The sequence below is a fragment of the Artemia sp. Qi Xiang Cuo genome, chromosome 11, assembly GCF_049724085.1.
Source record: "Artemia sp. Qi Xiang Cuo chromosome 11, ASM4972408v1, whole genome shotgun sequence".
In the NCBI taxonomy this organism is placed as follows: Eukaryota; Metazoa; Arthropoda; class Branchiopoda; order Anostraca; family Artemiidae; genus Artemia; species Artemia sp. Qi Xiang Cuo.
In genome coordinates, this window is record NC_142804.1 from 45,617,184 (window position 1) to 45,689,272 (window position 72,089).

Here is a 72,089-nt window from a genome sequence, read left to right on the forward strand (position 1 = left end):
GAGGGCATGTAATGTAATATGTAACTGAACATTTCAATCATTTCAAAAATAGAAAGAAAAATGTCAAATTATGTGAAGAGAGCAAAAAGGAACAACAACAGTGAAAGGTGGACACCTGCTGGGATATATAGATAAGGTGAGTTACTATTGGAGTGACAGCCCACAAGCAATTCAGCTAGAACTTTTGTGGATAGATATTCGTTACAGTTTTTTACAGATTGCATCCGCAGAAATTAGGGTTTGCCAGATAAATTAAATAAGGGATCCCAGAACGCCATATTTATTTTGGCTTGCACTTGAAACTGTTCAATAACGCTTTCTTTATATTTAAATAACGAAAAGTAATAGTTTTATTCAGATACGGAACTTCAAAATATTTTTTACACTGCTCTGCTATAGATCCTTGTAATGTTTCAGCCTTTTTTACCATTTCAAGCCCCCGCCAAATAAAAAGGTAGTCTGTGAAAACTTTTAAAAATACTTGTAGTTGAAATGCAGCGTTCAATAACGCTATCGTTGTATCCTATATAACGAAAAAGCAATAGTTTTAGTCATATAGAGAACTTCAAAAATATTTTTCTCTGTTCGACTTAAAGTGATATTCTGATATTTGAGAGGTAGGTCAATAAGTCTTTTCATCGTTTCGGCTCTGCTTCTATTTTGTCTGTTGGTTGGATTGCAACTTAACCAATAAGGGGTAAAATTCTACTTTAGTTACTTTTGGCTATCCTGGAAAGGGGTCGGGTTAGGAAAATGAAACTTTTAGGGATGGATCTACATGCTGAGGTATGTCCCGGGAAGGTACTTTGAAGTACCTACCTCCACTCTGTCCCCTCTATATAATGGTAAATTAATGCACATTACGAGTTGTTTTAGCTCATATATCATCCTATACCCAATTACTAGGGTAAGACACCCAGTAGTCGGCCACCTGCCTATTCTTGGACATAATCTTTTATACTATTTTAACCATTATTTGCAATGAGCTGTTTGTATGTCCGAGTTTAGGCAGAATTGTCACTTGTTAGTAAATTCAAAAATAGGGGGTGCTGTACAAGTGAAACTATTTGAATTAGTAACCTACTTGTTCAGAAATTCTTCAGAAATTTTTTGATACAAAAATTAAGTTTCTAGGTGGTATAATACAGTAATTAGAGTAGTTTAAATGTCAAAAAGTTTTCAAAGTGATTAAAGTGTCCGACTACTGGGTGTCTTACCCTATCATAATTATAAATCACTGCTTACTTTTGGCTATCTTGGAAAGGGGTTGGGTTAGGAAAATGAAACTTTCAGGGATGGATCTACATGCTAAGGTATGTCCCTGGAAGGTACTTTGAAGTACCTACCTCCACTCATCCCCCCTCTATATAATGGTAAATTACTGCACATTACTAGTTGTTTTAGCTCATATTTCATCCTATATTACTATCATAATTATAAATAACTGCTTACCTTACACAACTTCAGCTTTTAACCTTGTTCAATAAAATATATTCAAAAATCCTTTTTCATTACAAGCCATTTAATTTTCTACCCATGCTGCCCATTTTCTACAGTAGCATGCAGGTGCCATGGGGTAGAGGGCAACTCTGTGTTGATAAGCCATTTAAACTTTATTAATTAGGGAAAGGATTTGAGAAGAGATAGACCAGTAAAAAAATCCAAATTGTTTTTAGAGGACAAGTTATGTTATGAGATGATGTTTTTATTTTTATAGGTCCATGTGCTCATGAAGAGAAGAGATTTTTAAAATCCCCCTTCCCCCCAAACTCAAAATTTGCTAAAATTCTACTTTAGAAGCTTTTTAAATATTTCTAAAGCACTAATTGATATAGGGCTACAAACATCAGAATTGACTTTAGAAGACAAGTTATGTCATAAGAAGATGTTTTTGAAATCCCCCTCCTGTTAAAGGGGTTATGATCAGGGTTGCCAACTGCCAACATAAAAAAAGAGTGCAAATGAAGGCCAAACAGCGTGTGCAAGTAAAAAAAATTGCGTGCACACAGCCCCTTCACTGTTCTGACCATTCTTTCGCCATTTACACATAATTATCAGTTATCCATCGATCGATGAACTTATTATCTTTAAATGTTTCAATTGTATTTAAAATCAAGTTGGGAAATCAACCTCTAAATAATAAGTTAGATAATGATTATCATTCCTTTTTTTAGCTTAAAAGGTAACGCTCTGCTTGAAATTTGCAGGTGTTTATTTTGATTGCTAAGATCTTTAACTGAACTATAGTTGACTGCATACAATGTTTAGTTAAAGTTTTGTCTCCATTTTATTCAAATGATTTGAAAGAAATATAAGAGGTCCAAGTAACTAGTCATGAACTATAGCTGACTTCACTGCAGTCAAGTCAAGTACTGAACCCTAGCACAGGGAAAAAAGTTGCAGCAGAAACAAAACCAATTTATCATCCTCCTAAACAGCTCAGAAAATTGAGTATTTATTGCATTTTTATTTGCATTTGATTATGTTGTGCCTCAGCATCACCCAGCAAATTCGGAAACCATTGAAGAAGAGGCACAAGAGTGTCCACATCTCCAAATAAGGCAACATCTGTAGATGTGGACACTCTTGTGCCTTTTCTTTAACAGTTTCCAGATTTGCTGGGTGATGCTGAGGCACAACGTGATAAAATGCAATAAACACACAATTTTGTGTGCTGTTTTGAAGTATGATAAATTCATTTTGTTTCCACATCCATATTAAGCATTTGAGATTTTCCAATGTTAGGTCATTGTATTTGATCCATTTGTGAGCACAATTCCCAAAAAATTCAGACAGCTCATCTGGATGCAGTGAACCTGCTGAGCATTCAATGGGCCAGTGTTTTGCAGGCTTCTCATTAGGCACACTGCATTTGGTCCCAACTTTATACAATCGATTGCAAGAAATTAGCTGGGCTCAACCGAACTTTAAATGGATCTTGTTCATGCCCTATTTCTTCCTTTTTGACAAAGTACTTGAGGAGCAACAGATGCGGCTGTTGCAAACTTTCCTAAACCCTGTGAATCTGTGTTCCCTCAGCTTGAAACTCTTTGTTAAATGCATTGATCTTTTGTAAGACAAATGAAAGAAAATACTAAGTAACTTTCACATATGAATCACGCATAAAAGCAAGAATCTTATTATCCTTTTCTTTGGCTCCTCCTATCTCCAGTGGAGTCACCTTCTCCATGTTTGGTCAAGAATAAAAGGAGTGGGTCCCACTGCTCAAGGATCTGTTCAACAGAAGCTTCAAGGGTGAGCCATCTTGTACTTGAAGTCTACAAAAGCTTATGGTTTTCCACATGACAGAAATTTTGGTAGATCTTTAGTTCATCCTGTCTTTTTTGGCTATTTGCCACATCTGCAACTATGCCGTAAATAAAAATTTCAATTCCATATGGCAACTTCTTTGCTGCATATGCAGAACAGAGAGCAAGGGAATGGCTAGTGCAGCCTAGCACAAGGAAATCTGGCACATATTCTTTTAACAGCTCACCAAGGCCTTTTTGATGTCTAGTGTTAACACTGGCATTGTCAAAGGCAATCGCCATCTAATTTGTAAAGGTATTCCTAGGCTTTCCAAATGTCCAAATATTAGACTTTTTTTGCCCTTTTGAACTGTCATCACTTACTGGCAAAAGCCCCAGAAAGTCTTCTCGCACTACATCTTTCGAGTCTTTGTACTTTGCTATAAGGACCAAGACCTTCTGCCATGATTTATCGGTAAATTCGTCAACTATAAAAGAGATATGAGCTTTCTTCAGTTCACAAGAAAGCACATTTCTTTCTACAGGGGCAATGATGTGTCTTACTATCCCACTAGTTTTAGTTCTGCCCTGATTGAACCTTTTACAAAGTTCTAAGTCTCCAAAAGCATTTTTCAGGACTGGGATTAAAGTGTCCGTTTTTGTAATGGGAATGTCTTCCAAGAAGACCCACGATGTAAGCTTTAAGCTGGCTTAAATTATAGACTCAGCATGTAATTTCTTGGGAAGGTCTTCATACTGCAGCTTTGATGTCTGACTGTTCTGAGAAAGTTTGATGTCTGACTTCCTGCTCTTGTGGAAGTTTGTTCTAAGATGGCGCCTCCCGTATGCCACACATCCAATTATGTCTTTAATACACACTTTACTGTAAGCTAAGTCTTGGTATCATTTAAAAAACGATCAGAAATTAAATAAAAAAAACAACAACAAAATTTCTTAACTGAAAGTAAGGAGCAAAATTGAAACTTCAACCAAACAATATTACAACGTATATGAAGGGGGTTTCCTGCTCCTCAATACCTCATTCTTTACGCTAAAGTTTGAATTTTGTCCCAATTCTTTAAAAAAGACTCCTGAAACACAGGGGTTGTTTAAGTAGAACAATAAGAAGATGTTTTAAAAGCATGGAAAAACTTTAGCCTGAAGAGCGAGGTGTTTGGGAGGTGGCGGTCCTCTTCAAATACGTGGTAATTTCTGTTCGTTTAAAGTTTTGATGTTGCTCCTTACTCTCAGTTGAAAAAACTTCCTGTTTTTTTTAATAGTGTAAAAAACCAAGACTGAAATAAATATGCAAAGAAGGAAAAAGCCTTGGACAGAAATACTAGGCACCTTTTTTCTCCTTGGATCTAGTACAAGATTACTTGCTTACCGCAGAGGCTGTTGGGATTATTTAAAGGGGTGAATGGCACATACTACAATTAACATTGCTTAAATTTAAGGATATTAGCACTTACTGCTTCTTTGAAACTTTATTCATAAGCAATATTTGGCAAAAACAAAGATGTTTTGAACTGAGTTCTACTTCAAATTCAGCAAGTGAAATGGATGTGTATGATCTTAATACCTGGCCATAGTTTGTCCCCACCCCCCACTGAAATTTTGAGTCTTCAAAAATATTATCAAATCTAAGATAACCCCGGATAATTCAAGCATCCACAGAAAAGTATTATTTTTTTTAGTATACCTGTCTTTTTGGTACTATATTGCTCATTTTTTCGTAAATATTGAGCAGTTCATATTATTAACCTATGAATAAAGTTAGAGGTAAGTTTGGACTTTACCCCCACCCCAACTCGGAAATATATACCCTGAATTGGTATATTAGGGTGGGGAGAAGTTAATTTGCGCCAAAAACGATTATTTTGTTTGAAAAGACCATAAGGCATCAAGTGGTATGTTCACTTTATTGATAGGTCAAAAATATGAACTGCTCAATATTTGCCCATTTTTCATTGTCATTTTCAACTGGCTCGAATATTTTTGGCCCTGGATTCATTTCTGAGAGTGTCATTAACCTAACTCAACTGCTTTTTCAGGTAGCAAGAAGTGTCTAAAGTCTAAGCTACAATTTTAGGCTATCCCATATTTTCCTAATTTACCCTTTTATATCATTTTGATAGTGTAGGTGCCATAAAAAATGGCTATCACAAATAGATATGGGTCACTCACGCTTTAAAATGGTGCACAGGCCTAAAGTTTTTGCAGAATTTTATCAGTTTGAGATTAGACTCTAGTATGTTTATTTTGGTTTTTGCTTCTAAATTGCACTTCATGTTTTATACTCCTTTTCCATTTCCAGGAAGAACAGTTGTGCCCAATAGATTTCAACTTCCTTCTATAAAACTTGATTTGAATTTACCATGTTTTCACTGGTTATCTATGCTTTGATCTACTTCTTGTTAAATTGCCAAAAAAACGAGAAAGACGCCTGGGGGACAGTCCAGGTATAGATAACAGAGATCATAGTGGCTAGCTATTCTATCTTTTGCACTTAATTAGTTTGATTTTAATTTTTGTATTTCACTTAATACTTTTCTATTATCATTTCATAAAAGTGTGCAAAAAAGAGTGCAAAGAGCAAATAATGGGCAAAAAGAGTGCAAATCCGGTCTGTGGTGCGGTAGAGTGCAATGAAAAAAAGAGTGCATTTCACACAAAAAGTATGCAAGTTGGCAACCCTGGTTATGGTAAGCAAAGTTGTGACATCACAAACAGGTTCAATAAGCGATGTTGGTAAATATCTACCAAATCATATTATTGACTTGTGCATAAAGTGAATATACCACTCGATGCCTTTTTTTATGCTGATTACAAATATAGTAATCATTTCTATCGGAAATGAATTTCAGCCCCCCCTATATATGCCAATTCAGGGTGTATATTTCTACATTAGGGGGGTGGGGGTAAAGTTTAAACTTACCTCCTATTTACATCATAAAAAAAATTTGCCCCCCCCCCCTAATGTAGAAATGATTCCAAGATCCCTTTATTCATCCACACTTTGCAGCTCTTGAATTTTAAAGCTGAATTGACCATAGTATGCTTGAAATCTGGATTAGACTTGCCAAAATTAATAACACTACATATATCAGTAATGAAGTCAATGTGCCATGTTGTTGCCCAGTTTTGAATATGGGCAATATCTGCTTGTAGTGACTCATGATTGACTGCACTGAAAAACTTTGAGTTGTCAGCATAGGAAGTTATATGATTTGTAGATAGTTTAAAGATATCATTTATATAGATATTGAATGGGGTAGGTCCTACAACACTACCTGCAGGACACCACTGGTGACTCCACATCTCTCAGAGAGTATTGATTCTCCTTCATTAGTTAGAAGCCTCACTCTCTGTGTTCTATCTAAAAGAAAAGCTGAGATCCTGCCCACAAGGTCTGCAAATAGTTCCACATGTGATAAGTTTTGTTCAAGTGTGGATGTGGAACTTTGTCAAATGCTTTTGCAAGGTCAAGCAACAAGACATCCACAGGTAAGCCCTGATCAACCAGGTCTCTTATTACATAATAAATCTTCAGGAAATTTGTTTCTACTGACTTTCCTGGTTGAAAGCCATGTTGGCTGGCCAATAGTATTCCATTAAGATTTGAGATGCTTCATGACAGAGTCATTTACCACTCTTTCCAGGATTTTAGCAACAGCAGAGGTTATGCTTATGGGACAATAGTTTTCTACCATCCATATTTGGGACCATCAAGGAGGATGGAGTGCATTGTCAGGAAAAAGACCATGATAATTGGAAAGAGCACAATATAAGGAATACAACGCTAATACTTTAATTCTATTAGAATTTTTCCAGTAAAATCCTAGTCTAGTAGTTTCTTGCTATCTTGCAAAGTAATTGACCTGGGTGAAGGAAGATTTCAGGAATGAATCCAGGGCGAAAAATATACCATGGGAGGGTATTGTCACACTATAATGTCTACTCTTTTCTCATTTTAAGGGCTTAGAGGATTATATATGTGACAGTTCTTTATCTACCTGAATTCTAACAAAAATGTGTACCTTAATTTTGAGTTTTCAATCTCTTTTTCATTGGCTTTAGTTTTTGAAAAATGCAGTTCAAATTATTTCAATATAATCTTAAGCCATGTCAAGGGTCTTTTTATAGGAAAGCCCCCCCCCCCCCCTATATATGCCAATTCAGGGTATATATTTCTACATTAGGGGGGTAGGGGTAAAGTTTAAACTTACCTACTATTTACATCAGAAACGAAATTTGCCCCACCCCCCTAATGTAGAAATATATACCCTGAATTGGCATATATAGGGGGGGGAACTGAAATTCATTTCCAATAGAAATGATTATTATATTTGTAATCAGCATGAAAAAAGGCATTGAGTGATATATTCACTTTATGCATAAGTCAATAATATGATTTGGTAGATATTTACTGCAATGTCAGCTATATAGTAATTAAGTTAAATGGATCGTTAAATGAAAATAGGATTTTGGTATATATTTTAATGAACAAGGTTAAAAGCTGAAGTTGTGTAAGGTAAGCAGTGATTTATAATTATGATAGTAATATAGGATGAAATGTGAGCTAAAACAACTAGTAATGTGCAGTAATTTACCATTATATAGAGGGGGAACAGTGGAGGTAGGTACTTCAAAGTACCTTCCCAGGACATACCTTAGCATGTAGATCCATCCCTGAAAGTTTCATTTTCCTAACCCAACCCCTTTCCAAGATAGCCAAAAGTAACTAAAGTAGAATTTTACCATAACCTAGGCCTATAGCCTATTCTCAGGGTGTAATTTGCTATGGGGAAGTACCCCCCCCCCAAGATGAAATTTAGCATCTTAAAAATCTTGTCAAAACTAAGATAGGCCCGCATAGCCTAATTAAAACATCCAAAGAAACTGACGAGTTTTCTTTAATATACCTTTGCCTTTATAGTACTGTATGGCTCATTTTTCACTTTCATTTTTACTTGACTTAAGAAAATCAGCCCCAACTTTACCTTCCCCTCCCCAGGGCTTTTTTACCAAATCATATTATTGACTTTAAAATAAAGTGAATATACCACTGGATGCCTTTTTTTATCCTCTTTCCAAATATAATAATCCTTTTTGTCAGAAATGAATTTTACCCCCACCCTTATATATACCAATTCAGGGTATATAGTTGCGCATTAGGGCAGTGGGGGCAAATTTTATTTCTGATGTAAATAGGAGGTAAGTTTAAACTTTACCCCCCCCCCCCCCTAATGTGCAAATATATACCCTGAATTGGTATATATAAGGGTGGGGCAAAATTCATTTCCAACAAAAATTCATTTCCAACAAAGATTATTATATTTGGAAAGAGCATAAAAAAGGCATCAAGTGGTATATTCACTTTAGTTGTAAGTCAATAATATGATTTGGTAAAAATCTACCCATTTTTCACTTTCATTTTTACTTGACTTAAGAAAATCAGCCCCAACTTTACCTTCCCCTCCCCAGGACTTTGGTGAAATTACACCCCTGATTATTCCTGAAAGTGCTTTGCTTTACATCCCATGGCCAAATGGGTAAATTTTTACCAAATCATATTATTGCTTTACAAATAAAGTGAATATACAACCCAATGCTTGTTTTTAGGTTCTTTCCAAACATAATGATCATTTTTGTCGGAAATGAACTTTACCACCATCCCTATATATACCAGTTTCGGGTATATAGTTGCATATTAGGGGGGGGGCAAATTTCTTTTCTGTTGTTAATGGGAGGTAAGTTTAATTTTTACCCCCAACCCCCTAATGTGCAAATATATACCCTGAATTGGTCTATAGGGGTGGGGGTAAAATTCGTTTCTGACAAAAATGATTATTATATTCGGAAAGAGCATAGAAAAAGGCATCAAGTGGTATATTCACTTTATTTGTAATTCAATAATATGATTTGGTAAAAATTTACTGCCAAATGTATAGGCTAGGCTAGTCCAAATTATATATTTTCCATAAATTTTCCTGTTGTCTGAAAACATTTGTGTTGCTTGTTTGCCATTAAGTTAACTTGAAGAAAAGAGTCACATGATAGACATTCACCATAAAGGCTAGCTAATATGGAGGTGAAGGTCATTTGTGATGCAAGTGAATGCTATATCTAGATTCAGGATGCAATTCTGGGCATATATTTACATATTAGGGGGTGGGGCTATATTCTCTGTAAAGGGATACCACCATATGGCTAATTTGACAGTATATATATATATATATATATATATATATATATATATATATATATATATATATATATATATATATATATATATATATATATATATATATATATATATATATATATTTATATATATATATATATATATATATATATATATATATATATATATATATATATATATATATATATATATATATATATATATATATATATATATATATATATATATATATATATATATATATATATATATATATATATATATATATATATATATATATATATATATATATATATATATATATATATATATATATATATATATATATATATGTATATATATATATATATATATGTATATATATATATATATATATATACAAATCTTTAAATTAGCCAAACGGCCAACCAGTATTTTAAGCCTAGGAGTCTAGCTGGACATAAGGAAACATTAAGAAAACAGTTCTTGCTTCATAATATGCAGAATAATCCTAGTTAACACATTTTCAGGGGGAGAGCCTTTATCTTCACTTCTATCCTTGTTTTGCCAGTTTTTCTAAGAAATTCATGAATTTCTTAGGACCTATATATTTGAAGAAACCTCCACCCCCCTAATGTGCAAAAATATACCTAGAATTGCATCCTAAATGTAAATATAACATTCATTTGCATCACAAATGAACTTTACTCCCACATTAGCAATGTGGTGGATGTCCCTCTGTAAATATATGGGCTAGGTTCTAAAAAATTCATGAATTTCGTAGAAAAATAAGGAAATAAGTGATGGTTAAGGTTCCCCCCTTGCAAAGTGTGTTAACTATGATTATTTTGCATATTATTGAGTATGAATTGTTTTTTTAACATGTTTCCTTATGTCCAGCAGGACTAATAGGCTTGTAATACTGGTTGGCTAATTTAAAGAGTTGTCTATATATACACTGTCAAATTAGCCATCTGGTGGTATCCCATCATATGAACTATAAGAACTTCACAGAAAATATATAATTTGGGCAGTAAATACATAGTTTTCAACTTAATTTAGCTAGGATAAAAGTGAATACATATCTTGATGCCTCTTTTTCACCTTAATCCATTTGAGAGCTTCAAGGTCCTCTGGACCTGTAGTGCTCTTGAGTTGATGACTCCAAATTGAACCTCCACTGCTTTTTCTCCCACTCCTTGTCAAGTTGTTGTTTAAAATATAGGCTTTTCATGCACTATATTGCTCACCTCTGGACATTTTTGATGAGCCTAACATCTTGCTGGTAAGAATGACCAGCCAGGCACATGCCAAAATCAAGATGGGGTCTAACAAGAGCCTTAAAAGGTTTTATGAATATTGTTGCCTCTTGGCTACTGATGGTCCTTTTTATTAGGCTAAGGGCAGAGTTTTCTCAGGAGACAACATGCTGGACGTGACTGTGGAACCTCAACCCCTCATCAACAATCACACCAACTTTTTCTTCTTCTCTTTTCACTAGATGCTCATTTGTATTAGTGATTGGATTTAAAATTGAATATATAGCCATTACAAGGTACAAAATGCGGCATTCGCTTGTATTGAATTGGAGAAGCATATCTTGTGTCCAATCCTGTAGCCTGTCTAGATCTTGTTGGATTTTATGTGGGTCAGCAATTCCAAAAAAGTTTGGCATTGTCAGCTAACAAATGCATATTATTTTCCACATGATTGGAAATATTGTTTATATACATCAGGAAAAGTGTTAGACCCAATAGTTCCCTGTAGTACCACACTTATTGCTATTGTCTTGTCGCAGTAGATTGACTGGCACCTGTATCAGATTAACGAACTTTATGCTCGCGGTTAGTGGTAAAATTCTGCAGCCAGCCCATCATGGATGTATTGGTATAAACATCAGATAATTTCAATAGCAGTCGCCTATGGGGCACATTGTCAAAGGCCTTAGCAAAGTCTAGCAGCAGTAGGGCAACTGGATACCCTTTGTCAATCAGGTTTGTAATTATCTCATATGATTCCAACAAGCTTGTTTTGATTAATTTTCCTGACTGGAATCCATGCTGCTTGGGTTACAAGATTTTGTTTGTGGTTAAATGTTCAAGAAATGAATCATTAACTGTGCATTCAAGCATCTTAACTATAACTGAGGTTAGGCTGATAGGTCAATAATTCTCATGCTTGGTGCAGTCACTTTTTTTTTAATACTGGAGTTATATTGGCTACTTTCCAGTCTGCTGGGAGCTCTCTAGTGGTAAGTGATGTCAAGAAGATTCTTGTCAGGGGATCTGCTATCATTTCTGCAAGTTCTTTTAGTACCCTCGGATGTATATTATCAGGTCCTGGTGACTTATTGGGATTCAACTTTTTTAAACGTTTAAGGACTTCTGTAGATGAAACCATGGTGCTCAGTTGGGGCTTTTATTTTATAGTTTAGTGGGGAAGGTAAAGATCAGGCTCAGTAGTGAAAACTGAGATAAATTGTTGGTTCAGTAAATTAGCAAGTTTATTAGTCTATGTAACTTCTCCATCTTGCTCGGCTATCAGTTTTTTAATGCATGTTCTATTGTGGTCTTGGCTAGAGTTGTACTGCCAAAACTTTTTTGGGTTAGTCTTGGCTTCATCAGCAAGTTTAGATTCGATATTCATATGCAAGACCTGCTTCAAGTTTTTAAGTTTTTTTCCAGCTATTGCAATACTTCTCTCTATAATTATAAGTATCTATAAGTATTCTGTTTTGTTTGCAACAATACTAGGCATGACTTTTACAAGCGATTGCTTGTTTAAACTGCACGTAGACAGTATCATGTGCAAAGGACACTACTCAATCCAAAGTCTAATGATTATGCAAAGGCTGGGTTTCTCAGATTGTCAGCTCTTACTGGCTTACACAGCATACATCAGGCCAATCCTTGAATATTGTTGTCCTGTCTGGGGTCCCCAAGCACAAAACACTGCCTACATGTCAGAGGAACTAGAAGATGTTCAAATACGTGCTACTAAAATAATTCTTGGACCCAGGTATGAGAGTTATGAGCATGCCCTTGTGATTATGAGCTTGTCCACTTTGTTGGCCCAAAGATACAATTTGATAATGAGATTTGGGAAATCACTCATGTCAAATGAGGAACACTGCTCAATTCTTCCTCCAACCGCACTGACCCCCAAACTCACCAGACATCAGAACAGACTACAACCTGTCAAGTGCCGAACAAACAGATTTGCAAATTTCTTGGTACCATATTTAGTTAGCGTATTAAATAAGTGATATTTTTTTTCTTAAATGACTGTAAAAATAGCATAATTTAGTATTCAGTTTTGTTTGCTACAAAAGCTATTTGATTAAACAAATACAAAAAAATCTTCAGGTGATTGTTACTGTTTATATTTCATCCAATATCTGCTTTTACATTTCATTTTCCTCGATCTCTTTCTTCATTACTGGGAGTGTTTTTTGTTTAAACAAAGTGTTTTGTGCTTGGGGACCCCAGACAGGACAACGCTGTAGCAAAAAACGGCAAAACTATATAGGGATCATTTTCACTAAAATTGGTATTTATTAAGAATCCGGCAGTCACGCGATAAGCGAAGTTTCGTTAATGCTAATGAAATAAAACAAAATAGGATGAAAATATAATAGTTCAGAAACAAGTTTGGGCTATATATTTACGCAAAAGGGGAGGGGATAAAGCATAGCATATATTAAATACGTAACCTAGCCTAACCTAGGTACCTTCTTTTGCCCCTTCAACCCCAAAAACTGAAGTTTAAATCTTTGTCACAGAGTGAGCAACACCTCACAGACAGAGAAAACCTGTTTTGAATGTAACATCTTGGTCTTTTTCGATGCAGTCTTTCTCGCTTGATTCCTAGATTCTTAATGAGTACCCTAGAATTAAATTCCCAATTTTCCTTAATTCCTTAACATATAGCCTATAGCCTTGTTCTATGTTCTATAGCCCTGTTTATTGCCAGACACTAGGCAGGACGGCCAGTGGTCAGACTATGATTGAGTTTGCCTATTACTGAAGGCCCCTCATGGCTTAGTAAGTAGCCCCTTCAATGTACCTAGTACTCAACGACACTACTACCACTAGCTCCAGGACACAACAACAAGGTTGCTACCACTACTAATAGCTCTAGGTCTGCCTGTACTTGTCCAATTTACACTCCCGTTGGATCTTAGTCACTCTTTCTTTTCTCTTCTCTAATCATCATCATCTAGCCTTTGTAATTTTTGATTCCATAGCCACTGATTTTTCGTCTCTTTTGTATCTAATTATTCTAATCTTTTTAGGTCAGAATTATTATGTATTTAACGGTAACACATTAGTTGAGGGACCAAGTCCATTGTCAAGGCTTGGACTGCCGGAAGATCTCATAAAAATAGGGATAAGTTTTCTTGAAGTGTATTGGTTTGCTTTATTTACTATTAATTTTTGAAGTGCTGCAATTGCTGTTCTAGAGGCCAGATAAGACATCATCCCATGCAATGCTGCCAAGATCCATTTGAATCTTCTCATAATAAATGAAGGTCTTCTTGATGTTGTGATTTGTTGTTCTGAGTAAAGCTGTTCTAATATGTATGGCCACATGGCCACTATTTCCAATTGGGAGCATGTATGAGGTGGAGAGCAGAGCTTCTGGCCTTTGGAGAAATATCCAATCAAGAAGGCTTGGCTGCTGACCATAGCTAAAACGTGTTGGCTGGATGACGATTTAGTGGAGAAGAACATCATGAATAATGTCAATGATTGAGCTTGTAGGACCAGAAGAGAAAGAGGGAAACTGGTCTTTCCAGGCTATGTTTTGCAGGTTGAATTCAACTGTGATTATTAGGTTCCCATGGTGGGTGTCTGTAATCTCGCTGATGAGCTCTGCCAGTTTCATTTCTGTTTCCTCTGGTGATGGCGCAGATGGACTTCTGTATACATAGCCAATTCTGACAGGAAGATGGCTTTATTTTCAGTAACTAAAATATTAAAGAAAATGGTTTCAGCATAAGGGCATCCAGTAGAGGAGCTAATTGGGGTGATGGTGTAAGTGGTTTTGACCAGTGCCAGTGTTCCCCAGCATCAATAATTGTGTGACAAGTTGAATACTATATGGTAGCCTTGCAAACTGATGTGCAAATCTAGAAGCTGATTTCTTGAATTCTTGGGACACACTTCAGTAAGAAGTATTACATCATAATCATTTGCATATACCAAAGATTTCAGCTCATTAATTTTGTTTGGTAGTTGTTCAATGTTTGCTAAAAGAGCAGAGAAATCTTGATTTACTTGCTGCTTTCTTTGGTTGAGTACTTCCTTATGGCAGTGATTCATGCTGAGGATGGACTTGTCTACAATGGACAGAGAAGTGCTTGAAGATCTACTATCATCAGATGTATTGAAACTTTCATTTGTAAGGGACTTGTAGGGTGATGAGTCTGTGAATTCATGGGCACTAATTGGTGACATAAACACTTCTAGATTATTATTTACACTATGAACAGGGCTGGTATCTGGGGTCTAACAGTCTATGGGTGGGGGGGGAGGTAGCTCCAACCCAGACAAATCAAGTTTTTTGGAAAAATTTTTCCATGGTGGATAACCAGGTTTGTCTCTCCGAGCTCAGTTTGGTGTCTAAGTTCAGTAGATAAGGCTTCTCTTTTCTCCCAATCTTCCCGGATGCATCTGCCCTGAACTGAATTTCCAGTCATAGCTCATAGGATTTCTGCAGAATATGGCTCTTTAAATTTTGGTTTGAGACAGAGAAGAGAATGGGGGGAGGTTGGCTGTGGGCTGGTTTCAGGTCTATCAACTGGGAGCAGTTGCACTACTAGGCATCTAACATTGGTTATGTTTGCACCCATACTGCCATACAGCTCTGCAAGGTCTCTTTTGATGAACATCTTGTCATTTAGTACTCCTGGTTGCTGGGATGTACCTCATTCAACCCCATAAGGTTTTCTCCCCTCTCTATCTTTCTCTTGTCTTAACAGCTCTATACTTCTTATGCTCTTTGATAATTGCTTATGTAGGAACTTACATTTTGTGCAGTAAAATTCTAGTTTAGCTACATTTTGCTATCTTGGAAAAGGGTTAGGTTAAGAAAAATAAAACTTTCAGCAATGAATTCTTGGCCAAAAAAATACTCTGGGAAGGTAATTCCAAGCTTCTATTTCAACCATCTTCTGATTTCTAAGTCCCAGAAATTTGCCCACTTGACAGGTCTATTACCTACTGAAATTTTGACAAAACAAAATTTTACAGTAATTTTCAGTTTTCAGTTTCTTTTTCTATGGTTTTAGTTCTTAAAATGCAATTTCTGTTATTTGAGTGAAATTTTAAGCCATATCAATAGATTTTATCAAAATTTTGGAAAGGTTTCTTCTTCTATTCAACAGCAGGCGGGCTTTTCAGTAATACTATTTAGCCCTTTTCCTTTTGCCTCACTCTGTGGGCTACAGAGCTACTGGCTTGATTGCCTCATAATTATTAGATATTTTCAGATATCTTTCAGTAGATCTTTCGACTCTAGGAGTTCAATTATGAGATGATAAATGTCGATTTCTATGCTCTGTGTGCAGGAATAGTTGGCTAGGCTCTTGGCTGATAGTGAGATTTTGTGGTGTTTGAAGCAATTTAACAGTTTACAAAGCAAGGTATGTTGTGCAGACGTCAGCATATTACATTCGAATAGGCAATGGTCAATTGTTTCATTATTCATATTACAATGCCTGCAAAGAGGGGACAGGGGAATTGAAACACTTGAATTAGAAAACTTATATGAGAATGCAAGAAAATTTAGTCCATTTAGTCTTCTTCTTCTTCTATTTAACAGCAGGTAGGCTTTTCAGTAGTACTATTTAGCCCTTTTTCTCTTGCTTTGTTCTGTGGGCTAAAGGGCTATTGACTTGTTGCCATATATTGCCTCATTTTTAATAGAAATTTTCATATATCATTCAGTAGATATTTTGATTAAAGGAGTTCAATTATGGTATGGAATATGTCGATTTTTATGATCTGAGTGCAGTTATAATAGGCTAGGCTCTTGGCTGATCGTGAGATTTAGTGGTGTTTGAAACATTTTAACACTTTACAAAGCAAGGTATGTTTCGCAGACGTCAGCATATTACATTCAAATAGGCAATGGTTAATTGTTTCATTATTCATATTACAATGCCTGCAAAGAGGGGACAGGAGAATTGAACCACTTGAATTAGAAAACTTATACGAGAATGCAAGAAAATTTAGTCCATTTGTTCCAGAACAAATTCTATGGTAAATTTTAGAAAAATACTTATTGGGAAAGGGGGAAAGGATAGGATTATTCTTATTAAAATTAATATCTGATAGCCTCCATCGGTAAATATCTCTAATCAGGATCGGTCTCCCACTTGGCTGGTCAATATTTATAGCATTTTTTGCTATTTCATCAACCTGATGATTACCACTTATGCCAGAGTGGCCAGGAATATACTGAAAATAAGTTCTTATGCCAGTTGAAGCAAGTTTATCTATAATACTGAGACAATGATAAGTGTCAATGTCCAACTTATAATGAGGAGCTGAGGCCAGCAACTCAAGGCTTGATAAAGAGTCGGAATGTACTATAATATTATTTGAATTTGCAATCAAACGTTGGTTTTCCTTAAGGTTGTCTAATGCCATGATTATGACATTTAACTGAGCAAACATTATAGATACATTGTTACATAATTTCTTACCCATTGTAATGTTCAGGTGAGGAAAGAAGACATTACTTACTACCTTCTGATTAATTTTTGATCGGTCACCAAACATGTGGAAGGGTCGTTCATTAGTAATTGTGTTCAGCTAGAAAATTCTTTTCTAGAAAAAAGAACTGGGGGTTAGATCTTTGATCCACTTTGAGAAATCAGTATTTATTATGGGAATTGACCAATTCCATGGAGGGGATTGGGGGAAAGTAGGTGCAATAGACTTTGCTGGTACAGGGAACTTCTTTTGAATATTGGCATACTCATCTGCAATGCCTCTATACATGGCTGGATTTCTTAACCAATTATGTAGGGTGTGTGAGCTATTTGATTCAATTTTTGTAAGATGTCTTGTAAAGAGAAAGCTACGTCTCTCCCTTATTGTTGTTAATCCACTCTCCATAAGCAGAAACTTGGTGCTTGTGGGTTTCCTAAGACCAAATATCAGACGTATTATATCATTTTGTGTTGTTTCAATTTTTTACATCTGGGTCTTTGCACATGCACCATAGACGATGAGCCCATAGTCAATATGGGGTCTTATATGTGATTTGTAAAACTGGAGTAAGGTTTTCTCCTTACATCCCCAGCGTGTGGAAAGAAGTATTTTTAGTAAATTTGTTTTTCTATTGCTTTTTTTTATTGTGTTTGTGATGTGGAGGTGGAAATTAAGTTTTTGGTCAAGCATGAGACTTTGGTAATTAATATGATTATCTTCTGGAATAGTTGTTCCATTTAGAGTTAGTTTTGCATTGACATGGTTCCGCTTTTGGTGAAATCAGATTATTTTTGACTTGGTAGGTGCAGTGGGTAAAACTGATTATTGAGAGAATTTTTCAAATTGGAAAAGTGACTTTTGCAGATTTGACTGTGCCATCTCAAAGGTTTTTGCCACATGACCATAGCACCAGATCGTCAGCATATTGAAGATTCGGGTGGGGGAGGTTCATGTCCCAGAGACATACGGCAAAAAGGAGGCAACTGAGGACTGCTCCCTGAGGTAGGCCTTTGGTTATTGTCTTTTGGAGTGAAGAGGCTGAACCAACACAAACAATGAAACTTCGCACTTCTATGAAAGATTTTATAAAAAATACTAGCTTGGGGGGTAGTCCAAGGTTTGCAAGTTTGTTTAAAAGGGTTTGATGGTTCACATTATCATATGCCCCTTCAAAATCTAGGAAAGCTGCAACTAGAACATTATTTTTTTAGAATGATTCATTTATTGCATTTGTTAGCAAACTGAAAGCATCTGTTGAGGAGTGGTTTTTCCTGAATCCAGTTTGAGTGTGAGGGATCATATTATTTTTTTCAGCAAACCAGAGGAGTCTGTAATAGATCATTTTCTCCATTATTTACCCCGTCACAGGAGTAATCATTATGGGCCTATAGGACTCAGGGTTATCTTTGGGTTTATTTTTCTTTAGGATTGGTAGGAGGGATGAACATTTCCATATTGGGGAACATAGAAGATGCCCAAGCGTGATTATAACAGTTTAGCAGTTCCTATTTGTATGAAGGTGTGAGATTCTTTATCCATGTAGGGTGTATATTGTCATAGCTACCGCTAGTTTTCGTCCTAATATGATGTATTGCATTATTCATTTCCTGGATTGAAAATGGACTAGTTATATACTCGGATCCTGGGCGTGGTTGGTAACTTGGGTTCATAGGAAGTGGGGATATTTTGATTCGATTATTTGATGTAAGCTTATTAACAAATAGAGTTGCAAATAGATTAGCCTTTTCATTATCATTGTCATATTGGGTCTTATTATGTATAGGCTCATACAGGAGTTGGTTGGGGGAAGTCGTTTCCCCATAGATGTGGCTTATGACTCTATTTATAATTGGCTCATGTGTCTCTCTGGAGAGATTATTTGCAAAATTATTCCAGTATTTATATTAAGCATCTATTATAGTCCTTTTTAGATTAGATTCTGCTTGTAATTTTTTTAAATATGTAGTAGGTGATGGTTTTTTTATGAATGCTCTCCTAGCTGCCTTTTTTATTCTCCATTTATTTTGGCACTCATTTGTCCAGCATGCTTTGGGAATGTGTTTAGGGAAGGTTTTTTTTGTGTGTTGTCCTGGGGATAGCATGATTAGCTGTATTTATTAGTAAAGATGCCAAGACTTGAGCATGTGTGTCAACTGTTGTGTTTGAAATGCATGAATTTTGGGTGAAACTTGTAATTTCATCATTTAGTTTATTTTGGTACATAGACCAATTTGTTTTAGTATTGATATATTTTTAGGTGTGTGATCGGGTTTCAGCAGGTTCATTTAGGGAGCAAACTATAGCAAAGTGGTCAGTACATAGACTATCAATTTTATTTATACAAATTTTTTTCAAAATATGCAAAGACACAATTTGTAGGTCAATTGTAGAGAATCTGCCACTTTTGGGGTTGAAATATGTATTCAGGTTTGGAGGGGTAGCAACAGCTAATTCAATATTATTTGATGTCATATTCTCAATCAAGCTTATTTTGGAACATAGACCAATTTGCTTTAGTGTTGATATATTTTGAGGTGTGTGATCGGGTTTCAGCAGGTTCATTTAGGGAGCAAACTATAGCAAAGTGGTCAGTACATAGACTATCAATTTTATTTATACAAATTTTATTCAAAATATTTAAAGACACAATTTGTAGGTCAATTGTAGAGAATCTGCCACTTTTGGGGTTGAAATATGTATTCAGGTTTGGAGGGGTAGCAACAGCTAATTCAATATTATTTGAAGTCATATTCTCAATCAATTTACCAGCTTTATTTGCTGTTTTTTTCCCCCACAAAAAGCTGTGGGCATTGAAATCTCCGCAAATAATGATATTTTTTAACATATTAGAATTTTTTATATAATTAAAGAAATCCATGGCATCTGTAGTTTGGCCATTAGGGTTATAAAAGCTTATTATGTAGGTTTTTGTATTATTCAGCCAAACACTGATACCAATTGCATCAACATTATTTGCAAAATCTGGAAAGTTGATGCCACAGAATTTTATATTATTTTTAACTATTTAAGCTACTCCAACTCCTTTTCTCTCTGATGATTTATCCTTTCTCAGGATAGTATATCCCAGAGACTTAATTTGTTGATTTTGGGTTAAATGAGTTTCCTGGAGGCATTAATGGAATTATTATTCATAAAAGATATTAGTTCATTTAGCTTATTTTCTGTGAGTGATCTTAAATTCCACTGGAGTATTGATATGTGTTGTGTTGTTGATTTATTTTTCATATGACTGTGTATCAATGCTCAGCTTTGTTAAAAGTAAAGCAAGATCTTTTTTTGCTTAAACGTGCATATCATCAGGTATGTAGATTTTTGCCGAATCTGCAATGATTTTTGTTTTCTGTAGTTGACGCATGTTCATGGCCTGAACTGCAATACACTTTAGAATGAATAAGCATATATTTGGGGATTGCATGTTTGGTTGTGCATCCTGTTTGTCAGTTAAGGAATTAATTCCTGGTAGTGTTTCTGGTTTGTTTCTTCTTGAGAGGGGGGGCCAGGCTGACCTCATCTAACCGGGCAAGGAGGCTTGTTGACTTGGTAATTCCTTCTGATAGGGATGTTAGCTAGGAGGCTTAGAGGATGGTGTTTTATATGGGGTACTTGATGCATTGGGGGCGTTTGACTTGGGGGTTTTGGTTGGTTTCATTACGGGCTTTATGTGGTATTGTTGGGCAGCTTTTGCTTCCATTGCTGCAAAGGGGTATGTAATGGCCTTCTCTGTTGCTATTTGGAGTCTTAGTGCTCTTTTCTTATATGCAGGGCATAGTGATTTATTGGTAGATTCATGTGGGCCTTTGCAATTGATACATGTAGGCTGAGTGTTGTTGCAAGTTGTCAACTCTTTAGGATGGAATGCTTTACAATTACTACACTCTAGGAGAATTTCATTGCATTTGTGTGTTGTGTGTCCCAGTTTGTGACACTTCTAACGCTGGATAGGCTTTGGTTTGTATTCCTTGTGCGGTTTGATTTGCCCAAATAGGAATAACTTCTGGGATATTAATTTTTTCCTTCAGTGTAAATAAGAAGGATCTACTTGTTTTTAGGCCATTTGAGTTAGGTTTACCAGGTTGGGTAACATCTTCAACTGGGATTGTGTAACCAGCCCTATCTGAGAAGCCCTTCTTTTAAATCCTGAATGGGTATTTCTGGGGGAATATTATAAACTACTATTTTTGTTGGGGATTCTTTTGGGGGGTCCATTTAAATGCATTAATTATAGTATTCAGAAGTGGTTTTAGATTAGTTATTATGTCCACTGATTTTTGATCTTAGACAGCTATTAGCAGGGATCCATCACGTGAATATTAATTGAGAAAATTGATTTTATCAGTTTAAAAATTGCAACTCTTATTGCAGTAATCTTTTTTATTTTAAAGGGGGTAATAGGAGAAATTTTAAGGTAAATTCCTAAGTTTTGGGAGGGAGGATCTTGGGTAGGGAGAGGGGAAATGCTTTTGATTGTGGATATTTTTTTTCTTTTTTTTAGAGCTTCCTGAAAGGACCTCTTGAAACCCATTATCATCATTTATAGTGACATTAGCCCCTACACTGATCATTGTCCTATTCTCAGTATTGGAGCTATCATGTGAACTTTGTGATAGTGAGCTTCACCAGCAAATATGGGTATCAGTTTCACTGGTATTTGGGGTGGGATCTGGGGGGACTTTTTTTTTAGATGACATCTGAGCATTGTCTATTAGCAAAAGCTTTAAACTAAAACAAAACTAAAACAAGAAAGGGTAATACAGTGATAACAAACCGTCTGCACTCTACTATGGGGAAAGTTTCAGGATCAAAAGAAACACCACAGTGTGGCCCTGAGGAGGATTTGAGCACGATTCTTTCGGTACAACTACTGATTATTTGAGATAATAATTCACGAGAAATTTAGTTTAAATTTCTTTAAATGTTGCTTCTGTATGGTTTTGAAACATCATCTTCTTCTTCTATTTAACAGCAGGCGCTATTTAACATCTTCTATTTAACATCATAAATTAGGACTGAGCAAAGTTCTTATTCTTCCTCTTCTTCAATTATAGGCTTTGGATGAATCCATTTAACCTTTTTCGTATTGTCTGATTATGTCAGGGGTATCCTGGGAAATCAAATATAGAAATTAGACTATTATTATTTAATAATATAATTTATACATCGTTGATGAAACCACCTATATTTAGGCAGATAAAGACAGCTTTGAACAATTCGGCATCGTCAGTTGAAGAGTGTCTCCTTTGTGGTAGTTGGTCAATATTAGGGGTTAGCTTAAGGCGCTTGAATATAGCAGATAAAGTTAGCCATTTTTTTTATGGTTGAGAGTTGCCACAGGGAAACCAAAAAGAACATGGTTGATGGTCTCATCATAGGTTTGCCATAGGCGGCAAAGAGGGCTCATTACTATTGGAATGGTTGTGTTTTGATGGTGATAAGTTTGGCTGTTAAGGCCAGTAGCATTTGATCGTATTCTTTGGTACATCTTTGAGTCTTTCCGGGATGTAAATGGAGAAAGGTTTGGTGAGCGTTGGTTTGCTAGATAAATTTCTAGGCCCCAATGGTTTACATCTCTTACTGGGATAGGTCTTCCAGAAATTATTTCAAACTGAAGGGCAGATTTAGCTATTTCATCTGCCTTGTGGTTCTCTTTAATACCCTTATGACTTGGGATGTACTGGAATTTCGTGGATATACCTTGTTTAAGTAGTTTGTTCAATAGTACAAGAGTGGTGGAGGTATCATTGTCTGTGTAGTCTGAATGTTCTGATGATATTGAGGCAAGGGCTGATTTTGAGTCTGATTAAATTATAAGAGTGGTGTTTCTTGGAGGGTTTGGCATCTTTATAATGGTTTCCAATGCAATGTTGATGGCAGCTATTTCAGCTGTCATGATACTCACATCATTTGGAGCCTTTCTGCAGCTGCTATACCTAAAGATGGGACGTGGACTCCATAAGCAGTCCTGGATTCTGTTTTTGAGCCATCCACAAAAATTGGGAGGTGGTGGATATATCTCTGAGACTCAAATTCATGGAATAATGATTTTACATAGGCAAGGGAAAGATCTGTTTTAATAGCTGGCGCAAACGAAAGGTTCATTTCTGGGTAGTGGTTAGCCCAGGAAGGTATCTGGGGGTATATTTGAAATAAAGAAGATGAAGGTGTGGGGAAGGTCATTTGGGTGGTTGCGAATTCCCGTGCAAGGCCCCTAAAAGCACCAGGGTTTCTTAGCCAGTCATGTAATGTATGGGAACTGTTACGTTCAATTTTTGTAAAGTAGCGGGCAAGTAGGATATCTCTGCGCATGACAATAGAGGTGAGACCACTTTCACTGAGGAGGAAGTTGGTTTTGGTGTAATTCCTGAGGCCAAGTATACCACGGATCCTAGTATTTTGGACAGTCTCCAGACTGCATAATAGGGTTTTTGAGCATGAGCCATAGACAATTAGTCCATAATCAATCTGAGATCTGATATAAGTCTTATAGAAATTTATTAGAGTTTTTTCATGGCGTATTGAGTAGCCTTTGTAAGATGCGCATTTTTCTGAGGCATTTTATTCTCACATTTTCAATATGGAGCCTGAAAGTTAGTTTTTGGTCTAGAGTGAGGCCAAGGTATTTGATGTGTTGTAGCTCTTGGATGACAACACCATTTAGGGTTAGTAGGACAGATAGGGGGTTTTTCTTATCATGAAACTGTACTAGAGCTGATTTTGATGGGGCGGTGGGTAGGCATGAATTGTTGGAGAAACTTTCAAAGGCATAAAGCAACTTTTGTAACTTGGATTGGGCCAGTTCAAATTTTTTGAGGTAGACCATAGGACTATATCACCTGCAAACTGAATATTTGTTTGGGGTAGGTTCAGATCCCATAAATATAACGAAAACATGAGACAGCTGAGGATAGCACCTTGGGGAAGGTCTTTGGAGACAGACTTTTTAGATGAGATGTAGGAATTTACTTGGAGAACAAAAGAGCGTTCGGATAGGTAACTTTTAAAGAAATCCCCTACAGGTATTGGAAAACCCATTTTTGATAATTTTTGCAGTAGGAGTGGACGTTGGATAGGAGTGGAGTAGGAGTGGACGTTGGATGCCTCTTCTTTTGCAAGGTTGATTGTTCTCTTAAGTTTTGCCTCTGCTTGTAGCTTTGCTATATATTTTCCAGTGGATGGATTTCTCTTGAATGATCTGATGGCATTCCTTTAATTGTGCCAAGCCTCTTGGCAAGAGGATGTCCACCATGGCTTTGGGGGTTTGTTATTCTTCAGTGTTTTTGGGCGTTGGGACTGGGGTATGGTAAGTTTTGCAGCTTCAAGAAGTAGTGATGTGAGATTTTTGGAGAGTTGGTTTGGGTCAGTGGACCGTGAAGAGTAGTCATGGTTTGACAGAATGTGGGAGAAGTTTGGCCGGTCTGCCTTTTGCCACACATAGTGGGAAATGAAATTATCAATGATGGCTGGGTCACCAATTTTTGTGCATATGGCAAAATGGTTGCTTAGGAGGTTGTCTATTCTGTTGACAGTAGTTTTATTTATTAAATTTGATGAGACTAATTGAAGATCAATAGTTGAATAACTCCCACTTCTTTTACTGAAGTAGGTAATTAGGTGTCTAGGAGTCACTAGTGCTATATTGGTAAAATTAGTGAGGAATTCCTCTATGTATTTTCCAGCATTTTTTTTAGGTGAATAACCCCAGATAGGACTATGGGCATTGAAGTCCCCTACAACTGTAGGTTTGAATTTGAGAACTTATTAGAAATAAAATTGAAAAAATCATGTCCATTGTTATTACCATTTGGATAATTTAAATTAATAATAGTGACCTCCATGTTTGCCAGCCACAACTTTACACCAATTGCATCAATGTCATGACTAAAATCAAGGAGGCTTATACCACAGAATTTGAGGTGTGATTGTACAAGGATGGCAACTCCACCGCCATTTCTATTGGAAGATCTATCTTTTCTTAGGACATCATAACCAGGAATTTTTGGATTAACTGATGAGTTTAAATGGGTTTCTAGGAGGCGTTGTATTTCAATTTTGCGTGAAGAAGTATACTTCAGAAGTACGGTAATTTTATAATCATTTAAGGATGTCAGTTTCCATTGCAAAATTGTGGTAGATAGAGATAACTGAGGGGTAGCCATTCATAGATAAATTTAGTTTATTAAGTATAGTGCTGAAATTTGAGTTGGCTGTGTCCTTGAGATGTTTTGGGAAGTAGGTATTAGCCATCTCTTCTAGAATTGAGGATTTTTGATCTTCTGTGAGGGATGTTCTGGAGAGTGAGCTGAAGTTGAATATGTAGAGGCATAAGTTTGTAAGAAGATTTGGATTTTCTTCTGATGTTTCCTTTGGTGATTTTTATGAGGTTGGTTTTGCAGGTTTACTTATAGAAGATTCAGGGTCTTCGTCTCTGGCTGGAAGGGGGGGGGGAAGTCTAAGGTCTTGATTCCAACGAATGTTTTTTGTGGTTGGGTCCTTGTAGCTTTTTGCTGTGGAGTATTTTGATTAGGTTGTATGTTTGATTCAGAGAATTCAGGTGTATCTGCATTATGCACCATGAAGTTAATTTTTGCAAACTGAAAAGGAATATTTTCTTTTTCAGACAACCTGAGAGCCATTGATCTTGACTTGTATTTTGGGCATACAGATCTGTTGTCAGAAGAATGGGGACCTTTGCAATTAATGCATGTTAATTTCTTGTTTGCAGAGTTTTCTGTGTTTGGAGGATGGATATTTTGGCATAGGTTACACCTTTTCAGGTTTGTTTTGCAGTGTTGTTTTGTGTGGTCCATTATCAGACATATTTCACATTGTATTGGCTTAGCCTTATGCTCTTTGTAGGGCTTTATCTGGCCAAATAGGGATACAGGTTCACTGAAGTTCTCTAGGGTGGAGTCCAGGATGAAAAGGTAGGATTTAGATGTGTATATGCCATCATTGTTGGGTTTTCCAAGTCTGGTGACTTTTGATACTGATATTTTTAGGCTTTTGCAGTTCATAAGGCCATCCTTTAAGTCAGTTTCAGGAATACCGTTAGAGATATTGTATATGACAATTTTTGTTTGGGCAGGGGGAGGGCGAATCCATTGCTTTGAATGTACCTTAATGCCTCCAAGGGAGTTAAGTGATAAAAGAGTTTTTTTTTGCATTTTCAAAGCCTGCTTGAATAGATATTAAGATTGAACCATCTCTGTTGATGTTGAGGTTGAAATTAATTTTCAGAATTTTGAAGAGCTCAAGTCGAATTGTTTGGATGTTTTTTATTTGGAACATGGTTTCAGGAGAGGTAGGCAGAATGTGGATGAAGTGCTCCTCTTCCAAAAAAGATGGGGGTGTTGTCAAAACCGTCTTTAATGGGGAGAAACTGGTGTACCGTTTTCTTTTGGATCTTTTAGGAGTGACAGTTTTGAAGCCGTCATCATGGTGATTTGAGTCCTCAGAATGAACAGAGATCATGATTTCATTGGAGTCTGGGTCCTCAGAACGGTCACTTGGTAATTGGGAGACGGGGCCTAGTATTTGGTTATTGGTATCTCTCTTCTCTGGGGGTAATTTCACTGGGATCATGGTTGAGATAAATTCACCACTTTATATAAATAAAAATAATCAAGAAAACTTCACTTGATAGTCCTGTTTTCACAAAATTTTCAAATTCTCTAACACGATTATTTTAATGTTATTCTTCTTTTCTTTTTTTGATCGAGTTGTCAAGCTGGTAAAACAGTTTTCTTGTACTTCATCATAGGCAGCGCGCTAGCGCTGCCTAAGTAAAGAACGATGTGGGCACAATGTGTTTTTTTTTTCAGCCGGGCACTTCGTATCGAAGGAGTTGTTGTAGAAACTTCGAAAAGGCATAATTCGATCTGAAATTGGAGTGGCTGGTGCAATTCTTATTAGCCATATGTGATTGGAGGGCAACTAGTGCCCCCCACCCATCATTCCCCATAACCTATCCCAACAAAGTTTTTAGATATCCATTTTCTTCCGCGTAATAGATTTCCAGATAAAATATATATTTTTGAGGTGGATACTCTCCCCCAACCCTTGGGGCAAGGGTTTTAAGTTATTCCCTCAGGGCATATAAGAATAATGTTGGCACAATGTACTATGTATTATTTTTTTCCTTTAGAGCAGTTCAGTTCATATGGAAGGGGTCGTCTTAGAAACTTCAAAAGGGGCTATTTCGGTTGCAAATTGTGATTTTGAGTGTCTTTTTTAATAGTCAAAAGGTATTTGAGGGCCACTAGCCACCCCCTCCCACGTCCATCATTCCCCCAAACACATCCAATCGAAATTTTGAGATAGGCATTTTTTCAGCGTAGTTGATGTCCAGGTAGAAAAAATATTTTTGAGGAGGACACTCCCCACAGCCCTCAGGGCAAGGCTTTTAAGTTATGTCCTGGGGGCATATAAGGTTTTTATAGAAGGCATTGTCGTAGAAACTTCAAAACAGTCTCATTCGATTGGAAATTCGAAGGGCTAGTTTAATAGTTGTATCCCTTTTAATAGTTGAAAGTGATTGTTGGGCAAGTAGCCCCCCCGCCCCACGCCCATCATTACCCTAAACACATCTAATCAAAATTTTGAGATAGCCATTTTGTTCAGCATAGTTGATTTCCAGATAGAAAATATGTTTTTGAGGAAGACACTCCCTCACAACCCTCAGAGCAAGGGTTGTAAGTTATTCCCTGGGGGCATATAAGATTTTTCTTGAAGGCTTTGTTGTAGAAACTTCAAAAAAGGCTCATTCGATTGGAAATTCAAAGGGCTAGTGCCCTTTTTAATAGTCGAAAGTGATCTGAAGGCAACTAGCCCCCCCTCCCACACACCCGTCATTCCCCCAAACACATCCAATAAAAAGTTTGAAATAGCCATTTTGTTCAGCGTAGTTGATTTCCAGACTGAAACTTTCTTTTTGAGAAGGACACTCCCACAACCCTCGAGGCAAGGGTTTTAAGTTATGCCCTGGGCCATATAAGGTTTTATAGAAGGCTTTGTCGTAGAAACTGAACAGAAATTACAATAATTAACTAAATTTTGTTCTGGCCTTGGGAAGGCACAGGGGTTTTGTGCCCAACTTATGTCTGCTCGTTTTGAGTTTGACTCGGTTAATTATTGTAATTTCTGTTCGTTTTGGGTTTCATTTATTTATCGATGCTGATATGTGGTAGTTTCACGCCACAGTTTATTGAATTATCTATAAACTGTATCTAATTCTATAAACTGTGTTTCACGCTTAGTAGATTATTTGATTTTATTTTTGCTCATTTTTGTTTAATGGAGTTCTTTACTTGTCTTTGAAAAGTAATTTGCTTGAATTAATTTAAAAAACTTTTTCCACAAACTAAGTTTTTTAAATTAATTTAAACAAAATATCTGTTTTGCAAGGTTCTACTTTCATAACCCAAAATCTTTAAAGGTCACTGCCCTCTAGAGGGAAAAAGGAGTGGAGGTAGATGCTTCAAAATACCTTCCCAACGCATACTTTAGTCCTTAGACCCATCCCTGAAAGTTTAATTTTTCTAACAAAACTACTTTCCGAGATAGCAAAAAGCAGCTCTAATTAGAATTTTACCTTTTGTGCTCCTAAAGAGATGACAACAGCCCATAGTAACCACAAGTTTAAAAATGTGCTTGTAAAAAAAAACAACGGTTTAGTGAAAAAATTGCCATGTTTAGCCAATTCAGAAGTGGTAATTATTATTTGCATTAGTCTTAATAGTAAAATCTTAATATAATAACAAATTTGCAGAAATTTTTTAAAAGAGCCATAAACCCATTAAAATGATGTCTTTTTTGAGAGGTTTCAGGTTCTTTTTAAAAATTAGGTTAGGTTTTAGCCCCTTAAGTGATCAAAATGTAATTTCCTCCATAATTAATTATCATAAAATGGGATTACTTTGTACCACTTTTCATAAACTTTAGTCTGTAAATCATTATGTGGGGTTGATAGTAAGGCAAAGTCTTTGGAGTTCTGCGGCATTATTTCTCTAGAAAAGGTTTCCACTGTAAAATATTTTTTTTTATTCGTTTTTCTATATTTAAAAAAAAAACTAAGGTTTGGACCTATCTTACCCCAGAGTATGGGGTAACTTTTGGCCTCCTGTCTTTTAAGCATAATTTGATAATTCTATTACTGGTAAACTAACTTTGGTCAAAAATTTGTATTTTGAAAATTATTTTGACTGTAAAGAATAAAAAAAAAAACACATGAGACTTCAATTGGTTATGACATGGATTGTTTAATAAGCACTGGTTTAGTACTTATTGGGGGTTAAATGGGCAATTTCAGCTTTTCAAAATCCCAATATCACATTTGCTGCTCCATTACCTTCATCAAGATCATCCAAAAGTTCTTTCAACAACCTCTGAAAGTCACCTTTGGGAAGGCCTGTGCTTCTGGAGCCTTTACCTGATTTGAACCTAAGCAGTATCTTAACAAGTTATCAGAAATAATTACCTTCTTTCCATTCTTTTTCTTTAGCATGGGGAGCAACAGGTTTTCAATTAGTTCTTCAAAGCAAATTGTATCAAACTATCCTGGCTTTGACAAGTTGTATTGTGCACCTTTGGGGCTATTCTCTGTCATCATAGACCTAGGCCTTCACTTTTGAATACAACATTAATAGGATCATCTCCCCAGCTGATCATCTTACCGCACATCATGAGTGAAATTGACATTTTTAAAGTATTGATTACTCTCTCTTGATATTTGCTTCCATGTTTTGTAAGATTTTTTTTTATCCTGGATCACCTGTAAGGTTTGTCTTGTAAAAGGTTATAGACATTTTCAGGGTCAAAACCCTCCAGATTTTGCTTGAGATAGTTGAATTACTCAGTAATAGTGTGAAGCCCTACCTCTGCTTTTTTCTTTTGATGTTACTAACAAATCTTCCCCTTAAACTGTATGCCTTTTCACGTAGCTTCTTGTCCATTCTATTCCTGGTAGATTTCCAGGAAACTTCTTGACTATTGCCACGTTTTGTCTAAATAACTTTTCACTAAAAACCAAAGGCCATACCAGTCCAATGGAAACTCTGATAGATAACACACAGTATGGACCAAGTATTTTTCCTCTTCCCTGTTTAGAACAGTGGGCCTACCAGCGTCTTTTGGATGGTGCTTTCCCAGTTTTCTTGTGAGGGTACTTCTGGGGATTCCATGCTTCTGAGTAGTAGCTCTTTTGGTTAATTTTCCATTCTTACTCTCTCAGAGCATTCTTGAGGATCTGTGGTGTTTAGTTGACAAAGTCCTACTCCTAGCTGTCTCCTTGGATTTCTTGGCATCTGAAATCTTATTCAACTTAAAGGAAAGGCATGCAAGTTGATTGGTACAAAATCATCTGTGGACCAATATTACCTCACCTTACTTGTAATAAGTGATAATTTTAAGGCTCTTGACCATCAGAGGCCTAAATCTTGGTTGTTTTCCGAAATTGTCTCAGTGCTTGTGGCTAAGGCTCATGGCAAACAGCTTATTTGAAAAAAAATTTGAACTAGCTTATCTACAAGTGTAATTATGGAGAACACTTGGTTGGTGGTATAAAAAATGTACAAATTGCAATTTCATTTTTTTTTTTTTACAAACAAGCTAACCTTGTCAGTTGGGTCAGATATTCTTCACAACAATCACATATGCGGAAAAAAAAACAACAACAAATAAACAACATTGTAAGCCTAGGCGAAAAATATGGACTCTTAAATCTTTTTCATTATTTTGGATCAATGTTACTCCACTGGGCCAAAGTAACCCCATTCTATGGTATTGAATTATGAAGCAGCATAAAAATGCATTAAGTAATGTATTCACTTTCAACCTAACTAAATAATGTCAAGAACTGTAAATGTATCATTTGGACTATATTTTTGACCATTAGAGGGGGTGGGGTAGAGTAGAATAGATTAAAATACTTTTAGGAATAATACAACTTATTGTTTTATAAGTTAATATAGTAGTAGTAAAATTCTAGTTTAATGGCTTCAAGCTATCTTTGGAAGTAGTTGAGTTAAGTGAATCAAACTCCGAGAAATGCGGCAAAGCTAGGAAGATATTTTTTAAAGCCCCTACCTCCACTTCTTCTCACTCCAGAGGGCATTGATCTTTGATGACCTTTAACAATGTTTGTGTTGTAAAAATGAAAACTTGCAGAATAGACCTTGTGTTCAAACAAGGCACAAAAAAATTTTCAAGCTTCATACAATTGGTCAATCACAGTTTATAAGGTTTTAAAGATCTGTGAATTTATTTCCTAGAAAAAGACCCTTGATATGGCTTAAGATTCTATTGAAATAATTGGAACTGCATTTTTCAAAAACTAAAGCCATTGAAAAAGAGATTGAAAACTCAAAATTAAGGTACACATTTTTTGTTAGAATTCAGGTAGATAAAGAACTGTAATATATATAATACTCTAAGTCCTTAAAATGAGAAAAGAGTTGACATTATAGTGTGACAATACCCTCCCATGGTATATTTTTGGCCCTGGATTCATTCCTGAAATCTTCCTTCACTCAGGTCAATTACTTTGCAAGATAGCAAGAAACTACTAGACTAGGATTTTACTGGAAACATTCTAATAAAATTAAAGCATTAGCGTTGTATTCCTTATATTTTGCTCTTTCCAATTATCATGGTCTTTTTCCTGACAATGCACTCCATCCTCCCTGATGGTCCCAAATATGGATGGTAGAAAACTATTGTCCCATAAGCATAACCTCTGCTGTTGCTAAAATCCTGGAAAGAGTGGTAAATGACTCTGTCATGAAGCATCTCAAATCTTAATGGAATACTATTGGCCAGCCAACATGGCTTTCAACCAGGAAAGTCAGTAGAAACAAATTTGCTGGAGACTTATGATGTTATAAGAAACCTGTTTGATCAGAGCTTACCTGTGGATGTCTTGTTGCTTGACCTTGCAAAAGCATTTGACAAAGTTCCACATCCACACTTGAACAAAACTTATCGAATGTGGAACTATTTGCAGACCTTGTGGGCAGGATCTCTGCTTTTCTTTTAGATAGAACACAGAGAGTGAGGCTTTTTACTAATGAAGGAGAATCAATCCTCTCTGAGAGATGTGGAGTCACCAGTGGTGTCCTGTAGGGTAGTGTCTTAGGACCTACCCTATTCAATATCTATATAAATGATATCTTTAAACTATCTACAAATCATATAACTTCCTATGCTGAAAACTCAAAGTTTTTTGGTGCAGTAAATCATGAGTCACTACAAGCAGATATTGCCCATATTCAAAACTGGGCAACAACATGGCACATGAGCTTCAATATTGACAAATGTAGTGTTATTCATTTTGGCAAGTCCAACCCAGATTTCAAGTATACTATGGTCAATCCAGCTGTAAATAACATTCAAGAGCTGCAAAGTGTGGATGAATAAAGGGATCTTGGAATCATTGCTGACAACCAGTGTATATTCCATTCAAACTGCTAGAGGACATGCAAAATCTGTCCGAGCATTCTTAAAGAAAACTATATCCAGTGAAAACTCTCCCTATGTTTTTGTTAGGTTCTAAAAGGCCCTTGTTAGACCAGTGCTTGATTTTAGAATGTGCATAGCATCACCAGGATACAGGGGTGACTTACAGCTTATGCAAGGGCTGCAAAGGAGAGCCACAAGGGTAGTATCCAAGAAGAGAAACAAGTCTTATGATGGGCGTCTGAAGGAGCTGAAATTATCTACACTGCATTACCAACAACAAAGAACTGATATACTTACAACATTTAAGCTTACTTCACAAGAACCTCCCCCAAATTCATCTGTCAATGTCCCAAAATATTGGCACTGACAGGAGGGGACATTCAAAGAAGCTGTTCAAGCCATCTGTCAAAATTCAACTCAAAAAATAGTTTGTCTACTGCTGTGTAGTAAACCTTTGAAATAGTCTCTCAAATATAACAGTCTCAGCACCCAATAATGAAGTTTTGAGGAAGATATTGGATGTCAAATGGAATGGTGTTTCCTGGAAGTGCAAGAGGGATACATTTGATGTTCAATCATTCACATCATCAAGTATAGAGCAATTAACAGATCAAGAGGGATCTTAATTTGCTCCAAAGTGCAAATTAACGTAATAGGATAGATACAGAATTAAAAGAAAAGGTAAATATTTAGTGGTTGGGCTCTTCTAAAGAGTACATATAGTAACAGCAGAGTTACCACTCTTCTAAAGGATACTTATTAAAACGAAAAAGAGTAGTACCATTTGGCTAGATTTCTTATTTCGTGCTCTTTCCAAATATCATGGTCTTTTTCAGACAATGGATAGACCCTTTAGGAAACTTGGCTAATCAAAACTAATCTAGGACATATTAAGCCTATAAATTGTTATAGATAAGACTAGGTTAGTTGGGATCAGCTGACTACAATCTTAGAAGACCCCTTTTTTAACATTAAATCTTTAACAAAAGCTATCCTTATAGCCTATTTAAATACAATTATTCTGTTACACAACATTTTTCTGTGATTGAGTCTGTCTATTAATACAATGCTTATCCCAACCTTAAGATCCTGCATCCTAGACTGGTTAGTACTTTCTAAAGTATCGTTGTTTTATTCCCACTCACCAGAAGGAAACACTATGAAATTCTGAAAACTGCTTCAAAACCTTCTTAGATGCTCATCTACGTCATTCCCTAAGGCATTCCAGTAAGTTTACCCCCCCCCCCCCCAATAGTCAAAAACATATCCTGAACTAGATATATGCAATGAATTTTCCTTATGTGACTCTGCTCTTCAAACTGATAGAGCAAAACATTCAGCATATGGAAATTCTATTGCATATAATTAATTTGAAGTAAATATTTTATCATTTGGGGGGGGGGGAATTTTTATTAGTATACCTTAAGAAATGATCTAAGTGTTCTATGACATACAGAATCCCCCCCCCCCACCCCTCAGACAGATGATGTCAAATATCTGTTCAACTGTTTGTCACAAGCTTATGGGGTTTGACATTGATGTTCCGTACTACTACTAATACTAACAACTCACTGCAGCACCAAGCTGCCTGAGGTTATGACAGTTATGCATGCCTCTCCTCCATCCCAATCTATTCAAAGTCTCCCACTTTACAGCCTCCCAGGAAGTTCCCATTTCCTTTAAATCTTTTTTTATGATTTCCTCCCACCCCAGACGAGGATGACCTGCTTTCCGTTTAGCCCTAGACGGTTGGCCGAAAAGGACGAATTTTGGCAATCTGTCACCCTTCATCCGCACGACATGCCCTAGCCACCACAACCTTTCTTTCATTATAGCCCTAGAAAGCGGTATTGAACCACGTTTTTTGTACAGCTTACTGTTGGAAATACGGTCAGTCAGCCGGGTACCCAGAACAATCTGTAAGCAATTTCTCTGGAAAACATCTAGCTAATCTTCATCTGCTTTTTGGAGCGCCCATGCTTCAGAGCCATATTTGACCATTGTCGTCACTGTAGCTTCTAATATTTTAATCTTGGTTTGCAGACTTCTCTTCCTATTCTTCCAAATTTTTTTAACTGTGAAAAAACAAACTGAGCCTTGGCTATTCTACTTTTAGCATCTTCACTGCTCCTGCCGTCTTTACTAATAATACTACCAAGGTAAGTGCAGCTGCCCACCTGATCAATCTTTTCATTACCCATGTCACCTTTTCATCTTCACTTATTCCTACCCTGAGTGACTTAGTCTTCTTAACATTAATTTTTTAACTTATTTTAGCACCCTGAACTTGCAAAACCTCTAAAAGTTTATTCATTTTGCTCACACTTTCATCTAGGATGCTTAAATCATCAGCATAATTTAAGTCCAGGAGACTTTTTCCTCCCCATTTGATTCTGTGGTCTTCCAGTGCCTTTCCTGTGCTCCTTAAGACAAAGTCCATAAAATAATCCATATAAAGGGGGATAGAACACAACCCTGCTTAACTCCTGATTTAATGCAAAATCAGCTAACCTCATTTCCCACCTTAACTGCAGCAGTTTTATTCTTGTACATAGCACTAATCACTTAAATGTATTTGTCTGGTATACCATACAAGGATAAAACCTTTGCTAAAGCTCTTCTATCTACAGAATCGAACGCTTGCTCATAATCTATAAAACTGAGGACCAAAGGTGTTTGACAACTCAGGTATTTCTCAATTATTAATCTAAGAGTGAAAATTTGGTCGACACATCCTCTACCTGTTCTAAAACCGCACTGTTCTTCTCTTAAAACTTTGTCAACAGCATCTCTCAGTCTAAAAAGTATCATATTACTAAGTAATTTGCTACCTACAGAGACCAGACTAATGCCTGAATAATTACCACACTCACTCTTACCACCTTTCTTATAAAGTAGCTTACTAATTAAGGTTTTCCTAAAATCGTTAGGTACTTCCCCTTTTTCAAAAACCATATTCATAATCTTCAGAAACTCATATCCCAGGGGTAGGAAGTATGAAATTAGGTGATATAGAATCTTTTACTCACGCAGAAAGGAAAATCACGTTTTGAACGAGAAACACCGTGTCCATCCTTTTGGAATAAGTTACGCCGGGAGGACTTTGTCTGATGTTGACCTTGCTGACAATTTAGCCGTCCTCTGCAAAAATATCGACCAACTTATGTCTTTACTCGAGATGCTCTCCTCAACTTCCTTCACAGTTGGGATGCAAGTCAACTGGAAGAAAACGAAGATCATGCCCATAGAAAAGACCGCATCGGTGTCACCCATAACTGTTGCGATCAATGGCCAAGCTGTTTATGTGGAAAGGCAGTTCACTTATCTCTGATCAATTATATCATCAAATGGCATACGTGACGCCGAAATCTCGGCCAAATTAGCCAAGGCAAACTCTGCATTCGGACGGCTTCCGAGAGCAGTCTTGGAAAAACCGCAAATTAGTCACCTTACAAAAGCCCGTATCTAAAACGCCACGGTCTTAAGCCTCATGCTGTACTCTTCTGAGACATGGCTGATAACCCGGACACAGCTAAAAAAGGTCGATGCCATCCAAACTATACACCTGTGTTGAGTTGAAGGCTTCAAATGATATAACAAGATTCGCAATACTGAGATCCTGAGGACATATAAGTCAGTGAACCTCTCCACCCAAGTAGAAGCTAGTTCTATAAGATTGTATGGCCGCTTACTTTACCTTCTGCTAATTACCACTGGAAAGGTCATATCGGACTTCAATCCCTCGATTGTCTGGAAACGTCCTCGAGGAAGGCCGCACACCAGATGGGCTGATGTATAAATCAACGCCTTCTCAACCGCAACATCAACCCAAATGAGGCTCCATCCTTAGCCCTGGACAGGGCTACCTGGAGAAAACTGACAGTGCTGTCAACCAGTTCCCTCTACGCTGGCGACCCTGCTGAGCAAGAGCGATAAGTCAAAGCAGAAAGGATGGGGTACATAGACAGGGATTAGGGCTCATGATGAATAAGGTAGCTGCTAGGTCTTGTTTAGACTGCCAAGGTATTAATAATCGAATAGTTATTGCTCATTTTATGACTAAAATGTTCAGGGTATCAGTTATAGTAGTATTTGTCCCTGTAGAACCATGTGACGGAGATACTAGTGACTCAGATGAATTTTACTTACAGTTACAGGAGCAAATAGGCAGGGTCCTAGGTAGAAATATGATGTTTATACTTGGAGATTTTAACGCCCAGGTCGGTAGAAGTAGGGAAAGATCCCTATAAGGATAGGAATTGGTAGAAATAGGGATTGTATCCTAGCTTAGGTAAATTTAGTGTAGGAAAAGAAAACAGTAATGGATACAGACTTTTGCAATTTTGTAGGGATAACAATCTAGTTATGACCAATGCAGTGTTTGGTCATAAAATGGCTCACAAGTTAACATGGTATTCACGTGATAGTAGGACAGCAAACTTTATTGATTATGTTATAGTAAACCGAAGACTGGCAGGATCAATACAAGATACTAGGGTATATTGGAGTGCTGTTATTGATGTTAAAAGTAAAGATCACCATCTAGAAGTGTCTCGGGTGAATTTAAAGCTGAAATTTCGGAAGGGTAATTACAACCTAGGAAGTTATAATGTTGGTAGACTCCAGGATGAGAATTTGAGAGAAACTTTCCAGGAACAGTTGAATACTAAACTAAAGAGTTTAAAATTTGACAATGTAGAAGATTATTGAATAATTTTAGAAAAATAATTTGTGAAGTTGCTGAAGGTGTCTTAGGTAAGAAAGCTAGAAATTATTTTTCTAAAATTATTCAATCATCTTCCACATTGTCAAATTTTAAACTCTTTAGTTTAGTATTCAACTGTTCCTGGAAAGTTTCTCTCAAATTCTCATCCTGGAGTCTACCAACATTATAACTTCCTAGGTTGTAATTACCCTTCCGAAATTTCAGCTTTAAATTAACCCTAGACACTACTAGATGGTGATCTTCACTTTTAACATCAATAACAGCACTCCAATATACCCTAGTATCTTGTATTGATCCTGCCAGTCTTAGGTTTACTATAACATAATCAATAAAGTTTGCTGTCTTACCATCACGTGAATACCATGTTAACTTATGAGCCATTTTATGACCAAACAGCGTATTGGTTATAACTAGATTGTTATACCTGCAAAATTTCAAAAGGCTGTGCCCATTACTGTTTTCTTTTCCTACATCAAATTTACCTAGGCTAGAATACCATCCCTATTTCTACCTATTCCTATCCATATAGGGATCTATCCCTATTTCTACCAACTTGGGCATTAAAATCTCCTAGTAAAAACATCATATTTCTACCTGGGACCCTGCCTGTTTGCTCCTGTAACTATAAGTAAAATTCATCTGAGTCACTAGTATCTCCGTCAGGCAGTTCTACAGGGACATATACTACTATAACTTATATCTTGGAACTTTTTAGTCATAAAATGAGCAATTAGTATTCTATTATTAATACCTTTACAGCCCAAACAAGACTTAGCAGCTTCCTTATTCATAATGAGCCCTACTTCTTGTCTATGTACCCCATCCTTCCTGCTTGAGTAAAAAAATTCTATATCACCTAAATTCATCTTTCCTACCCCTGGGATATGAGTTTCTGAAGATTATGAATATGATTTTTGAAAAAGAGGAAGTACCTAACGATTTTAGGAAAACCTTAATTAAGCCACTTCAGCACTTGATGATGCTCTTCTAGCAACAAGAGTCGAAATCCTGTACAGACAATCTGAAGCCTATACCTCCGACTCATTATATATTCATGCCTACGAATATTATGCTACTACGGGGAGGCAGCCCATAGTAGATAAATTAGCTAGGAAGAGATTTTTCAGCACGAAAATGCACGTCAAGACAGACCAAGCCCAAAAAAATTGTTTATTAATCAGAATCCCGTGCGAATGCTGTGTTGTTTACTAGGCTATGATTTCCTCGAGGGGCGCCACTTCTGAAGTGCGCCACTCTTTTTATTTATCCCCAGTATAAATAAAAAGACCCTGAACAGTCATCTAGAACCGATCCCCTCCCCTCTTCTCTATGTACCATCAACTGAAATGAGAAAGCATATCCTTCATAAATTCTTTGAAAGAAAAGGAACTGTCTTTTTCTAAGGTGATAGCCCAAAGGAGGATCATGAAAAGCGATAAGTTCTCAAAGCAGAGTTAAAAAGCTGATAAGAGAATAGAGAGGTAGATTTAGTGATTTGAAAAAGGTGCCATTGTCCAAAAAAATGTGACGGGAATGAGTGTTCTGTTTGACTACTCCAATGTCCATTTAATAAAAGTACTAGATTCTCCCCCAATTAATAGTTTATTTGTGTCTTCTTTAAGGGTGTTCTAGAGGTTGATAGCTCTACTGAAAAATAAGTGCTTTTGCATTTAGGATTCGCAAAACCTTATGGTCCTTGGTTGAGTTTGTGGTTGATAATGGGAGGAAATCATGAAATGTTTGCTTAGAAACGATCTTGCGAGCAGTGATTAATTCCCCTTGTTTTCTTCATGTCCCTCATATTTAATTGGCTGAAGAAGAGACAAGAATTGTGATGGGAATTAAATTCAAACTCATCATCAACAACAGGATATCATTCAAAGAATATTTTTCAATTTAGTAGATGTTTCATCACATTAGTAATATATTTCAGACTCTTTGGTTTTCTCTTGTAATATTCAACTGTGTTGCCATGCTTTGTATTAATTCATATTAATTTAATTTTTTCTACTGCTCTGCTATAGATCCTTGCAATATCTCACCCTTATTTACTATTTCAAGCCCCTAGCAAATATAGTGGTAGTCTTTGAAAACTTTTAAAATACTTATTGGTTAAATCTTTTGGCAAAATTATATTTTGAGGGGCACAATGCCACATGTCTATAGAGGGCTTGCTCTCAAAATTCTGTAAAAGCACTGTACTGCTGATGGAAGTTTGGATATTAATGGTAGCTTGTTGACTTGAGAGAATATTCATGCGTTTTTGATGTAACACGAACTTAGGCAGTAAAAACCTTGACATTCCTTTATATGAATGGTAGGCCTTGTGTATTATGTATTGTTGCCAAACTTCTGTTTCTTTAGAGTTTTGGTTTTTATTGAGAAAGATTGTTGTTCCATTTTAAATGTTCATTACTCTCAATTGTATGATTATACTCCTAATGACACGAAGCTGTTTGACATTATAATGTATAGCATAATTCCTTCAAAGAGTTGTACTGAAAAAGTAAATTTATAGAGCTGATTAAATAAGCCAGAATATGTGTTTTAAAAATAAACCAGAGTGAATTTCCACTAATTTGTTTGTTTTTTAATAATAGCTTTTTCTAAGCTGTTTATTTTTTATTTTTTGTTAAGTCTGTATAATACCTTTACATTGGCTAATATAAGTGCGAGTGAAAATTGTTGTGCTTGTTTCAGTAAAAATGGACAATGATATAGAAGAGCCTATTGGACTGGCTTGTGCAAAAACAGAGTTCAGTGAAAAAGATACGCTCTTGGCTGCGATTAGTAAAATAGATGAAGACAACTTTGAAAAACGTCTTCAGGACCTCACAACAACTCTGAATCTTTATCAAGAGCAGCCACATTTACTGGATCCTTCCCTCCCAGAATTCATTGGTCAACTTCTGCTGCTACTGACAAAAGATGTGGAACTAAGGAGGAAGGCTTCCAAATTTATTTATGTACTGATGAAAGTTCGTGGCTTCAAGCGAGCTTTAAAGTGTTTTCCTCATGAGGTAAGTTTACCTTAATAATAATAAAAAAACTTTTGGTTTCATAGGCGCATTCATTTTAAATCTTTTTTTAGTAGAGAGGTTATTAATGTGATTATGGGAAAATTCACAAAGTTAAGGTTCAGGCCACAAAGTTACATTACCTTTGGCACCATGGTTGGCGCTTCAAATGTCAAGGGGGGATAGACTCCCAAACTCTCTGCATAGTATTGGAAGCTGTTTCTGGGTGCAGTTTTAATCTCAGCAGTCCATTCCACAGTCTCATGGTCAGACACTGGGCAGGACAATCAGTGGCTGAATGGAGCTGATTGAATTATTAGTAGATGAAATCTATTTGTACCTAATACTCTCGGGGGTAGTATTAAAATGTTTTCTCCACTGCCTTTAGGGAGAGTAATAAGAATTTTTAATACTTTTGGGGGAGGGGGGGGGTAGACACAAGAACAGTACCTTTCATTCCAACTTCACAATGCTTCTTACTAATTATATAACTGTGTGCTTTTTTCTCAGGTCTTTCACTTTGTTCTGTTGCTAAGGTACTATTAAACTATTATCTTTTGATATCAGGATAGTATGAGGCAAATTTAAAAATTTTGCCAACAGCAAGATTTAGTCCATTCAAAAACCAGACTTGTGTGTTTTTTTTTTTTTTTCAAATATTAAAACTGTTGAGCCTCAAAATTAACAGAACTGGTTTTTTTGAGTAGCCTACTTATACATATATAAGTTTTGATTATATTGTCTAGTCTTCTCGCTATTGTGCTCTTTAATAATAAAAATGCATATCTGTGTAGCTACAATTATTGGATTTTTAATTGAATTTGTTTTCTTTATTGCTCATCCTTCACCATTTCTTTTTTAACCTTTTTTGGGGTGTTATTGGTTCTCTTCCTGTGTTTCTGCCTCTTCCAGTGATTGCATTTCTAAATAATTACTCCTTAAGAGTCCCTGATAATTGATCAAAGGACCTAGCCTCTAGGAAATATAAAAAATTTGCGTCTTTAAGCTAATAATAGGACAATTAATATGAATTGTAAACCATTTGGATTTTTTTGTCAGTAATGGCATCAAGGCAACTCTTTTGATTTCCAGAGAATAAATTCGGCTATCAGTTATTTGAAATATTTGAAATGAAAGAAATATTTGAATTATTTGAAATTAAAGAAAATTGCATCTTAGCATTCCATCTACTATGAAAATATAGCTTTTGCTTGGAGTTTTGGCAAGGGTCTGTTTGAAGATGTTAATCTCCTGCTTCATGCTAATCTTATTACAATGTGAACTGTTATTTGATTTTCCTTCTTATTAACCAAAAAAAAAACTTTTTGTACAAAATAAGTTTTTCAAAAAAAAGTAAAGAACTCCATTAGCCTAAACCAAAAACGAACAAAAATAGAGTCAAATAATCTGCCAAGCAACCAACTACCACAAATCGGTATCAATAAATAAATGAAACCCAAAACAAACAGATATTAAAATAAGTCAAACTCAAAAGGAGCAGAAATTAATCTGAGTAGGGTTCCAAACCCCTATGATTTCTAAAAGCCAGAATATAATTTGTACTTTACTGACAACAATTCAAATGAATTTACTGAAAAAATGTGCATTGTCAGTTTAATATACATATACTAATATTTATTCCTTAAAATATTAATAAATTTTTGATTTCTTAAAGTTATAAAAGTGAAAACATTTAAAAGAATTTTTTTTAGCCCTCTAAATTCCAAATTGAATGCGTCCTTTTTGAAGTTTCTACGCCAACGCTGGCAAAGACCTGTTTTCCAGAACATTCAACTATGTTGAACAAAATGTCTATCTCAAAGCTTTGATTGGATGTGTTAGGGGAAGTGGTGGGCGTGAAAGGGGCGTTAGTTGCCCTCCTATAACTTTTAACTATTAAATAGGGCACTAGTGCGTTCAATTTTCAATCAAATGAGCCGTTTTTGAAGTTTCTACGACAATGCTTTCTATAAAACCTTATATGCCCCCAGGGCATAACTTAAAACCCTTGTAATGAGGGCTGTGGGGGAAGTGTCATCCTCAAAGACATAATTTCCGGAGTTCTCAACTACGTTGAACAAAACGCTTATCTTAGAATTTTTATTGGATGTTATTGGAGAAATGGTGGGTGTGGGAGGGACGTTAGTTTTCCCACAATCGCTTTTGACTATTAAAAAGGGCACTAGCCCTTCGAAGTTTTCGAATTTTCTATGACAACGCTCTCTATTGGAAAGGGCACTAGCCCTTTAAATTTTTAATCGAAGGAGCCCTTTTTGAAGTCTACGAAAACGGTTTCTATAAATAAACCTTATATGCCCCCAGGGCATAACTTACAGCCCTTGCCCCGAGGGCCGTGGGGGTTATCATCTTAAAAGACCGAATTTCCAGAACTTTTATCTACGTTGAACAAAATGAGTATCTCAAAATTTTGATTGCATGTGTTCGGGAAAATGGTAGGCGTGAGAGGGGGGTTACTTGCCCTCCAATTACTTTCAACCATTAAAAAGGCCACTAGTCCTTTAGATTTTCTATCGAATGAGCCCATTTTGAGGTTTTACGACAACGTTTTCTGTAAAAAAAAACCTTATATGCCCCCAGGGCATAACTTACAACCCTGGCCCTGAGGGCTGTAGGGGGAGTACCATCCTCAAAGACATAATCTCCAGAATTTCAACTACGGTAAGTTGAACAAAATACCTAACTCAAAATTTGGATTGGATGTGTTTGGGGAAATGGTGGGTGTGAGAGGGGGTTAGTTGCTCTCCAATCACTTTTGACTATTAAAAAGGGCACTAGCCCTTTCAATTTCTAATCAAATGAGCCCTTTTGAAGTTTTCACGAAAACTCTTTCTATAAAAACCTTATATGCTCCCAGTGCATAACTTACAACCCTTACCCTGAGGGGTTTGGGGTGGTTGTCATCCTCAAAGACTTAATTTCCAAAGCTTTCAACTACGTTGAACAAAATGAATATCTCAAAATTTTGATTGCATGTGTTTGGGGAAATGGTGGGCGTGAGAGGGAGGTTACTTGCCCTCCAATTACTTTCAACCATTAAAAAGGCCACTAGTCCTTTAAATTTTCTATCGAATGAGCCCTTTTTGAGGGTTTACGACAACGTTTTTTTATAAAAAAGAACCTTATATGCCCCCAGGGCATAACTTACAACCCTTGCCCTGAGGGCTGTAGGGGGAGTTCCATCCTCAAAGACATAATCTCCAGAATTTCAACTATGGTAAGTTGAACAAAATACCTAACTCAAAATTTCGATTGGATGTGTTTGGGGAAATGGTGGGTGTGAGAGGGGGGTTAGTTGCTCTCCAATCACTTTCGACGATTAAAAAACCGCTCCAAAAAAAACTTACATCCACTTATATCAATGCATTTGGGTTTCCATTTCACAACAAAACAAAATATATAAAACATATTAAAAATATAGAACTACTTGAAAAAAAAATAAATATAATTCATAAACCTGCAGGCAATGGTATCTCAACTGCTCACGTTAGCCAGACCTTTCAGCAATATCCCTACTGTAAAAGGAAGTAGAGTTTTAGGCTGCTGTTTTTATTTGGTACCCTTTATATCCATGGTTCCAGGTATGTATTGTAAAATTACATTAAGTAGTCTTTTGAGGTAGTGGTACTGAAATACTTTAAGTCAAACAGTTCGTGATAATGAACTGTAAGTAAGGAGGGACCTGGCCCAACAGTAACCGAAAGTTTAAAAAAAAGGAATTTTGATAACAATTGATACGTCAAAAGAATTGACTTTTTATGCTGATTGTAAGAATGTTCAATTTGTTCAGTTTAATGTTACCCATCAAAAGCTACGAGCCTGAGAACATTTCTTTTTTTGTTTTTTTAGAAAAAGGGTAACACCCCTGTAACGTCAAGTGATCTTAATGAAAGTCACACAATCAGATTCAGCATATCAGAGAACCCTACTGTAAAGGTTTCAAGCTCCTATCTACAAAAATGCAGAATTTGGTAATTTTTGCCAGAAGAAACATCACGGTTGCGTGTTTATTTGTTGTTTTCTTCAAGGGGTGATCGTATCAAACCATTGGTCTTAGAAGATCGGAACAGGGCCAGTTTGAACGAAAATTAAAAAATTTAGTGCCATATTTAAGTGACCAAAAAGATTGGAAGGCAACTACCTCCTCTATCGCCCTTTTTTTCTCTCAAAGACATCCGATCAGAATTTTAAGATAGCGAAATTGTTGTGAACTTTGTTTATGCGAATTGACTCTGTGGTTTTACCTTTGAGATGATGTGGTGTGGAATCCGTGCCGCATCGTGCTTTGTGGACCCCATTTTTTCTGTGAATTTAGTCAAGTTTTAAGTAAATGTAATTTTATTGATAAGCTCCGGTAGTTCAGGATGCAACATGTTAGGCGAAACATATTTTACAGGAAGACAGAACAACTGATAAATGCATCTAAAGTTTTGTGGCTATTGTTCATTATTAGTTGCTTGTACCAGCAATTGTTTCTAGGCCTACGAGTAGGGGAGAAAACGATTTTTATGCTACAAATTCCAATTTCAAGCAATTTCTACTACTGAGTCAAAGAAACACAACGCATTTTGGGAAAATGAGAAACTTCGAAATGCCTGGAAAACGAGATTAAGATGGCAATTGGATTAGATTTATCGATCAAAGTTGTCGATTTTACAGAGATGGACTTGGCAAAATTTCATTTAACTGTTGCACGATATTTAGCTATAATTAGTAACTATTGAGGATTTAGTAGCTTTTATATCGAACATACCGTGTATATTGTTGCTTTGTTTCTTCCTTCATTTTTTTCTTTTTTTTTCTCTTACTTTTTACTATTTTCTCTTGGTCTCTTCACTTTTGACACATGTCTTAATGTGTACATTCTTTTTCCTCTGTTCACTTTTTCATGAAAGTTTGTTTTTTCTCTAGGAGTTTCTTTTATTCTGTGTATCGAAAACAGTTCATATTGAAGAGGATCTCGTCTTCAAGATTTTCCAGTGCATTGTTCAACCAGCAATGGAGAAAATTGATAGAACCCGAAATGTTGCCGGATCTGTGTTCTGCAAGCTATTGAACAAGTATGTAATCTATATTCTTAAACTTCCTTAACTTTTTAATAGAGACTTTACCGTACTAGGCATTAGACACTATACACTTTTTAATTAGACACTATTCAATACAAATATTGGGGAGCTATATGATGTTTAAATATTAAATATGTTTATAGTAATTGGTTCTAAGTATGTACAATAGAATTATATATATATATATATATATATATATATATATATATATATATATATATATATATATATATATATATATATATATATATATATATATATATATATATATATATATATATATCTTTCAATAATATTCGAATATTTAGAGTCAGCTGTAAGGTTACGAAAAAGAGCACAGAAGGGAATTTACTGCACGAACCAGGCACCACCATCAATGGCAAAGGGGCCAAGTAAATTCCCTTGTGTGCTCTTTTTCGTAACCTTATAGCTGACTCCAAATTTTGTTGTAGAACCTTTTTACACTGCAGAGTCCTTATTCTCAGGGACTCCTGAAACTCATTATTCTACTTGCTACAGCAGAATCATCAGCATGTTTTGAGATAATTTGATGTTCCTGTATAAAGCTGGGGGGTGGGGGGTCAGATTCGGGCCCTATTGCCCTGCAATTGTGTAAACCATAACATGTTCATGATCCCGATTTAAAAAAAAATAAAATGAGTAGTCTAGAAAATCCCAAAATACGAAATGTAATCCAAATCCATGAACATTTATAAAATATGGACATAATGTATTTTAATTTTGGATTATTATCCTGCAACATTAACATCAAATTTGTAACAGCAAGGTTGAGAATTTTTAAATACCAACTTAGGTGGAAATCAAGCACCATTTTTGAAACGTGTATTTATATTATACGATTTGATTTTAAACTTTTACGATCCAATATCCGCCTGAAGGTCGTGTCTAGCATTTGCCCGCTTCTGAGGTTATTGCCGAAAATCTCTTCCTAAGCTGATCCCAAAAGGAGAATTTGCTGAGAAATGTCGTCCCGGAGGATCGAAATGTGATTGAATTCTCCTTTGAATGCACCTTCGTAAAGGTTTTTTCCAGATTAAAATAAATAGATAAAAATGCTGCGTAAGATTCACGCTGAAAAACTGTTCAATTGACCCCCCCCCCCCCCCAAAAAAAAGATATCACAATGCCGGCCTAATTTAATTTAATGGATCTTGAAAGAGACGGCACACGGCAATCTTAACCAATTCGGGTTCTGAATTGTTCCAGAAATGGAAAAGGATGTGATTTGTAGATAAAAACCTAACTACAAAAGATTTCAAATTTCAAGACATTTTGTATATTTTTTTGAGGATAAATTGAGTAGGGAGTTTAGACCTTGTTCATATTTAGCCAATCAGCCTACATATTTTATGATTCTTTATGGCTCGAGCGCTTTCCTTGAAATTTCAACTTATCTTTCCTTCCCTCTTCCAAAAACCCCGCAAAATACCTCTGTAATTAGTTTTTTTTTGCTAGTGCTTAAATGCCATAATTTTCAACTAAGTCGAATGTATGAAACGAATTCTGGTCGATCGACTTGAAACGTAAATTCCAGCAATTTTTGTTCTTTGAAACCCCAAGTGTTTAATTTTTTGGCTAAGAAAAACGCAACTTTCTTATAAGAAGAAATACCAAGCCTTTTTGGCCAAACTTTTGATCATAAATTTTCGAATATGAATACAATGTAACCTAATTGAATATACAGAGATCTCTGACTCTATTAGATTTAAATTCTTGTGAAGAAATTTTGTGACTTCAACAAATTTTCACTCTTTTGCGACTTCACAAAATTTCGCGGTTTTGAAAGGGCGGGATTACTTTTATCCCCAGACATAAGGAAGGATGTAATTGGCTCGTGAAAATATGCCACAAAACTAAACCAATGGAATTAAAGCACATGTTTTAACACGGAAGTATAGAACAGTAAACTATAGAACACTGAACAATAAATAGAACAATATATTAATAGCGCTCAGCGATGTAACAAACCGAAATATGTTAAAAAAAATCTTCCTCTCACCTGAGTATCATTTTTTTTTAGCCAATAAACTAATAACAATAAATTATGAGCAATACTTTGAAAAACATATTTTAAATTTAGTATCTTTTGTAATATGTAAGAATTGTAGAAAAACAGACGGTTGTTTTTTGTTTTTTTTTAGACTGGTTTAGTTACTAGAAGCCTAAAAAAAGCTTAGATTTTAATGCTGTCTTACCTCTTTTTTACGCCGATGATCTCCATTCAACAGCTAATTTTATATTGAAAGAAATATCAATGCAAATATATCCTCTGCAATGGGTCATGTCTGTCTTGTAAGACTTGGAACCAAAAAAGATGCCATAATTGAAAAGTGAAGCATATCAGGTTGTTTCAATTTATTAACTAACAAATAGTAATACTGTTCATTTTTGTTATAATTTGAACGTATGGCACTAGTAATATTTTTGTAAAAAAGTAAAATTTCACTTTTTTTTGGCTTACTAATGTGATTTTGCAGGCTCATGTGGCAAGCACGAGTTTATTATCATTCTTGAAGAAAGAGAAGAGATCGAAAGTTGTTCCGATATTTTGTGATTCTATTATAGAGATCTTCAAAGAAAACTCAAAAAATGATCGAATAATTTTACAAATATTTCCGTTCCTTGATCGAGTTCTTGGCTCAAGTTATGTAGATACAATTTTGGAAGATGAAACAAACCGTTTTTCCTCAGAAATATTGGAATCGACAAAAGCTGAGATATTTAACAGCTCTAAACCACAGAAAATAATTGCAAGCATTGACGTCTTCTGTCAGCTAGCTCATGCTCATAAAAATATTGCCAAGAAATCGCTTGTCCAACTGTCGATATTGATGTGTCACAAGTTTCCAAGAGTTAGAAAAATAACGACGAGTAGACTATACGAGACACTGGTTCTCTATTCAGATCGCGACGTTGTTCCCGTTGAAAATGTTGAAGAAGTGATGAGTATTTTGTGTGAGACCAATTGGGATGTGGATCTCGATACGCTTAGAGAAGTTAGAAATAATTTGTGTATGCTAATGGATGTTAAACCTCCAGTGAAGAAAGTAATATCTTCTCGGTAAGAAGCAGCTATGAACGCTGGCAAAAAAGTAGACCACACTCAAGGTGACTAATTTGAAGGAAGGGGGAGGGAGGCTAGGGAAACAAGCTTAGTGAGAAAGGAAGGGATAAAAAAATGTTTTGCTTGTTATATGCTGTTATATGTTTATAAATATCTTGAAAGTGTTTGGATCTGTTGCTAAATAGTGTACTAAATAATTTTGAACTACTGCAATCTGAAAAGTGAAAAAAATAAGATCTTTGTTGTAACCAGTGGTTCTCAAACTTACTCCACCGACAAAAACTTTACTGCAACTCTAAATGCCTGCAATTGACCGGAAAACACGAGAAACAAACTGAAAAAATACGGGAGTTAGTGGGGGGAGGGGCTAACAAACAATAAATATTCATTTGATTTTTCTTGTTTTTTGTATGAATATTGTATGAGCGAAAGTAAAATAAACAATGTTTCTAAATGTTGATTTAATGTGAGAAGTGAGACGTGAGTGACTAGGAATAAATGAGGCGAAAAGGTGAAAGTAGGCAAGAAGAAAACCGATCAAGGTGATAGCTTTACTTACCTGGGTAGTATTATTAGTAGAAATGGTGGATGCAATGAAGATGTAAAAATTAGAATAGCCAAGGTAATTCTTTTTTTGTTGTTGTTCAAAAAAGATCAGAAGAATAGGAAGATAGGCTTACGTGTTGAGATTAGAATATTGGAAGCCACGGTAATAACAATGGTCAAGTATAGCTCTGAACGTAGAGGCTGAGGACAGAAGGATTGTCTAGACAGTTTTAGGTACTGTTTGATGCACCGTATATCTAACAATTAGCTATAAAAAAATCAGGTTCAATCCAACTTCTAAGGGCTCTGATGAAAGAAATTTTAATAGGGCTAAAGCCGCGTTTAGCCCTTGAAAGTGTTAAGTTTGAAAGGGCTGTTGTTTTAAAATCACGTTTTACGGATGATAGATTCCTAAAGATTGTGTTTTTTAGACACCTATATAGGGCAAAGCGAAAAACAGATCCTTTTGGAGTGGACAGATATCAAAGGATATGAGGTAAATTGTAACTGCATTGGAGGGGCCAAAGGGTAAAGCTTTAAATTAGTTGGTTAGAGAAGGAGCGTGCGTAGCTGTCTAGGCTTCAGACGACTTGGTGCTGCGGTGGGTTGTTAGTAATAGAACAATTTTTTTTTTTTTCATTGTCAAGCATGGCATTTATGGAGGCTTTTGATAACATAAAAATTTTGTGGCGCCATTTCTTGCTATAAAACAGTTAGATATTTTAAGAGTAGTTTTAGTCGTTGTTTTTTTGCTACATGGTTGCATATTTTGCTTCTCCTTGTGGACTTTATTCTGTCGACGGCCCCCATTCATTTTTAACTAAGAAGCGAAATGACGCAAGAAAGACTAGTTTTATCAAACATTTAATTTCTTTTTATGAGCTATTTGGGAAAACTTTCTCTCATAGACCATTGTGGCAAGGAAGCTTTCAAAATAAAAAGCTGCTGATGTATTTTCCTTTTGTGTTGAGCAGAGCTAGAATACAATTTTTCCCAGAAAATCAATCTGTTAGGATTTCCATGAATTTATTCATGAACGTCATTTTTTAATAATTTTGTGTCATCATCCATGAAAGGTCTCACTTTTATCTGTAAGCTTATTATAGAGAAATCGCTTTCTTTCACATTTTAAAGAAAGTAGCTGAGCCGGATGAACGAAAATTTTTTAGATCAGTTCAATTATCTATTCCGGAAAATCGTTGAAACTTTGATTCACTTTGCTGAACTACTTTCTTTAAAACATAAAAGGAAACTCAGTCTGGAAAGCAATTGTTTACCATACTATAGGAGCCAGTACGTTGACGGTCATAATCATACAATGTTAAATTAAAATATACTCAGTGGTTTTGTGTCCTGGCCGGGTACAGGCATGTATGACAGGGATGGGGCCTTTAGGTTTGTACCCCCTCCCCTAAAATTCAATTTTTTATGATCTCATTAAAGTTTCTTACTTTTCCTTTTAGTTTGCCCTTTTCTGCTCGTTTTTACTTGATTTGCATAACCTCACCGCCCCCTTTCATGGTATAAATTCCTACGTGTTTGGTTTTGCTCGACATGAAGTTGCTTTTCTTTTTAGTTTTCTTGCGACTTTCAAGATGTGCTTATGAAACATTTGCAACGCTGATAGCTATAAAATGCATTCGATTCACTTTTCTCTGTATGATTGGTAGAACTTTTCATGGTAATAAGTTTTAAGTAACGAGCGACTGTTGTCAGCCTGTGAGGAAGGGTCTTAAAGCCTCAAAAAATAAATGTTTTATTCAAAATTTTGAAAGCAATTCTTGAAATCAATCTAGCGGGGTGGGGGGGGGGCGGGATTGTGTACCTTTATTATTTTTTTTTTCAAATTCCTTATTATTAGAATGCAACAAGTAAGCCAACTGTTGTTTGATTCACCGATTGCTTTTCGAAACATCTGAACTTTGAAAGATTGCGACGTTACTGAGAACAGTAAATATATTAAAACAAATACAGCTGATTGACACGTTTATTTCCGAAGCGTTCATTTCTAAAACAAAAAAATTAGCCCTTGGAAATGTGTATTTTTTTCGTTAAAAGCGCAAGTTTTTTTAGTTTAATACTTTAAAGGCCGTACATCGCAGATATACATTGAAAGAAAAGTATAAACGTTCATATATAAATTACATAGGGGGGGGGGAGGGTGGATTCAATTATCTATTCAGAAACCATCTCCCCTTCCCCTGTTTGAAAAAATTATGTTAACATTAGCAGAAATTCAAATATTTGGGCCTAATATACACTTTCTGGGGAATGTGAAACTTCAAATGAATTATCAGTTTATAAAAAGTTTTATGCTCCTTCCAAACATGAAATTTTATACAGTCAAGAGTTTTTAAAAGTTCTTGGTAAAAAAAAAAAAAAAAAAAAAAAAAACAGTTCTCATAGTTTTAGACAAAGGGTTAATGACACACCAAAGCAAGTGTCAATTTCAAATTCCCTACACCTGTCGGAATTTTCCCCATTTTTAAAGGAGGATCGCATTCGACTAATATTCCATAAAAAATTTTCAATAGCCAAGACACAAAATTATTATCTGTCATTCCCCCTGGCACGGAACTCTTTTCCGCCCTGTCGACTTCTGGCACGAAACTCTTTTCCGCCCTGTCGACTTCTGGCACGAAACTCTTTTCCGCCCTGTCGACTTCTGGCACTGAACTCTTTTCCGCCCTGTCGACTATTTTTCTCTCTGGCACGGAACTCTTTTCCGCCCTGTCGACTTCTGGCACGCTCTTTTCCGCCCTGTCGACTATTGTACATGGCACAAAACCTGCAGGGTTTTCGAGGTTCGGTGATCCACCGCCTACCTCTCTCTTCGCCCATGGGAGCTCAGACCTTCCTTTCCCAGGATCCTCTGAACCCGTTAACCGCTCAGACCTTCCTTTCCCAGGGTCCTCTGAAACCCGTTAACCGCTGGTCCGTCGGTCGACCGTCGTCCGCCTCTTCACGAGCGTCATCTCTCTCGACACAACGCCTCATCACGTTGGTTCCTAATAAATTCTCAGTTATCTGGTCCCTCGGTCAACCATAGTTCGCCCCTTTACCAGCCTCATTTCTTTCGACACAACGTCTCATTACGTCTGTGCCTAATAATAAATTTCTCGTCTCTCTTGATAATACACCTTTCTAGATCAGTGCCTTATAAAAAATTGGCAGTTTTTTGTCATAATTTTTTTTTTGTCCTAAAATTCCTACACCCTACATCCTGCACTAAAAAAAATATACCTATCCCCCTGGTCACGTTTTACGTCAGGCCAGTTCTGACGGAGTTCTTCATTCTGTCCTGTCCAACGAAATTCAGCATCTACGGTTGCTGAAAAAATTCCTGCTTTTCTTCACCAATTGCTTTTTCAATAACTTCAAAACGCTGCGCTATATCTTATACGCTTCAGAGAGAGAATTATAATCATCCTGGTGTTCTAATAAATATCTCTTAATATTTAGTCTCGAGCCTTCAATAAAACAATCCAGGCCTATACTATCAGAAAAACCTACTAATCCGCCATACCCAGATGGATGTGATTTTCTGGCAAGCTTCACCCTCTTATAAAACTGACGCACTGTTTCAATGGACGTGTATATTAATACAGCTGAACCTTTAATTTTCTTTCCTTCTGTATTTCTTGTTCAATTAGCCTACGTAACTTCCTCTTCAAGTTCATCTGAATTTATAATGTCGGAGGACTCTCTATACTCAAAAAAAATTAAGTAATGACCCTGTTACTCTAATTGGTAGTGTATATATCACCTGCGAGTCTGACCAGCCCAGCAAGGTTTTTACCCCTCTCAAATGCCTAAAAAAAGATTTTATAAATTTTGCATTTTCAAGAACTGGAATATTTCCAAAGGAATCGATTACTGACCCAATTACTCTTTGATTCAAACTTTCCTTTTTGCTCTTATCCTCAATAGGTTTATTTGTTATATCATCCTCAGAATTATCCCCCATATTTACACTACTTCTTATAGTGGCATTTTCTTTGGCAATTTAATTACCCACAATAGTCAAAAATTTTACGATTGAAGTGGCATTATAATCCTAGCTCGAAGAATCAAAATTTAAAGGGACATTTAAATATTTACTTCTTATTTATTTCAAAAAGGTTGAAGCGATATCTTTGTCAAATTCAGGATCTGAAGGATCTAAAATTGGAATTGCGCTCATTTTAAAAGAGAAAAAAAATATTAGTAAAACAAATTAATTAAGTCAACGCTGTAAAAGAAGGAAAAATCTTTATTCAACACTCCTAACAGATTTCCTATTCGCGTGCGAACTTAAAATGCATGACTTACTTTCGTAAATTGTCCTTCGACGTTTTTCACTTTTTCTCAAAAACTGTAATCTGGAGTTTTTTTTAAATAAATAGTCTCCTTCCTTTTATAAATTCCTATCTTTGGAAATACAAAGAAGAAAACGCAAGAATTTATTAGTGCTATTTTTAATTGTATTACGAAATAATTAATTCACACAAAAATGTGACTTCCATTTTTGTGAATGTGACTTCCATTTTGTGAAAGGTGACTTCCAAGTTAGTTACTTCAATCCGAGCCGGCCCCAAATCGGCCAGCTCCAAATTGGCCAACTTGCCACCCAACTTTTCGCATACTCGTATATGTCCATAGCTTTTTCAGCAATCTTAACACCTGCTTCTATGAGTTCCATGATTTTTCCGGCTTTTTTCAAAGCCGGCTTTAGTGGTAATCCACTTGTAATGGTAGCAAAGACTTTAAAAAAAAAAAAAAATTAATGGAGATCTGCATATCTGCATAAAAAAAAACTGCCTGCATGATTTATATTAATCTGTTGACTTTTTGTAAGGTCCGCTTTGACCTGCTTGATTTTGTGGCTGAATGCTAACATTTCGTTTGTCTTGTAAAATCCTTTTATAAACCTTTAGTTTATTAAATAAAAAAACGAGTTTTTTTTAACTGAAAGTAAGGAGTAACGTTAAAACTTAAAACGGACAGAAATTCTTCCGTATATGAAAGAGGCTGTCCCCTCCTCAACGCCTCACTCTTTACGCTAAAGTTTTTTATTGTTTAAAAGAAAAAAATAGAGTTGTGAGAAAGTCAAACTTTAGCGTAAAGAACGAAGCGTTGAGGAGGGGACAGCCCCTTTCATATACGGAAAATTTCTGTTCGTTTTAAGTTTTAACGCCGTTCCTAACTTTCAGTTAAAAAAACTTGTTTTTTTTTAATTTAATTTTTGAACGATTTTGAATTAATGCAGGTTTTGATTTCGGCTCACCGTACATAAATAATTACGACAAAATTTTCATATTAATTTTACTTGTATTGGGTTAAATGGCTTTCTCGAAAGTTGTTTAATTTTATTTACGAACGTTTTTATTAGTAATAAATATTCGTAACTTACGAATTAACTTACGTAACGAACTTCTATATTCTTATATTTTTATACGTATATTAAGGGGTTCACCCCCTAGTCAATACCTTGCTCTTTAAGCTAAAGTTTAAATTTTTTTCCAATTGTTTAAAAATAACCCCTTAATCACAAAGGCCGTTAATTAGAATAAATAGCTCTTATGAAAGTGCTAAAAATATTTCGGCTTAAAGAGCGAGGTATTGACTAGCAGGTGAGCCCAATCATATACGTAATAATTTCTGTTCGTTTTAAGTTTTAATTTCGCTCCTTACTTTCAGTTGAAAAACTTGTTTTTTAACTTAATTTATGATCTTTTTTAAATAATGCTGGGAAATCTGGTGCCCCCTTCATAGAAATATCCCTTCCCCCATGAAAACTTCCTACATGGAAAGATCCTCCCACATAAAGCCCCCGACCCACCCCCGCCTCCCACTACCAGAAAAAATCCCCCTGAAAACGTCTGTATACTTCCCAATAACCAATACTATATGTTAACATTGGGTAAAGTTCATAAGTTTCAGCCCTTCCCCCGCGGACTTCGAAGGATTAAATTATCCTAAAAGACATAGTTATCATATTCTCGACCATGTTGAACAAAATGGCTATCTCAAAATTTTGAACAGGTGACTTTGGGAAAAAATGTGCGTGGGAGGGGTCCTAGTTGCCCTCCATTTTTTTGTCACTTAAAAAGGGCACAAGAACTTTTAATTTCCGTTCCAATGAGCCCTCCAACGATATTCTTGGAACACTGGGTCAATACGATCACCCCTGGAAAAAAAAATAAGAAAAACAAGAAAACAAATAAACACGCATCCGTGATCTTTCTTCTGACAAAAAATGCAAAATTCCACATTTTTGTAGATAGGTGCCTGAAACCTCTACAGTAGAGTTCTCTGATACGCTGAATATGATGGTGTAATTTTCATTACGTTCTATAGCTTTTAGGGGGCCTTTCCCCCTTTTTTCAAAAATCAGTCAAATTTTCTCAGGTGCGTAACTTTTGATGGATAAAAATAAACTTGATTAAACTTATATATTTGAAATAAGCATTAAAATATGATTCTCTTGATGTGTCTATTTGTATCAAAATTCTGATTTTATTTTCGGTTACCATTGAGCCGGGTCGCTCCTTACTTACAGTTCGTTACCACGAACTGTTTGAAAAACCTTCTCGTAAAAAAAATTATCGTTATTAAGTACCGTTTCACAATAGGAGGGGGCTTGTTACTTAGGAAAAGACTAGGAGACTCTTAATAAATTTTGTTTGACAAAAACCTAATTATATCAAAGATCTCAGCTCAAATCAAAGTTAATGATTTATAGGGTAGATCACCGTATTTCAAGCTTGACCTCATTTTGTGATAAGATTAAGGCATAATCGCATTTTGGACGACGGTGCGATTGAAATCGATTTAGATAGGTAGGAAGTGGTTATATGGTAGGATCGAAAGGAAATTGAAACTTCATGGTAGGGAATAGAGATCGAAGCTTTTTATCGATCGAGATGAAGTAGGAGCGTTTGCAGCTGTGTTGGTGTCAGTAGGCTTGGTACTATAGTGAGTTGTCGGTAGTGCTAATAGTAGTAGTAGCAGGGGTGCAGCTAGGGGGGTGACCCCCAAAGTTCCAAGACGTCGGTATTCCGTACCGACGCCTTGGAACTTTGGCCTCTTAATTTAGCTTATTTGTCCGCATTTGTAGGCACACTGGACGATTTTTTTTGCACATGTTATCCCCCCTCCCCCCCCACCAAACTCAGAACCCTAGGTTCGCCCCTGAGTGGTAGTAGTGGTTAGATTTCATGTCTGTCTTAAAAGAAATGGAATATTTAGGGTGTCTCAGCAACCCTGCATGTCTGAAATCTAAGAGGAAAGAAAGATTTTTTTATTATTATTATTATTGTTATTTTATTTGCCATTATTAAACATACAAACATAACAAACGAGAAAAAAAATAACATACAAGAAAAAAAAAATAACAACAAAATATCCAAAGAAAACTCAACTACAGAAAAACAAGATTAAAAACATTACTACGACAAAAAAAATTGACAAATTTAAGTTGTTGCGACGTATAACGACGAGTGGCTTGGTAAAGTTTCTTATGTGCTTGGTAAGTGGCTTATGTCTTATAAAGTTTCTTTTAAGCTTTGGGTCTGTCGTTTGATGAAATGTATTGTTTTTAGGAAGGGTTAATGCGATGAGGAGCCGGGTAAGTGCAGGATTTTTCTCTTTTCTTTATTTTCTTCTCTTCTCCATCTTAATTTGTTCCCTTGATTAATGATATTATTCAGGTTCATGTGATTGATATGTTCCTAACAAGCTAATTATTAAGGAAGGTTGTGTTTTTTTTGTTTTTTTTAGAATAAACCTGTATTTAAATCTAATCTAAAACAAATAAGCAGCTTCAGTTCTACTCTGTGTGCTTCCTCTTTTACATGTAAGTGCCATATTCAGCTTTTATAGGAAACATTACAAAAGAATTTTCAGGCAAAACCTACATAGTTTTCTTTGTATATTTTGAAAGTGAAAAAATCTATTGGAATGTAGTTTAAAATAGTGCAAGTTATCCCCATCATCCCCCGAAGGAAGATGTATATCAAACAGTTCGTGGTAACGAACTGTAAGTAAGGAGCGACCCGGCTCAATGGTAACCGAAACTCTAGAAAACGGTATTTTGATACAAATAGATACATCAAAAGAATCACGTTTTAATGCTGATTTCAAATATATAAGTTTCATCAAGTTTAATCCTACCCATCAGAAGTTAGGCGCCTGAGAAAATTTGGCTGATTTTCGAAAAAAGGGGGAAAGACCCCCTAAAAGTTATAGAACCTTAATGAAAATCACACCATCATATTCCGCGTATCAGAGAACCCTACTGTAGAGGTTTCAAGCTCCCATCTACAAAAATGTGAAATTTTGCATTTTTTGCCAGAAGAAAGATCACGGGTGCGTGTTTATTCGTTTGTTTGTTTGTTTTTTTTTCCAGGGGTGATCGTATCGAACCAGTTGTCCTAGGATATCGTGGAAGGGCTCATTGGAATGGAAATTGAAAGTTCTAGTGCCCTTTTTAAGAGACCAAAAAAAATGGAGGGCAACTAGGCCCCCTCCCACGCTCATTTTTTCCCCAAAGTCACCTGATCAAAATTTTGAGATTACCATTTTGTTCAGCAAGTTCGAGAATATTATAAGTATGTCTTTTAAGATGACCTAATCCCCCGACATTCTCGGGGAGAGGGCTGAAAGTTATGAATTTTACCCAATGTTAACATCTAGCATTGGTTATTTGGAAGTACACAGACTTTTTCTGGGGAGATTTTTCCTGGTAGTGGGGGGGGGTGGGTTGGTCAGGGGTTACGTTGGAGGATCTTTGCATGAAGGAAGTGTTCATGGGGGAAGGGACATTGCTATGAAGGGGACGCCTGACTTCCCAGCATTGTTTAAAAAAAGATAATATATTTAGAATAAAAAACAAGTATTTCAACTGCAATAGCAGCAAAATCGAAACATTAAACGAACAGAAAATATTACATATATAATTGGGTTCACCCCGTAGTCAATGCCACGCTCTTTAAGCCAAAGATTTTTTAGTACTTTCATAAGAGCTATTTATTCTAATTAACGGCCTTTGTGATTAAGCGGTCATTTCTAAAGAATTGGAACAAAATTTGAACTTTCACTTAAAGAGCAAGGTATTGACTAGGGGGCGAACCCCCTAATAAACGTATTAAAAATATATGAATGTAGAAGTTCGTTACGTAAGTTAATTCGTAAGTTACGTATATTTATTACTAATAAAAACGTTCGTAAATAAAATTAAACAAGTTTCGAGAAAGCCATTTAACTAAATAAAAGTAAATTAATATGAAAATTTTGTTTTAATTATTCATGTACGGTGAGCCAAGATCAAAACCTGCATTTATTCAAAACGTTTTAAAAATTAAATAAAAAAAACAAGTTTTTTAAACTGAAAGTAAGGAGCGACATTAAAACCTAAAACGAACAGAAATTATTCTGTATATGAAAGAGACTGTCCCCTCCTCAACGCCTCGCTCTTTACGCTAAAGTTTGACTCTGTCTCACAACTTTATTTTTTAAAACAATAAAAAACTTTTTTAAAACAATAAGGGGCAGCACTAGCGTAAGCTGTTTTTAGCGCCTTGTCCATGACTCATATTCCCATTTCCAGCATTTGCACGATCTAAGTAAGGCACATAAGTTGCACCTCCCAAAAATATGAGGTTTGTTACTAAAGTCACCAAATTTCTTATTTATTATATATTTTTGGCTGGTGAATATTATTTTGGCTAGGCTTTGTCAGCTGGACAGATGTTTGCAAACCTGGGGGCTAACCGTGAGTGAGGTAGATACCGCCATCTAGCTCTTTAGCTCCATCGAGCTCTTGAACTGAATATAAGTTTCATTGACTATTCTTTATTATATGAAGGAATGCACCCTCCAGCTAATGTGTCTTTAAAATTCTAATTCCAGAGGGGTGTAAACAATTTCGGAAGGGAGAGGGGCTTAACTAAGGACAATGTAACGTCTTATCCGTTTGATTGTTTTGAAAAATCTGTTATTTTTGTGTCATTTTAAATTACCTACTTAGTATAGACATCCTTGAATTATTTTAAATCATTTAAACTTACGAATTAATCCCACTTCTAGGAATGGTCCTGGTTAAAATAAAAAAAAAGTTCACTGAAGCAAATATATACTCCAATTTTTCCATTATGGGGAGGAGGATTTAAATCCCTCCATCCCTCCCCTAGCCATGCAGTCAATATGCAGCGCGAAATAACCTACTACACGAAGAATAATCAACTAAAATTCAAATTACCAAGACAAAAGGCATACCACCAAGCAGTTAATTCATAAGAAATACTGAGTGAGACTAAGGTGGGGAAAGTGTTGGGGCTAAAGACCATGTTTGACAGAGAAGAAGTCAAAATTTTCAGGGAATTGTGTAAAGTACGGTATGTTTAATATCAAGCTTTGTTTTTTTGTTTTTATATATATATATATATATCTATATATATTTATATATATATATATTTATATATATATATATATATATATATATATATATATATATATATATATATATATATATATATATATATATATATATATATATATATATATATATATATATATATATATATATATATATATATATATATATATATATATATATATATATATATATATATATATATATATATATATATATATATATATATATATATGTATATTTATATATATATATATATATATATATATATATATATATATATAATAGAACAAATCCTGCAACAAAAAAAAAGGAATCCAAAACAAGACACTGGTCCCCACAAAGGCTACATGGCCTGTAAAAACGGGGAAGATAGGTATACTAGTTTAAGACTAAGTCACATACAATAAACCAAAACAAAATGTAAAAATTAAAAAAAAGGGAGAGGGTAGTGAGAGAAAATTGTTTCGCAAATATTTCCATATATAATTTATGTAAACAGGATAACTGGTGCTTTTTTCTTATTTTCATTTAAAAATAAAATATTCTTGGGAATAACAAACACGAAAATACTAAGCAATTACAAATAAAATGCAACACCAGCAAATATTAGAGATAATATTTGAGAAACCTTGGAAAGTTTGAGTCATTTTATTTTTCAGACAGAGAACATAAAAAGCAGCATACTATTTCTCTTAGGTGCTATTGAAATTCCTAAGTGTAAGGTTACATACAAGGATAAACTGTCAAACAGTACTTAATCTGATTAGAGTTGCCAACTTTTAAATTTCTTTTGAATTATTACGGCTGTATTTTCCTTTCTTAATTTACCAAGGACTTTAAAATTGATCCCTAGACCCACCCCAGGGATGGGTCCCTCGACCCCTTTATTTTGATCCCTGTGTCCATCTTTTGTATATTCATACCCAAAATTGTAGAATTGTTTAATGCTGAATGTTTTCGGCTTATTTTTAGCTGAATTCTTACGCACGTTTCCTTTTTTTCAAATTTACCGCCCAGTACAACCAAAAAGTACACGGCTGTAGGGTATACGAAGGACTTTTTCATTAAAAGTTGAATTTCTGATTTTTTTTCCAAATTTTCAATATACATATGATCGGTTGTATAAATTTCTAGTTAACCTCTCTAGATTTTTTTTCTAGTTAACTTCTTTAGATTTCTAGTTCTATAATTGTTCTTTCGTTTGCTTAAAAGTCATAAAGTTTTCAGGGTAGAATAATTAAGATAGACGTCTCTATAAGAAACGTGATAATAGTGGATGTGGTAATTTTAGAGGCATTAGCCTATTTTATGTAAAAAACAAATTAATTTTTACGATGATATTTTTTAGACTTGAAGACGCTGTAAATAAAGTTTTATGAGAAGAATAGCATGGTCTTAGGAGAACAGTGTGGGAACAGGATCTCGAATTTAAATTCTGAAATGTTTTCTGGATTTAAAAATTGTTTCTTCTTAATTAAAAATCTTTTTAATTAAGTCTAGGGAGACCGAAAATACCATCAGAATTGGATCACTTTGTTCCAAATACTTTATACCTGTTCAAATACTTTATACCCCCCCCCTCCCTGTGCAAATTATATAGCCCAAATTATATATTTCCATCTATTCTGTCATTTGTCTTTGTCTTGTCTTGTGCTAAGATGAAAGAAACTAACGAAGAAACCAATTGTTTTTCGAGTTTTGCACAGCGTAAACTTGAGTGAGTGGCACATAATCCACAAGTACCAGCATTTCTTCTTTCTAAGAAAGAAAAAACAAATAAAACTTCAAAAATTCAGAAAGCCTTATTTTCCACGGGGGGGGGGGTATTTTCCGGTAGGTGGGGTATTTTTTGTATGGGGAGGGGTATTTTCCGGGGGAGGGGGCAATAGCCGGGGGGTAAACGCCTAGAGCCAAATATTTATGTTGTTGCTCTGAACTCATTTCTATAAATTTTTTACAACTTTTCATTCGAAATTTTTTCGGTAAGACACTTATACAAATGTTGAAAGGGTTTTTATTTCCAAAAAAATTAAGCAAAAGTTTCGTGGATTGAACAAGAAATTTCTTCGACATTTATTCAAAAAATCTTTTTGAAATCTGATGCTTAAGTAAATATTCTATGCGGTTTAATTATTTATAGTTTAATTTGTGAGTGGTATAAAAACTAGGAATCCAAAATATCTTTAAAGTTTGAATTCTACCTATAATGAGAACATATGTATTTTTGTCTATAATTATTGTTATTTTGCATATATTCTGTAATAGGAGGTAAGGTTAAACTTTACCCTCAGCCCCCTAATGTGCACATATATACCCTGAGTAGATATATAGGGGTGGAGGTAAAATTCATTTCTGACAAAAATGATTATTATATTTGGAAAGAGCATAAAAAAAGGCATCGAGTAGTATATTCACTTTATTTGTAGCCTAAGTCAATAATATTATTTGGTAAAAAATTTCCGAAATTCATTTCCCATAGAAATGATTATTATATTTGTAATCAGCATAAAAAAGGCATTGAATGGTGTATTCATTTTATTCCTAACTCAATAATATGATTTGGTAAAAATTTACCCTTGAAAATACCTTCCTGGGAATTTAGCTGTAGACCCATCCCTGAAAGTTTCATTTTCCTAACCTAACCCCTTTCCAAGATAGCCAAAAGCAGTTAAAGTTGAATTTTACCCAGTTTAGACCAAAAACGATAGGAGTACAACCTTTAAAAATAGTCTAGATCTAGAAATCAAGGATATTGCAGTGAACCTAGGCTTATTAGCCTACAGAAACAGACAGATCCTCATTAGGCCTAGCACTGTTTTAGCTAGGCCATAACCCAAACTTGCCTTGTTTAAAAACAATTCAACGTCATTAAATTAAACTATGAGTTAGGTCAATTTTACATATAGCCCTCATAGTTCAACATAAGAGCATTTTGGATAAAAGCATGGGTGAACTACAGATAGGAAGGAGTTTAAAAACCAAAACTGAGCAGGGCTGCCACGGAGAAAAATACCCTTGCATGCAGACGCATAAAAACGTAATTTTTGGCAGCTTTTGATAGGAAAATCTCGTATCACAGGGTGCATTTATTTGGCTACCAAGAGTGGAACTTAGGAGAGGAGGCAGCTATCTTCTCTAGATTTTAAAACAGCAGCTTTTTTTTGCAATCTCATTGAAAAATAAAATCTCTCCCCAAAATTTCCAGAAATCTTTTTTTATCTTCGTTAAAAGAAATTTGAACTCCCCTTTCTAAATTTCTATGAATTGGAACTTTTTCGCTTTTTCAGCAGAAATAGTGACTCATAAGAAAATTTGAGTTGAGAGACTGAGTCACAAGTTCAAACCTTAAAACGTACAGGGATTAGGAGGTGCAGTTGGAAACCCATCCCAAATAAAATTCCAATATTAATTTGTATATAAAGGCCAGATATGCTAAACTTGAAGTAAAGAACCACTTATCCATTTAAAAATTGTACTTGATCTGAACCAGACGACCGAACTAAAGATACTAAGACTGATAACCCTAAAGCTCCCTCACAAACTGTAATTCTGAGGAAAGTAAATGCATTCATTATTCTTATATGATTTGAGTAAACAAAGAGTCTAAATAGCAAAAGAATAAGGAATTCCAGTCTCAATAGAGTCACTAAGAGATGCTTGCTTCTTGAAGAGAAAATTAACAACCCTAAGAAGAGAGATAGATAGATTATTATAATTGACTGTGTAATTAAAAAATAATATCGGTCTTGTAAATCCAATTTAGAGAAATCTCTCAGTCTTCAAAAGAGTTATAAACATCTTTAACTTCCAAAGTTAATGTTTTTGTTAAACTACCTTTTGAGATTCTAAGTCTTATTATTTCCATCTCTTTATTTATGCTTTTACTCAACCACCCTCTTGCTTTTACTTTATCGTTATTTCTACAAACTTTTTTAATCTGCGTCTTACTTAAGAAGATTTCTCTCTGGATTTCTCTAATTCTTTTCTTAATTTTCTTAGGAGGAATTCTAGTAATATTTATTATGTGTCTTCTCTAAGCGCTAACGAGAAATTTAATATTGAATTAACCTCCCTCCTGTGAACCGTCCCTACAATTGTTGTTTCTATGGTAATTCTAAATAAAACTAGAACGACCATAAATACCCCATTAGTCTATCAATGTACTACCGACTATATAGTGATCAACTTCAATATTAGACATCTCTCCCTCCTCACTTACTCATTTGTAGTGGTCTAGTTTTTTTTAGCTTTTTTACTAGTTATTGATTTTTTTAATATAAATTGGAAGCCCCTCCGATCAATAATCTAGACCCATCCTCTATTAAATATAATAATGTTATCTTTACTTAAAACACAACCGACTCTAAAAATTGTTAATTCCGCTCTAGTTGACCTCCCTGTCCCGGCCAATATTTCTATTTGATGAAACTTTGGGTCCCTACTAGGACTATGCTTAATTGTTCAAATTATCACTGGTCTTTTTTTGGCAATACACTACACCGCGAGAGTCGACTTAGCATTCTCTAGAGTCGCCCATATTTGTCGAGATGTTAACTACGGTTGACTCCTCCGGACCGTTCACGCTAACGGGGCGTCCTTTTTCTTTATTTGTATCTACTTTCATATCGGGCGAGGAATATATTATGGATCATTCCACTACTTTGAAACATGAATAACAGGAATTATGCTTTTGTTTCTAGTCATAGCCACCGCCCTTCTAGGCTATGTCCTTCCATGAGGACAGATGTCTTTTTGAGGAGCCACTGTGATTACCAATCTAGTATCGGCAGTACCCTACATTGGCAATGATGTAGTTCAATGACTCTGAGGGGGGTTTGCAGTAGATAATCCTACTCTTACACGATTTTTTACTTTTCACTTCTTGATCCCCTTTTTAGTTGCAGGGTTGACCATGGTTCACCTCTTATTCCTTCATCAAAGAGGGTCTAATAATCCTCTAGGAATTAATGCTAATTTAGACAAGCTCCCTTTCCACCCCTACTTCACTATTAAGGATACCGTCGGTTTCATAATCCGTATCATTCTTCTTGTTGCTCTTTCTCTAACTAATCCGTACCTCCTTGGAGATCCGGATAATTTTATCCCCGCCAACCCGTTAGTTACTCCAGCTCATATTCAGCAGGAATGGTATTTCTTGTTTGCATATGCTATTCTCCGATCCATCCCTAATAAACTGGGCGGGGTGATTGCGCTCGTTTCTTCTATTCTTATTCTCATTTCTCTTCCCTACACATTTAAGCCTAAATTTCGAGGACTTGAATTTTATTCAATTGCCCAACCTTTATTTTGGTCTTGAGTTTCGGTCTTTTTACTCCTAACCTGGCTTACGCCGGTCTGAACTCAGATCACGTAGGGATTTAATAGTCGAACAGACTACCTAACTAAGCTGCTGCACCAAGTAGGGCCCCTGAACCAACATCGAGGTCGCAAACTCTTTTGTCGATTTGAACTCTCAAAAAGAATTACGCTGTTATCCCTAAGGTAACTTGTTCTATATTCATCTAAGGATCAATGGTCACTTATTTGTGTATATGTATTCTTAAGTGTTTGTTCTACTCTTAATGTCGCCCCAACCAAACATTCTTTTCTTTTGCCTGTTTACCTACCGCTAGGTAAAAAAGCTAAATGTGAAGATCTATAGGGTCTTATCGTCCTCCAAGGATATTTAAGCTTTTTCACTTAAAGATTAAGTTCGATTTAGTAGGGGAGACAGGCTGCCTCTCGTCAGACCATTCATTCTAGCTCCCAATCAAGAGGCTAATGATTATGCTACCTTCGCATGGTCAGTATACCATGGCCCTTTAATTAATCAGTGGGTAGGCCCGACCTCCTAGAGTTAGGAAGCGATGTTTTTGTTAAACAGGCGGAGGCAAGTTTTGCCGAATTCCTTCCAATCTTTCTAGAATAGATTCTACTATCTTTTTATAATTCTACTAATTTTATCATTATGACTGCTAAATTTTAATAATAAGCACCGGCTAGTTTATGTTGATTAATTTCAAATTGCTACTTTAATGAAAATAGTTATTACACCCCGGCAACTTTTAAGCCTATTTGTTTCATTAATGAGGTTTTAATACAACTTTTTCTAGAGCTCGTCCCCTAGAAATTTTTCCCTGCGGAGTACCCTAACGGAGTATTCTGCCAACCAGATATAAAGGTACGAAATTTTTTTTACAACGACTCTAATTTTTAACAGACTTATGAAACAGTCATTTTTAATTAAAGTAAATCACCCTATTTCGGGATTGGACGATGTCGGTCAAAATTAAATAAACCCTGATACAAAAGGTACAAAACTAAATTCTTTAGAATTAGTGAAATTTTCCTTTTCAGTACTTACTTCTAGGTTAGTTTCAATTCTTTTACTTATATAATATTGTTTTAAGTAACTAAATAAATAAAAGTTTAGGGAGTACTCTAAAGTATCTTCTTAGTGTAAGTAAGATGTTTATTCAAACTCCCTCCCCTCTTTCAAGATGAACCTTCCGATGCACCTACTTTGTTACGACTTATCTCTTCGGACAAGAGAGCGACGGGCGATGTGTACATTTCTCAGGGCTTTCTTCAGTGTGTTAAGTCTTACTTCTAAATCCACCTTCTGCTTTACAATAATATAAGGATTCCGTATGATTTCTCATTGTAACCCATCCTCACCCAAATATAAGCTACACCTTGATCTGATTTATTAGCCTAAGCTCTTAAGGAGATTTATTTGTTTAGTCCCCTAAACGACGGTATATAAGCTGGGTAACAAGTTTGGGTTGATTTTTTCGTGGATTGTCGTTTACGGGACAGGTTCCTCTAGTAAGTTTAGAAACCGCCAAATTCTTTAGGTTTTGATATTACTACCCAGGTTAATTAAGAATAGACTAATAGGGTATCTAATCCTAGTCGTTTAACTACCTAAAAGATGCTTTAAACAAGAAATTTAACTTGAGTACAGATTTCACCCTTGTTGTTATAAAAGTCTCTTGTACCAAAACTCTCCTATTCACCTAGAATGTTTACTTTAGGCTCCTGTATGACCGCGGATGCTGGCACAGGATGATCCCCCTATTTTCTCAATCGCTATACCTAAGAAATAGATAATAATGCCAACCACTGCACCACCGAACTTAATTGGTATCTCACATATGACCCGAAGAAAAATTAAACAGCCCAGCTAGAATCAAACTTTCACCCTAGTCATAAAAGTAATAATCTGTCGACCTTGATCTAATAAAATATAAAAGAACGCATGAGTAATTTAAGAAATAGGATTATAAACGATGTTACCTGCTAATACACGAAAATGAAGGAATTAAGATATATAGAATACCTGCCCTAAGGCAAGATATAAGGTGTCTGAAAGCAGTATGCCCAGCAAGCGGCTGAAACCCATTTCCTGACCGCCTTTGTTAAGTGGACCCACCACAAAATATCTTATTTAACGACAAAAATTAACCCTAGATTATGAAAGAAAATTTACTACCAGCTTTTGATTAGCTAGGAAATTGAAAAGAGAAAATTTTATTAAATTCTTATTAATTACTTAATTGGTACAAAGATTACTTAGATCTAAATTAATACCCGGAAATAAACATCAAATAAGGACTGATCACGATAGAATTTTGAATAAAGTTAAATAGTAATACCAAAATTAAAACGAATAGTCGATGAAATTTTGTTTGACTACTTATTTAACTGTAATAGTGATTTGAACAAGAGTAAAATAAAACGTAAAGGAAATTAGGGAACTAACCCACCCCTAAAGACCTTGAATACTCGATGAATCACGATTCAATTCCCTAACAACTAATGTGCTATATCTCCATTCAACGTTTGTTCAAGAAAGATACTAATAACAGTGATGATAAAAACGACATATTCATGTAATAATGTAACAATGTAATACACATAAGCTGGCTACGAGTAAGATCCCCTCCCTTGGACATGTGGGCACAGCCCAACATGTCCAAGAGGGATCTTATCTAGGAGTCAGCTTATGTGTATTTTATTTTATTATTATAAATATATACCGTTCTGTATATTGCATTCACCGCTCTTTTATTAGAATAATAAAAGAGTGGTGAATTTAAATTATTTATATCATTTATATCTATATATTAAATTTTATTTAAACCCTCTTAAGAGGGTTTCTAAGATAACATAAAGATATTGATTTTATTTTTACCCTGGAATGCTTAGTGTTCCACGGTAAATAAAATCATTATCTTATTTAATACAACCCTCCTAAGAGGGTTTAAAATTTAATATAGTCATAAATTCATTAGTAGTATTTTTTATCCTAACACGAAGTGTTAGGATAGGAAAAAATACTACTAATGCATTTATATCTGTTCTTATATATACATACTATTAAATTATTTCCCTTATTTAATATAGAAATAATGACGTTCTATATAGATAAATTGGTTTCAAAATTTGCATTCAAAAACCCCTAAAATCGACTAAAATCAGCTTAAAAGTTACGTTTAGGGAATTTCGTACTTCAAATTTTCAATATTAATGGATAACTCATTGAAATTATTACGAAAAATGACTCCGTTCAAGATGTCGCCTCGAAATTTGAAAGAATGCAAATTTTAATTTACCCCAATTTTGCCTCCCCAAAATTTTTAAGATAGAGATTTTAGCCCTCTTTACAGCCAGAACCCCACTAAGAGTTAGTGAGATAGCACTTCATAAATGAAGTGTTTCTTGCGTCGATTATTGTAAGAGCCCGAGTTTTCAGTGATCTAAGTTTTAAGTGCTATTCAAGAAATATGATGATAAAAAGTTTAGTTCAGCCTCCGAGAAAAACTCCTCCCTCGAAACGCTCCAGCTATGGAGCGTTCTCGGGGGGGGGGGGAGTCTTTCTCATTCGGCCAAATTAAAGAGTAAGCTAAATTAAGCTACTGGGCTCATACCCCAATGATAGGGAAATCTCTCTTTAAATGATTAAATGACTATGCTTGTTTTTTTCTTTTATCCTTATATTATCAGCCCACTCCTGGCTAGGTCTATGGATTAGAATAGAAATGAACTCCTTAAGATTTATTCCGATCATAATTGAAGAGGAAAAGGAGAATAGATTAAAATATTTTTTAATTCAATCGGTAACCTCAGTCATCTTTTTAGCAAGCACTCTAAATCAATCTCTCTCGTTCTTAATTCCCCTTGCTTTATTAATTAAGATCGGAGCAGCTCCGTTTCACATATGATTAGTGAGTATTTCTAAGTCTATATCATGGAGGATTATAGCTCTCTTAATAACTTTCCAAAAAATTGGACCTCTTCTCGGATTAACTATAATTCAATTTACAAATTCTTTTTTTATTCTTGTCAGAGCAATAATTGGGGGATTAGGGGGTCTTAATCAATCGAACCTCCGTTTGATTATAGCTTTTTCCTCCGTTAGACATTTATCTTGGCTTATAATTAATATGACCAGATTTTTTCTAGTGTCAATTTATTTTATCACTTATTTAATTATTCTTTGCTTTGTGATGGCTTTATTACAACAGAGGGGGTTGTTTTCTTTAACCCAAATAGGTAACTGCACCAGACTAATATATAGGGCTTCAATTTTATTTGGTCTCCTTTCTCTAGCTGGGTTACCCCCCTTTTTAGGATTTTTTATTAAATGAATATCCCTAGAGATGAATATCTTATCCCCTATTATTGTGATGGTTCTTGTTATATCTTCATGCTTCTCGGTTTATTTCTATTTCAAGATTGCCATGAGCGCTCTTCTATTTCCCTCAGAGATAAAGTCTAAGAATATAGAAGCTTTGGCGATTCTATCGATAATATTTAACATTTTATTACCCCTGTTCTTTTTGTAAAGTTTTAAGTTAACTAAACTATCAGCCTTCAAAGCTGGAAATAAGAGATTCTTAAGCTTTAATTTCCCTATATCTTGTATAGATGAGGGTATTATCTGCATAATTACAGTATCAGCGTAACCCTTTTCATCAGGCAGCTCATCTCCATTTATCATATACGAAATGTAAATTCCTCTTTAGGAATCAAAATCCTACATGCACAAAACACCTATATATATGTATATCTATTGACCCCGTCTACTTAGTAGCAATTGAAAGAAATTGAGACCATAAGCCTAGGGAATGACCATCTTAAGATTTGCAATCTTACATTTTTTAAACTACTAAGCCTAAAGATAAATTTAGTAAAGGGAAATTTCCTTAACTAAATTTACAATTTAGCACCTACTATCGGCCACTTTACTTATGCAACGTTGATTTTACTCTACAAATCATAAGGATATCGGGACTTTATACTTTATTTTTGGAGCTTGAGCAGGAATAGTCGGAACTTCTTTAAGTATAGGAGGCGGGCAACCGCTCTGGCTGATAGCCTCAGCCGAGGATTAGAATCACTGTAGGAATAAAGAACATTCAAAAAACACATAAAATCCGATAAATGAATGAGTAGTAAAAGTCAACCATAAAAGAATAAATAGCATTAATAATGTAACTCTGTAGGTTAGGAGTCTGTTAGGTTTGAGTCTGAGGATTATCAAAAAGAACACCCCTGAGCTCAGTACCAGAAGAATAATGCCCCACCCCAAATAAAATTCCAATATTAATTTGTATATAAAGGCCAGATATGCTAAACTTGAAGTAAAGAACCCCTTATCCATTTAAAAATTGTACTTGATCTGAACCAGACGACCGAACTAAAGATACTAAGACTGATAACCCTAAAGCTCCCTCACAAACTGTAATTCTGAGGAAAGTAAATGCATTCATTATTCTTATATGATTTGAGTAAACAAAGAGTCTAAATAGCAAAAGAATAAGGAATTCCAGTCTCAATAGAGTCACTAAGAGATGCTTGCTTCTTGAAGAGAAAATTAACAACCCTAAGAAGAGAGATAGATAGATTATTATAATTGACTGTGTAATTAAAAAATAATATCGGTCTTGTAAATCCAATTTAGAGAAATCTCTCAGTCTTCAAAAGAGTTATAAACATCTTTAACTTCCAAAGTTAATGTTTTTGTTAAACTACCTTTTGAGATTCTAAGACTTATTATTTCCATTTCTTTATTTATACTTCTGCTCAACCACCTTCTTGCCTTTACTTTATCATTATTTCTACAAACTTTATTAATCTGCGTTTTACTTAAGAAAATTTATCTCTGGATTTCTCTAATTCTTTTCTTAATTTTCTTGGGGGGGATTCTAGTAATATTTATTTATGTATCTTCCCTAAGTGCTAACGATAAATTTAATATTGAATTAACCTCCCTCCTGTGAACCGTCCCTACAATTGTTGTTTCTATGGTAATTCTAAATAAAACTAGAACGACCATAAATACCCCATTAGTCTATCAATGTACTACCGACTATATAGTGATCAACTTCAATATTAGACATCTCTCCCTCCTCACTTACTCATTTGTAGTGGTCTATTTGTTTTTAGCTCTTTTACTAGTTATTGACTTTTTAAATGGAAATAGGAAGCCCCTCCGATCAATAATCTAGACCCATCCTCTATTAAATATCATAATGTTATCTTTACTTAAAACACAACCGACTCTAAAAATTGTTAATTCCGCTCTAGTTGACCTCCCTGTCCCGGCCAATATTTCTATTTGATGAAACTTTGGGTCCCTACTAGGACTATGCTTAATTGTTCAAATTATCACTGGTCTTTTTTTGGCAATACACTACACCGCGAGAGTCGACTTAGCATTCTCTAGAGTCGCCCATATTTGTCGAGATGTTAACTACGGTTGACTCCTCCGGACCGTTCACGCTAACGGGGCGTCCTTTTTCTTTATTTGTATCTACTTTCATATCGGGCGAGGAATATATTATGGATCATTCCACTACTTTGAGACATGGATGACAGGAATTATCCTTTTATTTCTAGTCATGGCCGCCGCCTTTCTAGGCTATGTCCTTCCATGAGGACAGATGTCTTTTTGAGGAGCCACTGTGATTACCAATCTAGTATCGGCAGTACCCTACATTGGCAATGATGTAGTTCAATGACTCTGAGGGGGGTTTGCAGTAGATAATCCTACTCTTACACGATTTTTTACTTTTCACTTCTTGATCCCCTTTTTAGTTGCAGGGTTGACCATGGTTCACCTCTTATTCCTTCATCAAAGAGGGTCTAATAATCCTCTAGGAATTAATGCTAATTTAGACAAGCTCCCTTTCCACCCCTACTTCACTATTAAGGATACCGTCGGTTTCATAATCCTTATCATTCTTCTTGTTGCTCTTTCTCTAACTAATCCGTACCTCCATGGAGATCCGGATAATTTTATCCCCGCCAACCCGGTAGTTACTCCAGCTCATATTCAGCAAGAATGGTATTTCTTGTTTGCGTATGCTATTCTCCGATCCATCCCTAATAAACTGGGCGGGGTGATTGCGCTCGTTTCTTCTATTCTTATTCTCATTTCTCTTCCCTACACATTTAAGCCTAAATTTCGAGGACTTGAATTTTATTCAATTGCCCAACCTTTATTTTGGTCTTGAGTTTCGGTCTTTTTACTCCTTACATGGATTGGAGCGCGACCAGTAGAGGAACCTTATATTGCC

General features: G+C 35.5%; 1 protein-coding gene across 2 annotated transcripts; it reads left to right on the forward strand.

Moving 5' to 3' along the window:
- Positions 1-534: 534 nt before the first annotated feature.
- LOC148947026 (uncharacterized) lies at positions 535-48,969 on the forward strand. Of its 2 annotated transcripts, none has more exons than XM_089096823.1 (4): positions 535-617; positions 40,054-40,373; positions 45,300-45,448; positions 47,953-48,969. In XM_089096823.1, exons 2-4 carry the CDS (start codon positions 40,059-40,061, stop codon positions 47,987-47,989), a joined length of 501 nt encoding a protein of 166 aa, XP_088952949.1. In that variant the 5' UTR covers positions 535-617; positions 40,054-40,058; the 3' UTR covers positions 47,990-48,969. The 2 variants fall into 2 exon arrangements, with proteins under 2 accessions (XP_088952949.1, XP_088952948.1); XM_089096822.1 differs by lacking the exon at positions 535-617 and adding an exon at positions 25,795-25,948.
- Positions 48,970-72,089: the final 23,120 nt, after the last annotated feature.

Excerpts from the sequence above, each read along its gene's own strand:
- LOC148947026 (XM_089096822.1), top strand. The coding sequence starts at position 25,876 with ATGTTAATTTCTTGTTTGCAGAGTTTTCTGTGTTTGGAGGATGGATAT. Across the intron at positions 25,949-40,053 it reads CATAGGTTACACCTTTTCAG|TAAAAATGGACAATGATATA; the intron begins GTTTGTTTTGCA and ends TGCTTGTTTCAG. Across the intron at positions 40,374-45,299 it reads TAAAGTGTTTTCCTCATGAG|GAGTTTCTTTTATTCTGTGT; the intron begins GTAAGTTTACCT and ends TTTTTTCTCTAG.